Here is a 72,089-nt window from a genome sequence, read left to right as displayed (position 1 = left end):
GAGTGAGAATCCCTTTATCAGATCCTTTACAAATGAAAGCCACAGTTGAAAGGAAACAGAAAAAAAGAAATTGTAAACTGGTATCAATCTTTCTATTATGAATGCAGTTATTTATTGATCAATTTGGTTGCTCTTGCTGTGTTATCTGGGAGCATTCTTTGTTCTATTTTTCATCTGGATTGAAGCACTCTTCACAAAACCTTTCTTTACATTTCATCCATGTTACTATCTCTTCTGTTCCCCCTCCTCACACCCTGCAACTTTAAGCTGCACTCATTTTAAATATTTTCTGATATTAACAGACTGGTTGATTTTTTTTTTTCATCAGGTAGCAGCTCAGTAATTGGAAACGTAAGAGTCACTTAATATAAAGATCACTGAAAATCATAAACCATTTTCTTCTTGACCTTTTCCACCAAAACATTAGCTTCTGAGTCAGCCTGCTTTGAAGCTACAAAAGCACTACATATTGTTATGTTGGTTTCTGACTTCAAGCAATTCTTTTCTTCCATTTCCTCCTATTTTTAGCATCTGAAGGCTGAAATTTTACAATATGCTATTGCTCTTTTTTTTTTTTTCCCAGGAACAAATGTCAGTGCATCAAAAGCTCACTGCTTTTAGTATGTGTCACTTGAGATCACTGGGAAAAAATACTTTGTAAGCCTCCTTATTGAATCATTAACCGTGGGCGCTACTATAAATAGTTTTCACAGAAGTTCTGAGATCAGTTATTTCAGCATCACTTCACTGCTAAGTAAAATTCATAAAGACTCTCAACACTGAACAAGGGGACAATAAAACCTATAATCCCAAAGGTGAAGAGGTATGCAATCAAAATATTTGACCTGTATGTAGCTTTTGTATGTGTTTTGGTATATACCCTGTGGTATCACAAGAATTTCTATCAGCTATATAGTATATGCAATGAAAATAACTATACAAACTCACATACACATGTACTTGGGTCGTTCACCCCCTCTCTCTGTTTAGATGCCAGTCTTAAATCTCCCAGACCTGAAATGCTTTCTGCAGCAATCCAGTCCTCTCAGACAACCATACAATAGTTGCTTCTTAGGATCTTGGAATCTCTAAGAAAATGGTTCATATCATCTTTCTGATCTACAGTTATCAAGGTGAGGGAGTGGTGGGGTCACTGCAAACACATTTGGCAGATCCAGATAAAGACCACAGTAGCTCTCCTGTTGCCTTTGGTGTGCTGCCACAGAAATTCACCCTCAGTGTATGCATAGTTATGTCCTATATGGTCCTATAGCTGTGGCTGGGCACAGGATCAATCTCCTCATGGCATATCCAGCTATGACTCCTGTACAGCCTGCAACACCGAGAATTTATTAAAGAGCTGCGAGGACTCTTGTTTTTTCTTGATAATCAATTACCTTTCCTGCCACCGGGCCAGAGGTGTTCACCGAGTGCTCAGAGGCATTCACTGAATTTAATGAATCTCTGGGAGAGGTGTGATAAGCAGAAAGACATTGATATATTTGGCAGGAACAACCAGTACAGGTTTTCCAGAATGCTGTTCAATTTGCCCCTCATCAAGTTTGTATCTAAAGCAACAAAGAAATCAAATATATTAAACATCGAAAACAGGGCTACTAAATTGCCACCTAGTGGTCTTGTAATGAAGCTAAAATCTCCAGCCTGCTGATCTGGCTAAACAATATTGGTGGGAGTTTGTTATTTTTGTCAGGGTCCCATTGTGGGTGTTCTCTGATGCCTTGCACATAGTGTGATTGGAGCAGAGGGGTGTCAGGGCACAACTTCCAAGCCAATACAAGACAATCGGAACTTCTAGGATACCAGGGGCAGGTTGTACAGGATGTAAGGTACCAAAATGGAATTCCTGAGCCAGTCAGCCATCCTGTGCATAGGGTAAAAAATGCTGCCAGGTAGGAGCCCTAGTGTATTATCTGTACTGCTTGTTAACTTTTCCTTTCTGACAAAACAAAGAAACAAGCAAAAGTAAATAAGTTGAAATAAAAGATTTTCTGACTCTTGGGAGATTAGTTAGGAATTTGCTTCTTCTGAGGCTCAATAAGATCCAGAGAGATGATTGTGGCCTTTCAGAACCTACAGGGGCTATGCAAGAAAACTGGAGAGGAAAATGGAGTGACAGGAGAAGGGACAACAGCTTTAAACTGAAAGTAGCTTTAGGTGAGATACCAGGAAGAAATTCTGTACTGTGAGGGTGGTGAGGCACTGGAACAAGTTGCCCAGAGAAGCTGTTGCTGCTCCATCTCTGAAAGTGCTCAGGACTGGGCTGGACAGGGCTGTGAGCAACCTGGTCTATTGGAAGGTGGCAGGGGGGTGGGAAGTAGATGATCTTTAAGGTCCCTTCCAACCCAAAACATTCTATGGTTCTATGATGATTCCAGCGGAGGAAGCACTTTGCTCTACTGGGTGTTCTCCCACCTTCTAGTCTCACTCTGCCTGAGCCATATGTTCATCAGCACGTGCTGTTTACACAGAACCAAGCAGATGAGAAACAATAAAGAAGCACAAGTGGAACAGTAAGTTTTGCAGTTCTGCTTTTGTGATTGGTCTGCCCAGAAGCGACTAAGAGAGACTAAAAATAATTTGCAACATGATGAACTGCATAAACAAATTCTCTGGGGATTAATGCAGCCTCAATAATTTTACCGATAATCAGGTGGGGGAGCACTGGATTGACAAAGCTGATGCTCACAGGAGGTGGAGGAGGCAGAGGCCTCGTGTTAGAAAGTGTCCTGGAGCGGGGGCTGCTGGCTACATCTCTGGGAGGACACATCAGTTGTTTCACAGATAAGTCAGAGATAAGTCAGTCCATGGAAGCAGAATCCAAATGATTCATCTCCCTCCTCCATCCTGTCACCTGCTGGGACCTAGTACAGTTAGTGGCTGAAAGAGAAACATCAGCTCTGAAAGACAGACTGAAAACCCTTATCGTACTTTTATTGAGCTCCTGGGTAGTAAAGGTGCCACATGACTATGGCATTGGTCTGAGGATGCTGCAGAAACTGAAAGTTTAACCCTGGACAAAACACATCCCCTTGCAGATCACTTGCAGATCAATACCTTGATTAAAGTATTGGCAATTCTTGTGTCTTCTCTCCTCTTAGGATGAACTGAGAGCCCTGCAAGCAAAGGTCAGTGAGATGAAATAGGTCAGGAAAGCTAGATGAAGAAGAGAAAACAAACATGGCTGGGGCAAAGGGTAGGACTTGGGTAGCAATATAAATAATCAAATTTTGACATTAATATTGTCTTTCTACACTTCAGATTTTGTGACTAAAATACAACTCACCATATAGAGCACTATATATACTGGTAGTTTTCCTTTCATATCACTTTTGGCCTGGTTGACAATAATCTTTTTTAAGATAAATCTGATTTTTATTTGTGGGCATTTTCCCCATTTTTTTTTTTTTTTGCGTGCACCTATAGTTCTCTTGTTTCACATTGTACATTGTACTTTCTTGTCTAGGGAAATCTGCACCTTTTTTCTCTTTGTTTCACAGATTTGATTTGCACACTGTTTAGTTTTAAACAAGTATCTACAGTTATGCTAGTGTCTGACCTCACTCCAATAACTTAATCATATTTTAGTCAATTAAGTTCTCTGTAGAGTGAATAGCTATCTAAACTGATTTAACTGATTTACTTTTTCTTTTAAGGCCTCAGCTTCCCTTCCTCTAGTTATTATGGAAGCACAGTAATAGAGGAAGCTGTAAACACACTCCACACACTGATGTGCCACTAATCCCAACTACCTAGTATAATAAAAAGGCACTCAATTAAAAGCTAGTTTACTCCTTAATGTACTCTCGGTGATTTGATCTTTAAGGAGTACACAATATAAGGTGAAAGGTAATCAATACAGTACTGTCTGAGCAATTGCAGATATAACTGCATATCTGTTGTCAATAAAATTATCCAGGGACAGAATGCCCTATAAATGTAACCAGCTTTTTCAAAAAATAAATGCTCTGCTCCAAACCTGAGAAGCTGGTAAGCCACGAAATAGAATCCACATGACAATTACTCATTTGAACTTTAATGTGTGCCATGAGTTTCTGTTTCCCCTAACCTTTTCTGAGTTAGTCTCCTCAGGGCTTATTAGGATCGCCTTTGACTAAGGGATTTACCACACCATCAGTCTGTCAGTGTTCTGCTATCCCAGTAGCTTCCTGAGTTTTCAGATTCCATTCAAATTGCCATGCCAAATGGCATCATATAACTCTGGAAGACATGCCTTTTGATTTCTGCCTGCTGCAGGTAATAGTGAACACCTTCAAATAGCTCTCTTGACATATTTTACACTTTCTAGGTAGGAGGTTCTAGATCCTCTGTGTTCATCCCCACAAATAACCAGAGCTAGTGGCTTGGGTTGTGCATTCAGCACATTTCTTACTTGATGCTTATACATTTACAAAATCACTGAAGGCTTTCATGAGGAAGAAAGCATCATCCAGTGTTACTGTGCCAGCATTGAATATGAAGAATAACTACTCAGTTGTCACGTGTAGAGAACATACAGTAAGAACTTATCTGTGTGGGCTCTGAAATTGTACACTGTGTGTCTTGTCCTCATCTTATGGGCTATGCAGTTTTTACTCAGCTCAGAGCAGTCAGACTGAACTTTTGCCTCCCCTAAAATACCTGAAGATGTGCTGTAAGGGGCAAACTGTCTAAACTTACTGCTCTGGCAAAGAGCTACATTAAGGCTTTTAAAAATTGGAGTACAGTCAGGCACTTAAAAATGGACCACAGTTTTCTCAGCCAGTTGATATGTCTCAGGTTAAGTGACAAAACAGGGCTTTCACAGGAATTTCTTTGAGAGACCTTAGACATGAGCAGGGTAACAGAACAGTCATGATCTGAAAAATAATAATATTATTCTCTGAATACATGGAACAGTACTCAGTCAAAGGGATGTAAAAGTTGAAGTAACCTGAATGTTGTGGGGTTTTTAAACAATTTTAATTCAAAATTGTGAGTGAAACAAGTTTGACCTTTTACAAAGCAAAGTTGCTTTTATTTATTCATTGTTTATTTTCACTTCGCGTGTGTGTCTGTCATCTCCAGGAATAAAAGTACTGAAGTCAATTCCCTTCTGCCTTTCTTTATATGGAGCTGATATTTATAATGAGCCTCCAGTCAGCTCTGTCATATTAAAATGAACTTTCTGAATTATTGTTGTTCGCCTGATTTCACAATCAGCCCTTTGCAACCCACAACACTGTCACTAGCAATCTAACCAAAGGCAAAAATTTCTTTAATGTCTAGATCAGTTTATGTTGAATAATATCAACACCTTTCAGCAGCAGTAGTATTTAAATACAGCTGGCATGGAACAAAACAGAATGCCTGATTTTTAAAAAGCCTCATACATCCATGCTTCTTCCCTTCCTGCTGGAATTGTGTAAGTTGTAAATGATGGGGGCTCTTTTTCTCCTCTTTCTATGTCTTGGTAATACTTGGTGTTTTGCCTTGGGTGTAAAGGTTAAAAACTTAATAGGTTGATGGTCTTTGCCATAGGAAAGTGACTTCTCCATTAGAAAGCCAATACATTTATAAAGGTATTAAAAACTTGGGTTAAAAAAAAATCTAGCATATATGTTTCTGTTATCCTTTTGATAGAGCAAAAAAAAAAAAAATACTGTACTTTGGAACACTGAAGGAATAAACCAGCCAGAGATAGTACCTTTACTTGCAGCTTGAAGTCCATTTCCAGTTAACATTTCAAGTATTTTTCTTTACTTTTTTCCATTACTATTTCTATTTACAGTTTTTCAAAGAAAGACAGTATCAGGTATCAGATAAATAGGTTGGGGGAGGAGAGGGGAGATGGACAATAGGGGAAGAGATTGCCTATATCCATTCTCTATTCATCATCTTTTCAATAATCTTTTCATCTCCTACAAAAATTGAAATCTTCACAAAAACACAAGCCAGATTACTCTTCTTCCCATGTTTTTACCTGTTGGGGTAAAGAAATATTTACACCATCTGATTCCAATAACTGTGCTAAAAAAAGACTGATATAGATTCACAACAGGTGATTTTAATTTAAGAAAATGTATTGGTGTATAAGGCATTAAAAAGGTTTAGAAAAGAATTTTAAAAAATTATTATCTCTCTCAGCAACAGAACTGTTTAATTTCTATGCTCCAGATTGAGATGAACTTTGAAAAAATGCTAAAGACAGGCCCTTGTGCATATTACCAAGATAAATATTTTCTTTGCTATATAGTCCTCCATGTGCAATAAAGATACACAGGACTAAATTCTGAGTAAGATACTTGTATTATTTCTACTCCTATGGTAGAGCAATTCCCAGTTCAATCTGACTTTAACTCTGCCTCAGCACTGGCAGGATTCTCACCTATTCCAAGGGCAGTACCCTCGCTCACGGCAGGGCTGCAGGAGCTTCGTAGCTCTTTGAGGCAGCTCTGAATGAAGCCCCCCTACCAACCTCAGCCGCCTGCCAAAAGTTATCACACAGATCGCTGGAAAAGCTCTGCCACCGAGCTGAAAATCAGAGCGTCTTGAAGAGCGGCTGCACACTCAGCTGTTAATTCCCGTTTTTCCAGGGCTTTACCTTGCCATGAAGCGTGTGTGCCACCAGAGGGCATGGCACGCCTCAGTAAAATGCAGCTCGGTAAACAATTCCAAAGCCAGGGGGAATAATTCCTCTAGTCTTCTTAGGATATTGGACATGCCACATTAGTTATCAAAAGCCTACTACAAACTGAACTATCCCAAGTGCAGCATCTCGCAGGTGTTTCCCAACTGCTCTTTCATTTCAGTAGTTCCTTTACTGGGAAAAATAGCAAATTAATTAGTTCTCACACGTAAACAAAGATGGAAACTGAACTGTTAGAATTGAAGACATATTTTCCCTTCACAACAAATTCACATGATGAAAAACTTAGGAACATGTTGATTTTTTCGATATTAATTGCATAGTTTTAGGTTTCATTTCTCCTAATGCTTACCTAACACACTGCAGACTTTTTCTAGTGAGTGTTTATGTGGATTTTGCCTTACTAGTGTCAAATAATACTGAATTCTATCAGTTGAGAAGCCAGCCTTTTGCATATTATTAGTCACAGAAATATAGCACAGCTGGAAGTATATTTGTCCTTTAAAATTTTTTTTAGAAAAATCTACTTTTTTTTTACCAGTCTGCAATCTTGTATAAGGATTCTAAACATTTTTTTCATCTCAAAGAACTTAACATGTAGACAGCCTCTAAATTAATACCTATAAATCAAGCAAAATGAATGCTGTTCACTAAAATTGAAAGAAAATGACTGAGGAGAAGACAAAGAAAACAGCATTTCTCATACTTCTGTGCAGCTTTTCATTGCAATTGACTTAATGTTTGCATTTTTTTCCACAGTCTGATGATTTTAGCAGCATTTGTAATGATCCCTTAGCTTCACACATGAAAATAACTTTATTTTCCATTTCAAGATTCAAAACTAAGTTATGTCACAAACTCTTTTTTACCAAGTAATGTCCTGCTGCTTTGTAATATTATTGCATTTCTATTCTTCAGGTAAAAACAGGGTCTTCAGGGAAAGCAATGCAACAGGAGAGCTCACATACTACTGTATCAATGCATAATTATATGTGTTATGTGTAAGCAGATACTCTAATAGCCAATTCCTCAGTGTAGCACCCTAGCAATTTTCTAGAATGTTCTTTAAAAAAGAAAGAAATGTGAGTAAACAATCTTTTTTTTTTTTAAATTTCACCTCCCAGACAAAGTTTGGAATCATCTATACTTCTAAAATGCAGTAAAATGAAAAATTATTGAATAGACTTTGTAAAATAATATATTTCTTTTTACAAAAATACTGAATTATCATTGAGGTCATTGATTAAACTTTGTTATGTAAGAAAAGAAAAACATCTAAGATGTGGGTAAGTCATCAAATAGTAAGAATGGAAAGTATTTTCTTTGGCACAACACTTTTACACAAGGATGTAAAGAGTATAGCAGGCAATGATGTTCACATTATTCAAAGCATCCAGCTTTTCAGGTTTGTAGATAAATACTTAACTTCAGATGTAAGAATGTAAACATAATAATTATTTTACAAGGCAATAATTATTTTACGTGTGTTTACAAGGCAAGGGTGTGCAGTGCCTTAAATCTATTCCTTGGATTGCAAAAGCCCATTGGGTCATTTTCAAAGTGAATTTCAGATTATCATTACAGGGTAGGATGCACTCACTTGCCTGTTCATCCAGGGCGAGTTTTCTTCCTTACCTGAACACTGGCATAGCCAATTACTAGCTTATAATAATGTCTATATCAGAATTCTACAATTTGAAAGTAAAATGTTTATATGTAAGTCCAGTCCTAAAATTAAAATATTATTTCATTCTACTTCAGTGAATCAGAGGGAAAATGCCCTCCCAAGAGAAGGATAAATGCCCAGAGGCACATACACAAATGACTCACTGACACTTTCTGTACATTTTCCTTCTGGTTGTCTCAGAACTCAGCAAAACACCTTGTTGGTCACAGATGAAAGAGGTCCTTGTCCAGCTAAGCCTAAAATGATCTCAACTTTCAGCATCATCTAGGCTGCTCTATGAACAGGAAGGACTGTGCTAGGAAGCAAAGGCTAATTCGTCTGAAAAGCAGATGTTCTGCCCATCAGAACATTATATATATTAATTGGAAACTATGGGGCAATATTAATTCAAACCCCAAGGTTAATAAGGACAGTATCTGAGTTGTGAAAGTCTCTAACATAAATACAAAGTTCTTTGAATTTAAGCACACTGATTTCTACCCACAAGGCCCATAAGTCACTAAACTAGAACTTGGCTCAAAGCCCATTTCTGGATATGGGCCCTGCAGTCCCTTGCTATGGTGCTATAAAAACTTACACAGGTGCTCTGAAATTTGAGCTATCAAAGTCAAGGAGACTGCTCTCAGGAATTAAAAAAACCCTCTTCTGCTTCATATTGGAAGGAATGAGTGGCAGAAAACTTTCAAAATACCTTGTATTTCTTACTACTTTTGCTGACACAATTTTTTTAATGCCCTCTGTTTATCACAAACATAGGGTAACCCAGCTGGGATGCAAAGAGGTTAATTTGCCTCAAGTGAGCCAGATATTCTTAAGTAAAAACCTCTGCAGAAGTTATAAAGAAAGATTATGGATGTATCCATATCTTAACCAGTAATTAATTAACTGAGAAGTTATGGTCTCTAGCCAAAAGGTTGGCTTTCAAAAAATGTTTTGAATTGTTATCGTTACTACATGCTTATTGGAGCTATGATTTCTGAATGTGTTTGGGGTGGCTTTGTTTGTCTTTCATGTATCAGTTTGGGGTTTTTTTTCTTTTTGAAAAAAATAGATTGTTTTAAAAACAATCTAGGGAGGGTTTTTTAGGGAGTTGCTAAAAGTCATTCCAGATTACAGCAAAGCCTGAAAAAAAGAGAAATTTTGCCTCAGTCAGAAGAGGGAAAATATGTTGCCCCTATCACTGGTGCAAAGAATAAAAAGTGCAGGTCAATGGCAGCAGCTGGAGGGAGACAAAAAAAGAGTGAGAGGATGGAAGTCTCATGGTCAAGGAAGAGACACCTCTGCAACAACTTGTAAACAAGCACTTTAATCATGTTTGCTATTTCATTAGCATTTGAACAATTCAGATTGAAATATGAAAGATGGTTTTATTTCCCATCTCCTTTATGCAGGGCCTGGACAGCTTTAAGCAAAACAATCTCATCTGAATTATTAGGATAACAATTTCTCTGTCTCAAAGGGCTGATTATGAAAATAAATTAGATGCTCAGATGTTATAGCAATGAATCCCAGTAAATTAAAAAGAATTTTCAAAACAAAATAACCACATTTACATTATTTTTAGATTCCACGATTTCAAAAAAATTTTATGGATATCATAAGCTGTTTGTATGTAAGCAAGGAAATACTGGATGGCTAACCCCAGAAATGTGAAGAACACTTATTGGGAAATAATTCAGCTAGTTGACAGCAGAACAGATCAAGAGGAGACTACTAAATTATTAAATGACCTACACTACAGCTTCTTATATGCAGTTTTGCAGCTGGAGGAGAAGTGACTGCTAGAATGCTTAGTTTGGTGTCTTCAAAATGTCTACAGTGAGGCTCTGGTTTGAAAAGTGATTATGTAAAAATAGCACTTCCTACTCAGCAGATCTGTTCTTGTATGCTTTAGTAGGGAGAGGAAAAAAAAAAAAAAACCAAATCAAAAAACAAACCACTGCATGTCTTCAGTGCTGAGCCACCATATCTCTGGGGAGGTGGGAAGGGGAGAAAGAAACTACATTATACTCCAGTTTATGCAACTTCATCAAAATCACCAATTTAAAGCTATAATGTACCTAAGCAAAACCCATCATTTCAAAATTGTGCCCTTTGAAATCAGACCTGCATAACCTCATTACCTTCATCTGAATGGAAATGAATGAAATGAAAGGAAATAAACCCTTCACATTGAAAAATCATGATTGGATTTCCTCCAGCTTCCTATCATCACCCAAACTAATCAAGCTATTTTCTCCCCAGGTGGAAAATGAAAAGAAAGAGAGAGGTGATGATGATTCTTTTTTTAAATATTTGGCAGGTAATCTCAGAGCATGAAGCCCATATAAGTTTCAAGAGGTTACATGAGGACTACAGAAGGCTAATACTATGACAACAGCTGCTAGCATAGGGATGTAAGCAATGCAAAAATCAGATTCATGCAGTTTGGCCAGCCTGTTTCCAGGGCTGTCAGACTCCTAAGTGATGGAGTGGGCTTTGCCACTATCAGCTGCTTCCAAGGGATCAGTATGTCATAGCAAATGCTCCTCTTAAAGCTTTTCAAAAGAAGTCTTCTATGTCAGAATGATTTTTTTCCTGAAGAAGAGCAGATGAAGAGGCACTTGTAAAAACAAAAAAAAAAAAAAAAAAAAAAGTAAAATTCCGAACACAGGAAAATACATACTTAGTATCTGTCTAGAGATTTGAAGGGATACTTTGATCATTCTTGCCAATTACATACCTGTTAGAAGAGAGTATATTTACATATTTAATATTCAGCTAATCTCCAAAAACTTTGATCAAAAAGACATGCCATTTATTCTCAAACACTGTGCCAAAATTTCATCTCTAGATAGCCTAATGTGTGAAGTGATGAATTTGTTTTCAAGTCTTTTACAGAATGCCTTCAATTTTTCACTTCAGATTAAAACACCTACCCTTTTAACAAGTGCACTGCTTCTCCTGAACACTATCTTTAAATATAAAAGAAATCATAGCACGATGGTTCCCTCAGGGTTTTACCTTTTGACATTTCTCTAAGAAAACATCTCAGAAAGAAAACAAATAGCATTATGCTTGCAGACACAATCCTTTTCTAAATGAACAGAAATGTCTACATATTTCTTCTCATCTGTGACACATTTTAGGGTGCCTTAAAGACAGAGATCCTGAATGACCTTCATTAAGTCCCTGGACAAGGAGCCTGACTAGCTCTAGAATTGCAAGTTCTGAATGTGGGCTTGTGCATTAATGGAAAATGGAAAGGTTACCACATAAGTTTGCAGAAAACCCCAGCATCAATTCTGACAGAAGAGAGTCCAGCAGCAGAGGTTTTGCAACACACTCTGGACTCAGGTCTGTTACGTTAGATGTAACAAATCCCAAATTAAAGCACATTTTTTTCTTTTATTAATTTGTGTTCTTATAGAATGCATCCTTTCCAAGCAATGTCTAACCTTGTAATTCTTTTCTTTGTCTGTACCAAGATTTCTTCTAAGCCTTTTAAAACATCTCTTTCCCAAAATAAGAATCCTCCCAAGAGTGCTTTATTCAACAACGAGAGAGATGCAAATGCAGCATCACAATTCCTTTATTGATGCAGCATTTGCTTTGAACCACAGACTAGATCTTGGAGATGTTTCAACCATGGTCCACATGTTTAAGTAGTAGGCATTAAGTACCAGGCATTCCTCTCCTTACAGTGCCAAGGATTCTAACAGTACAGTGCTAAGACCTCCAGCAAGTAAGATGAACAGTCTGGTAACAAAACTCTATCTGGAGCCAGTGCCAGAACAGCACTACTTGTTTACAGCCCTAAAATTGAACTACCATGACAGTCTCTCTGAAAAAATAAGTTGAAAAAAGATTTTAATTACAAGTCTTACCTGAAATACTCCAGTATTTGATCAGAATATTCCTTAGTGATGCTGCTTTGGGGAGCCAGTGTAGGAATGAAGCTCTGTACGGGGGCATCTCTGACCCTTCCTCCCACCATGGGAAGGTGAGGTCCCCTCTGGCAGTGTGTGCATCACTAGAGGCATTTGGGGCTTGAAGGAAGAACTGATTTTGTCCAATTGTTTTCAGGGTTCAAGGTGCAACTGGACAGACTTATTTAAGCATGGACTAGAGAGCTCACTAAATTACAAGATGACAAACAGGCAGTAAGAATACGGGAACAAAACATTTTATGACACAAGAAATCTTTCAGAGAGTGTAGCAACCTTTTTATGCTTGTCTATCCCAGAAATATTTTGAAGGTCATAAAGCATTTCTTCTTACCAATTATTAGATTAGTAAACAGGAGAGCTTACTACAGGGATATAAATATTAGTCTTTAAAAAATTGCAAAGATACAATTACATAGCCTTTAGCAAGAACACTATTTTTCTTTCCCATCACTAGATTTGTTACTTTTTTTTCCTTTAGTCATAAGACTCATTTTCTTTGCAAATGTTTTTTCTACCTGAGACAAATTTGTAGAAACTGATTTACTGAGAGGAATTCTGACACTTTCCTGGCAACTTGCAGTGATGCCTGGTGAAAACAGCTAAATTTTGCTGTAGAAGAAAATTGCAAAAAACTCATGAAAACAGCTTTTGAACTCATCCAAATGTGATCTCCCTAAAGAAAAATCTAAATAGAAATGTCAGGATTATAGTTTTTAACTCACTTTGGTAACCCTATTTGGTATACTGGCCATACAGCTTAATAGTAAAGCTGCTTTTGGTTTGGTTGGATTTTTTTTCCCCATAGAAAAAGAAAAAACACAAAAAAAAACCCCAAAAGCAAACAAAACACTGTAAGACTTATTTTTCTTGTAAAGCTGCCTAGACTGGATATCTGTGATACAATTTTGCCAGGAGACTGTTTTGCTTCTAGCAATTTCACCTTGAAGTCTACAAGATCTGATAAAATCTATCGCAGAATAAAAAACCATAAATGTTGGTTGTCCCTGTTTGTCCAACTCCCATAATCAGACACAAGCAAGTAAAAGTGGGCCCAAAGAAAAGCCAAGAGCTCTGTCCCTGCATGCCATAAATCAGAGATCAATCTCCTTCGCCTTGAGAAAAATGTAAGGCTTGTAGTGCAAAAGCTACCAGAGGGCACTACCAGTATTTCGGGTTCCCTACAACAGCAGGAAACTTGTTCTGCTTAAGGGAACCCAGAAGTGCCACAGCCTAGGTATTTCTCCTTATAAAGATTTTGGATTTTGTTTTGGTAAGCACTCCAGCCAGGAAAAGGAAACCCACAAGAAATTTGCATCCAAGCAAGCAGCGTGACAGGGACTTTAAACCTTGTGTACTTAACAAAATTCATCATCAGTGCAATGCTTTTTATATCCCCTATCTTGGTAGTTAATTTCCTAAACAAACTTTCAAAGCCTCTAATTTAAATTCTTCATGGGTATAACCTGTTAAAGGTGCTTCAGATGACAACTTAATAAAGGCTGATCTTGTGAAAACAGAACAGAACAAGATGACAAGAAATTAGAGTGCTATTCTTGGTTTTCCTTATTTTTTTTCTAGTTCTTTAAAATTTTTTTAACCTTGCTGTACTTCACTGTACTCGAAGGCTAATGATGTATGCCTATTCTACAGAGAACTGGGAAAATAATTATCTTTACATTTCAAAGCTATGGGAATGAAAAGTATCATTACTTCACTGTTATTTAATTGTGTTAAAAATTATCCTTCAACTTCCAATAAAGTCTTCGGTATTTAACATAACGAGAGAGCAGAAGTAATGAATACCACAGTTCCTTATTTTCTCAATGGGTAAAGGTATTTATATGAATTAACTGGCAAAGCCAAGTCTTTTCAGAGGAAACAGAACCTAACTTCTCTCTAAAGGAGGAAGAACCTCTATCAAACTCATATCACCAGTTTAGTTTAAGTTCTCCATAGCAATTTTTTAGTGTTTCAGGTCTGGGAGCTTGTGGGTTCTGTGAACATCACAGCGCTGCTCTAGTAATTACACTGCAAAGAAAAATTATCTAAAGTTATCTAAAGAAATGAAACTCTCTGGTGTTAACATCCCAGATGGGAACAGAAGAACAGTAGGAAGCTGACTAAACACAAATCTCTATATAGAATTTTAATAACATTTTCTCAACACTGCGCTGACTAAAATAAGGTATTTCAGAGAATTTCCTGTAAAACAAAAATCAGCTCTAAGGGCTCACTGAAAATTAGTAACAATTATTAATGCCACTTCCTCCTTCCTTTGCACTAGGCAATGACTGTGCTTCTGAAAACAACTCTTGCGAAATCAGAGGAGTTGTCAGGAGAAAGGTGACTACGACGGTGACGTCAGAAGTTTAATGATCTATTAAAAGGGAACATTCTGATAGCTGAGCTACATAGATGAGATGCAGTAATAAACCCATGTAAAGACATCCCCCAGTTCCCAAAGAATCTACACTCTGTTTTAGGCAGAGAAAATAGTGAAGTTATTTTGGATGTTATTATACTTTGCAATAACACCATCTTTGGGTGTTACTGATCCCTGTGACTATTGGGGGGAAAAAAAAGTGCACTAAACAACCCTAAGAATGTTTATAGTTCTTTAAATAGTAACCATCAAGAAAGAAATTTATCAGAGTTAATACTTGCTTAATTTATATTTTAAGTTTTGAAGGTTTTGGATAAAATGTAGGTATTGAGTAAGTTGGTTTGAAATTTTTGAAACTGGTTATAGCAGGTCACATCTTAGCATAGTAAAAGGTTTACGTCATGACTCACTAAGAAGGCAACATAATTCAAATGCTGAGTCTTTTCTTTTAGTGTTTCCATGTCTTTTTTTTTCCCCTATGAAATGAAGCGCGTATTTCATCCTCTTAACTATAAAAGTCTTCAGACATAACAGTCACCTGCAGCTCTGAGTCACAAAACAAATATTTATTACATCCTAGACTCTCAGTATCCAATTGTGTTTTGATTCCCCAGTTCTGATTCCAATGAATGGTGTCACTCTTCTGCAACAGCTAAATTAGTTTTTAAATAGCCACACAAACACTACAACCATATACTTAGTTTGTCCTTGTTGTGGAAAATTAATTAACATGTGACAAAATAAATTATTATGTGGGAAGAAGGTCAGTGAATGAATTAAATGAGGAGTCTTAAGATATCTCTCACATTTAAACACCAGAATAAAGATGAGTTGCTGTTATTGTCTGAAATGACCCTTCTTGGCTGCAGGTGGAAAGTCAGAATAAAGAAAGGTACTACATTGACTTAATTAATAAGGTCAGTGATAATGCAGATGGTACCAAATGAAAAGCAATGAAAAAAGCCTCAGGGTAATTTGGCTCAATGAACTTTTAACAGAAGCACACCCACATTACCTGGGAAACTGAAACTACTCTGACAGTCAAGGTCCAAAGCACCCAAAATTTGCAAGCAGAAAATTTCATAGAAATGTTTAAGTATCTGGGATAAAGAAGGTTTAAACAGTCAAAAGCTGCTTCTGTGGCATAAAAGAGAAGAAAAAATCTTAAACTAGAATCCAAGGAAGTATGACATTTGTAAAATAATTCGGAACAACTCTGAGGTATCTAGGATGCATTTTCCACTGTGGCTTTCTAAAATCTGTTTCTTGTGAATATTCCAGAAATTAAGATGCTTCTACTCTTTCCTCTTTACAGCTGAGGTTCAGGAGTATTATTTATTATTTATTTATTCTTTATTTAATTTTTTTTTAATATTCTAAAACTTCAACTAAAGATTCTGGCAAATTTTGTAAGACAATGCTATCATAAAAGATATGAAGAGCTATGCAGCAGCTTTCATCTAATTTTTTAATGTTAAAAGATATGTATGAACAGAATGGAGCAAGATAAAATAACCCAAATTCTGTGATTTTGTTTTGCCATTCTATATATTGTATACCTATTTTTTTAATATATCTATGGAATTTTACCCTTATTACAGGTGTATTTGAAGAATCCCCATGAATCCAGTTGGATACCAAATAATTTCATTTGTCATACAAATTTGACCTATGTGGTTACCTACATGCTGGGTAGTGCCTAAACACTTTTATTGGTCCAGGGACTTAAATCATTTGGATATAATTCTATCCATAGGTCATAGTTACTAACTTTGTGTACATTATGGGTTCAGTTCTCTACTATATGACAAAAATACAAGTAGCTTTATTCAGGTAAAGCAAAACACAACAAGGAAATTTATTTATTTATTTATTTATTTATTTATTTTCACCAAACAGGTAAGGTTGGAGCAGACCACTGGAGATCATTTAGTTAGAGCATGTTACTTAGGCTTTTGTCCAGACAGCTTTTGAATATGTCCCCACAAGGAGACTCCACAACCTCTCTGGGCAGCCTGCTCCTTCCTACACTTTTCACAGAAAAGAAGGTTATGGAGCTTCATTTTCTATTCTACAGCATCAACATTCTTTTCAGACAACAGAAGTATGAAATCTGCAGAGTTCTGCAATTACAACTACTTAGAAGCCAAAGTGAGACTAAAGTGTAAACTTTCATTGACCTAAGTTGATGCTGGCACAATCTAAAAAGGCATGTTTACCTGCCACTGCTAGATTTACCTATGATCTACAGTATGCTTTGAGCTCCATTTTTTCAGTAGGAAATGGTTATGTGAAGCACTGAAGCACCCAAAAATGACCTAGATACAGATTTTAAGACCAGGAAGTCCAATAGAAATAATCAGTGAGCATTCTCTAATAACATTTTGCTACCTATACACTGTAAGACATTTTCAGGAGTGCAAATTCCAATTATATGCCAGGAAATGCAAAAAAGCACATCAGTTAAATACACCTCATACCTTGGGGGAGGAAAATGAGGTTTGTACTATCACTGTCTTTTCATCCTCTTTAGTAGCAGGCTATCAAGTCATACAGAGGCAAACTTAGCATGTGAAACAAAGAATTGTGTTTCTTTTTCTTTAATATACTGAGATTTTAATTGTTCCAGGACCAGATTCTGCCACTATTATAATGTATAGCATACTGTTAGCAGAAAACATTTATACTTTTCTCACTTAGAGCCCCCTGAACACCTTCTTGCCACTGAAAGTTTCAACATGCACTCAAGAAGAAAGGCTATGAAAGGTATAGCCTCATACTCATCTGTTGCCCCATTGATTTCTGGCTGTTATTTTACTTGAGAAGTCACAGACTTTAGCAGAGTAATTTTCACACTCTCTCATGCCTGTGTTTATTCAATGCTTTGTTCTTTTTCTTTTCATGTAATTGTATGAAAAGTTAGAGATTGAGTAATACAGTTAAAAGCATATAACCCCTATGAAGATTCATAGTTTTTTTATTGCCAAATAGTTGATTTATTATTTTTTTATTTCTTTAGGTTAGTAGAAAATTGAGATTTTCAAAGAATCAAGATGAAACAAACATAGAACCATATAATGGTTTGGGCTGGAAGGGAATTTAGAGATGACTTAGTCCAACTTCCCTGCTAAGACCATCCACCATGGCTCTGAACAGTTCAGGGCATCTGCAGCTTCTCTGGGCAACTTACGCCAGTGTCTCACCATGATACAATCTTCCACATGACTTAAAGGGTGGAGATTTAGGCACTCATGCAGATCTTTTGGAGTACAGAATGTTCAGTCCTGTAGTTGCATGCAAGAACGAGTTGGCTTTAACAATATCTTCCACTATTACCAGTATGCACTAAGAGGAAAATATTGCCCTTCAGCATTTGCTCAAGGCTTAACACAAGCTTACTCATCCTTGTCTTGCACATGAAGAGAAATGCATTAGGCCAAATAAAAAAAAATGAGAGAGATCATAAACCTATTTCTTATCACAACAGTAAGACATAATTTTTACAAGAGACCAAATGCCTACCTAAGGCTGCTGAAACTATCAGAAGCTTTTTAACTTGGCATAGCTTCAACATGACAAATCAGTACAACCTTCATTTTGTTATTACACCCCGTAATTAGGTATTCACTGCAAAGTTTGGCCCGTCAAGTTATGTCTTTTAAGAGCTCCATTTGGACTTGATCAGTTAAGAAGATCAATGTCATGGTCCAGTGCACCAAGAGGCTGTAAAGGTCCTCATGAGAGCGCACTCACAAGCCCTGCCTGCGGCCTGAGAAGATTCATTTAGCCTCAGGCTCAGGTTGCTCTATCCTATAGGTGTTACCCTCACCCCCACATCAGTGTTCTAGCTTGTTGCCTTGCTTTTGCTCTATGATCTCTCCATAAACTCTGTTGCTACTACCACTCTCCTTTGCTTATCCCACTCTCAGATCAGACTGTGCCCTGGCAATGAGAGCTCTACTCATCCTCTGCTGTGGCTGCTCTCAGCTCTTCCTTCCTCTTTAGCTTTGGAGTCCTTCTCTTTCTGCTAGGTGGTACTTAGTGGCCACTATTCCTGTCAAAATGAATCTCTCTTAGAAGTGAGACCCCTGAATGTATTCAGCACATGATGCAAACAGCTGAGCATGGAGCAGCTCAAATCTGAGCTCACTATGAGCATACTCAGTTACAAGATTTGCCTTCAGTGTCTTGCATTCTTCTCTCACTTTAGCCACTCCTTTCCAAAATGTGCTAGTAACTCTTCTTCCAATATTCTCATGCACTTGCAGGATGTTTTGCCTGGCATGGGGTAAAAAAACCGGAACAGTGCCCCATTTACCAACGGTAAATGAAGAAGGTGGCATCATTCTGCTTTTGGTGTTGAATAAAGCTGAAACCAGTCTGACTCATCAATCCCAAAATTAAGCATTCTGATAGTGAGATGAAGAGGTGGTAGCACTGGTAAAGTACCCAGATAAAGGAATAAACATGTGGTACTACCAACAACTTATCTAAAGCTGCTGAACTGACACAGCTGGCCTGGAGACATATGACTGACAGTGAGTCACTCTATACCATAAAAGCCCAGTCCCGAATTTTAGCAGCAGAGTCTTGTAAAACATTCCTTCTAGGAGTGTATGTGAGGAGGTTCCTCCCATGAGAGGAGATGTCCCTCAATGTTACCTTTTCAGTCTGAGCAAGAGATTTGCCCACAGTCACTGGTGTGGGTGAGTAACATCAATCTCTACTTAATAATTAATACAAGTGCTTTAATATAATTGCTTCAACATTGTTTTATAATACAGTATATTATAATAGTTGCTATAGCTCCTATACTGTGTAATAAATAATTCTAAATAAATAAAAATGATAAAGATCTTCTTGTCTAATTGTTATCATAACAAAACATATATATTTATATAAATAAATCTGGTTTGCCATTCTTAATCTTGCAGGACAAAGTTCAATTACACATGAATAATCCTTTAGACAGAGACTGTTGACAAATCTAGGACTAAGATTTGTTGAATTTACAGGCAATTCCGTCATGGGAAGAGATGAGAATCTGAACTCCATGTTTCAGAAGGCTGATTTATTATTTTATTATATATACTATATTAAAAGAAAATTATATATTAAAACTACACTAAAATCATAGAAGAAAGGATTTCATCAGAAGGCTAGCAAGGAAAGAATGGGAATGATGATAAAATCTTGTGACTCACCAGAGAATCTGAGACAGTTGGACTGTGATTGGCCATTAATTAAAAACAACCACATGACACCAATCAAATATGTACCCGTTGCATTCCACAGCAGCAGATAATCATTGTTTACATTTCATTTCTGAGGCCTCTCAGCTTCTCAGGAGAAAAATCTTAGCAAAAGGATTTTTCATACAATATATCCGTGACATTGGTTGGATCTAGCCACACCCAAATCAGCTGGAGAAATGGCCAAAGAGAGACTCACATAGCTAAAAAGAGAAATGCATATTGCTCCCCATAGTCACAGTCAATTAACTGACTTCAGTGATGGTATCTTACCTATCTAACGTGTCAAAATTTTTACCTTTCTCGCAATTGCTCCAGGAGCCAGTAGATAAAAGGGCAGGTCATTTAAGACTTAATAATAGCCAACTGCATCATCCAAAAAGGCAAAAACAAGAGGGGAAAAAAAAGTGCTAAACCTCTTCAAAATTTTGAGAAAAATATAAATTGTATTTTTTTAAAGCATCAGGAGTTTGGAGGAGCATAAACAAAAGATTATGTTATTTTCTGTTAGAAAAAAGCTTTTTGAGAGCAACCTGCATGCTGCATCTTAAGCACAAACCTTTTGGCAAGCTTGTTGGATTTAATGTAACATTTGTCCATGTCTCACAAAAATTACTTACACTGGAGGATATAATATGAACTTAATTGATACTAATATATTAATATCTTTTATATTAATATATTATCAATTATATTAATATATTTTAAATATGTATAAAATAAATTAGTTTTTCCCTGCTTTTTTGGTAGTCGGTTGATAAAGGATGCTTTTAGACAATAAATAGAAGACCGAATATATATCTCTAACAACTCAATCCTACTGATGAAGAGATTTAAATTTTTTAAGGGAAAAAAAAAATTATATAAACATAACCTTCTCACTTTGTCAAAAATATTAAATGAGTTAGAAATGGAACTAGAAGCATTTTTGACACATTTTCAACATGCAGATAGCTTTCATTATCTTTCCTACCTAAAGATAAAAGTTGCATGTAAGAAATAGAGTACTTGGAGACTATTAGGTATCTGGTAATCAGTTGATCTTAAAAGCCTCCAAAATTATGAAACATAGGCCAGATGACTATCAGTAACTTTACTACTGTACACTGTATACACTAATACCCTACAGGGTATTATCAGCCCAAATATAAAAGAGAGGCTCCACAAGTTAAATTTTAATTAATTTAAATTAAATTACATGTTATTCCATATTTGATTAACAAAATCAGGCAAAAATAAAGTGAAAACATTTATTGTTTTCAGAATAATATGTGTGCTGTTTATTTGCTATAAATACAGCAACTTCCTTTAAATATGACTCATTCAGGGGAAGCTCAGAGACTGTCTTTAAAGTATTAACCATGGTGGCATATATTTTTTCTTGGTTTGAAGGACTGTGTTCCTTCTAAAAAAAGAACATTATAAATTTAGAAAAACACCCTATTGATTTAAGAAAAGGATGACATAAAGAGTATGTTGTTGACTCACTGTCAGCTACATCTAGAGACAAATCAACATATTTCCATGGAGAATGTCTTGTGCTTGCAGTTTACAGTCAATAAGGAGGACAGAAGTGATAATATATGACACTTTCTGCTTACATATTCATTTTTGTATCCTAATATACCTCTGAGACGAGTTACAAATGGTTTAAAGCAGAAATACTGATGGAAGACATTTCTTGTTCTGTCAAGGGTCATGGAAAAAATAAAAAGTAATATGCATGAAATCTAAATAACTGGCACTTGTCTTAGTACCAAATTCTGAAAGATTTTTTAATATTTGGCTGTGTAACTAGATTTTGTAGTACATCAATCATTATCTAGATGTGCTCAGTTTGTTGTATTTACGAGCAACATTTGGTTGAGCACTTGGCAGTGACTACAGGCCACTGGAACCCTTCTGTTGCTACAACCTCAGGCTTGTTCTTAACAGAGAAAAAAACCCAGGAAGTTGCACACAAGAAATTAGAGGAGTAATTTGAAGAAGGCCAAAAAGCTGATCATGAGAGACACATCCTTAAGACCAATGTCTATGGCAACAGATGCCATTATTTAATTTATTCCTTCATTTCATTTACTCATTTGCATCTTTAAGTTAAAATATGGGCTTCATTGTTTTGGTATTTTTCTTTTTCTAGTATGTGCTTTCAATGTCTTAATATCTGAACTGAGCTCAGCTTATGTTCTGACAATCAAGATACTTCTAGCTCTGTGCCATGCTTTGCCCACTGCCAGAAGCTCTCCCAAAAATTGCTCCAGAGGGGCTGACAGTGATAATACCACCCTAGCAGAACAGTTTATGGCAAGGAAAAAAAGCCTCACACACTCTCCTAACCAGTGGTATGCAAGCACATCACTTTTTAAGGTTATCACTGCTATTCCTGCCTACTCAGAGCATCAAAAGATGTTTTTGCTACCATTGTATGACATTTCTTTTCACAAAGTTGATAAAAGTTGTGAATACTTCAATGGGGTGTGAGAGGTGGGATGCACAAGTAAGGTTACAGGCATCCCAAATAAATATATGTAACTCAAACCTCAATGCATTTTATTTGGAGTGATTCAGAGGAATATGACTGTGATGCACAGCATTAAAAACATTGTACAGTTGCTTAATGCAGTTCATATTTGCAAAGAGGGCATATCAAAATTTACAGCAATGAAAATCTCCATCCCTAAAACCTCAAAATGCCTTAGCAAGTTACAATAACAAGCTGCCTCTCTGAAGGGGGCTAGAGAGGAAAAAGGATGTGCAGATCTCAAAGAAATAAATGGCAAGTCTTAAAGACCAGTAGGAATACTCAATGAAGGAATCTGGCACATAGACAAGGCCTGTAATAAAGGTTGAATTACTCCTTTTAAGGCACTCTTTTCAATCACCTAGCTCTGGAGCTTTGGAAAACCTTGCAATTATCTAAAACTTGATTAGCATACAACTACTTTTATCCAAGACAGTAATGCTGGGTTTGTTTATCCAAACTGCAGATTAACAAGGTCAAAGATGCAGACACCCTATACACTGCGTATGTAGATCTTACCAGTTTTACAGGTGAAATCTTTCAAGTCTCACCTGTCAAAGCAACATTGTACAAACGTGACTAAACTGCTTTCAGAGCCAGGCCACACCTCAGCTGCACAGCTGCTGGCTCCAGAGGCCCACATGACAGCCTGTGGATGATGGTTTGCCAGGCTGCTGTCTGGCCACTCCTGGGGACTGCAGGCTACACCTGAGCAGTCCATTACAGCTTAGCTGTGGGTGTGCTCAGGTTCTACATGCCACATGAAGGGACTCAGCTTGGGCACTCTCTGGGGGATGACCCACTTCTGTTCCTGAGAACTGAAACATCACTTACCACAAACCACTGGAAATGGCACGATGACGGCTGGGGTACAGATGAGAGCCACAGAAGGTACATTCAAACATTTAGGAGCGAAGAATACAAAACCAGAACATTTTAAATATATGAAAGGTAGGCCAAAAATTCAGGACAAATTAAACTGCTTTCCAGAAGTTATTTACTTTTTTTTTTTTTCCTTTGCATTACTTGTGTTGTTTTTATTAACACAGTACTTTTACTCTCTGAGACAACAGAGTAATGCAGGAAGACCAAGGCTGCAGGACAGGGGAAGCCACTGCACCAGGTCTCCATTTCAGGGCCTCTTCCTGAAACAAGCCACGCCAATGGAATGTGTGACACAGCGTGAGGTACGTTGCCAGAAGTGGTATCTGTTGTTGAGAGCTGAGGACAACGTCTGAAAACTGGAGCTGCTACTTCTGTAGTACATCTTTTTTGTTCTACATCTGTACAACCAACCAGTCAAAGTCTGTCAGGAAAGAAAATCTATGAAAAATAAGGGAAAAGAAAGAAGGCAATCAAAAGAAAAAAAAAAGACAAAGAGCTCAGTGGATGAAAGGTAAGTGTCAGGAAGTTACCAATATGAGAGAGTATATCAAATAGATATAAGAAATCAACAACAATTTTAAAATGCTTGATAATTAAAGATGAAACAAAAGTACAGAATGAAATTTGTCTGGGGAAAGGAAATCTAACAAGATTGTGGAAACTAGAGAAAAAAAATTACATGCAAAATGAATTAGGAAAAAAAGCAATCAGAAATAATCAGAAAACAGTTGCTTCAAAATGACAGTGAGTTATAAATATTTTCTAAAAAGCTGTGTCAACATACAAATGTATGCACAACAGTGTGAAATAACTAATTACAAATAGAGCTAAAGTGTAAGTCTCTAATATCCTTATCCTTGCATTGTTATTTAGCTTTCCAGAGCTAAATAACAAAGTAAAGTCCTTTACTTGGTAGGAATAATCCAAGCCTTAAGAAATCCTACATACATTATACTGTTACAACTTTATTAAAATTAGATTTCATTGCAGAACATAAAAAAATATTTGAAAAAGTATCAGCTTAAGCTCCACCAAAAATTTTGCAAATTTAAGCTTTATTAGATTAAGAAAATGACATATATGTCTAAAAAGACATGTTAAAGAAAAACACTTTAATACTTGATTTGTATGTTTTCTGTAGCATTTAAAAATATTTTAAAATGCTTATTGAATAACAGAACATAGAATTGAAACTGATTCAAATCAAAGTACCTTAAATGCAATGATATATAAATGGTTTCCATTATTTAGAGATGTGTAAAAAATATAAGCAGTGAAAATGATGCATTATTTATTAGCTTTATGCCAACAAGATTGCATTGAAGGAATGTAATTTGCACCACTCCACTTTTAAACTATTGCCATAGTTAGGAAAGCCAATATGTCTAAAGGACAACTTTTTTCTAGATAAATAAAAAATTAAATATGCTTAATAATATGCCTAGTCAGTATTTGTGACATGATCTTTATTTGAAACAGTTTTCATTATAAATTGCTGTGTATATCCAATTTTCTGTTCATTATAGTAACAGTTAAGTCTAAATACTTAACCTTAATGACACTGGTAGCAAATTTCAAATTTATCTAAAAAATTGCAGTCTTGAGTACTTGTCTATCAGATATCTGAATGTTATAACCTTCACCAGAAGCACAGAATGAAGAGTCACTGGAGAATTCCACACAGTTCAGACTTTATCTGCATGATCATGAAAAAATAACAAAGCAGCAGGACAAAATACTGAAAAAGTAAATTATGCTTAAATCTGCAGATACAATAAAACCATCCCAAACTTGCACAGAATAATGAAGTTGGGGGGCACTTTAGCCTAACTCAGTGTTTTATGAGGATGAAAGGATGTTCACTGTGCTTCAGGTAAGAAGTGGGTTTTGTTATTTCAATTTCATTCAGGTAGAAAGTGGGAAACGAGGGTTTTGAACTTAGCAAGCTTGTACAGAGCTTTGATGGGCCTGTCACATAATACTTTAGCTTTTTTTGAGACTATTAACTTAGATTCAAATGAAAACAAATTTCGCCCAAATGATGTGCATCTCAAATTTAAAATGAGATAATAAATACCTTTCACACCAAGATGCAAAAGTTACCTGCTGCATCAGAAAACACACACCTTACTTCTTTTTTGATAATGGATGGACAGGAGCTGGAACACATTTGGAGAACTATACATGCTTGAGTAAAATTTTCTGCTAGACCAGAATGCTGCAGCTTCTTTTCAGCTCTGAAAGAAGATGGCAGAATGGCCTTCCTAACTGTATGTCCATCTTCACTGCAAATGGAAAAAATAGCTCAACCATGGTAATTTACAGAGGAAAAAAGCTATCTGAAAAATTCTCTTAAAAGTGAATGAGCAAAACATGGCCATAACTTCTGTCCTGACTGAATACTCATCAAGTTCACCTCGTCTGACAGGTAATGCCTACATGCTGCTCAGGCACAAGAATATCTAGGATGTGATGGAAAGAGGAGGAAACCATCACACATACAATAGGCAGGGAATTATACACACTTATTACATCTAACTAAAAATTCCTAATATAAACAAACTTACAATACGCAAAGCCAGCAAAAATTATTTGTTTACTGATGCAATGATGCAAGGCAGATTTCAATGTAAAAACTGACTTTATGTGTTTATTCTGCCTTTTATTTCTCATTGAAGGAGCCATTTCTCATCAGTTGTATCACTAATAGGGTGGCAATTCGTAGCACTATTTGAATCACTCAGTCCAACTGACAGGCTATATTTCTTTCTGAGTCCTGGCCTAACACAAACTCTCCCCCTGTTCTTCCAGTTATCCTCAGGTGTTGCCATCTACAACCATTGTGTGCTCCGGCTATTAACTAATCCTGCCCCCCAACAGAGTAATACTTCTGGCCTCCTACCAGCTACACTTTTATGTCCTTCAATTCTCAGGATTTTTAGTTAGAAATCCTGTTCCACCACTACTCAAACTTGGGCTAAAGCTCAAATCTTTGTGCCTTTCGGCTGCATTTCACAAAGCACTCAGTGCTTACAACACTCTAGATTAAATTATCATTGTAAATGTCTACAAGTTATCTAGATTAATTTTATTATAACACCCACTCAACTTCAGGTTTTCACATCCATTACCCTGAAATCCTTAAATAATACACCTTTTGCCTGATTGTTTGGTGAACATGAACTTAGTGTTCCCGAAGTCATCCCTCTTCTGATACTGACCTCAGGCTTTTCTCATTTCTTTCCACAACAAAAACAGATTAGCCAAGTTACTACAAGTCCTGACACCTGTGTAAATCTTAATTTTCCCAAACACCAGCCAAGCCTACTTTCTCCACTGACTTTCCAAATCCCACATCATTCCTCCTAACCAAATCAAACATGAGACAATGCCTCAGAAACATCACTTGGGACCAGGGCTCAGAATGATCCAACACTCTTCATCACCTTGGGCTTCAAGTCTGCACTGGGGCCTCAGGCTTCCTTGACTTCCCACTTTTTCATGTCTTGTTCCTTCCACGGTAGTCCTTCTTTTCCCAAATTCATGGAATCATAGAATACCCTGAGTTGAAAGGGTTACACAAGGATTACCAAAGTCATACTCCTGGCCCTGGAAAGGGCCACACCAAGAATCACACCATGGGATTGAGAGTGTTGTCCAAACATTTACGTCAGACTTGGTGCGCTAACCACTTCTCTGTGGAGTCTATGCCAGTCCTCAACAACCCTCAGGGTGAAGAATCTTTTCCTTATACCCAGCCAAAGCTACCACAACATGTCCATGCCGACCCCACAGGCCCTTTGCTGGTCACCAGGAAGAAATCAAGTGCTCCCCTCCACTTCCCAGGGAAGCTGCTGCCTGCTGTGAGGTCTCCCCCCAGGTCTCTTCTCCAGGCAGAGCAAGCCAAATGACCTCAGCTGTTTTTCATGCAGCATCCCTTCTAGACCTTTTTAGCATCTACACAGCCCCCCTTTAGACGCTTTCTGACATTGCGAATGATTTCTCTGAGCTTTCCCCGCGATCTTTCTTACTTCCTGTAGTTTTTAAAACTATCGACAACACAGCCCGAATGCCCTTCTCTCGAGGCGTGGGGGGAACCTTCTGGCCCCCTTGCGAGAGGCCCTACGGAAGGGTCCCGCAGAGGAAGATGAGAACGCAAAGCGGAGCTCTTTCCTGCGGGCACCGGGGGCACCTTGCGCACGATTTTAAATCCGGGCCTCCGCCACGGCTGCTTGACCCCCAGCGCCCACCCGCGCTGCCGTCGCCGCTCGGCCCTTCCGCACGACAACACGGTGCTGCTTTCCCTCCTCGGCAGCCCACGGGAGACCAGAGGGCCGGGGAGAGCACACGGGATTGCCGGCAGCGCTGCCCGGCCGGCGGGGAAGGGGGGACGGGCACACGGGATTGCCGGCAGCGCTGCCCGGCCGGCGGGGAAGGGGGACGGGCACCCGGGGGTGGGGGGAAGGCAGCGTGCGGGCCCCCAGCGACCCCAGGGCGACTGGTGACGAGCGCCGCGAGCGCCGGCTGCCCATTGGCTGTAGCGAGGGGGACGAGCGGCCAATCAGGGCCGGGCTCGGAGCGGCGCAGCGCTCGCCCTCGCCTCGCCCCGCCCGGCGGCCCCGCGCGCGGGGGGCGGGGTCACGTGACGCTCTGTTTACATCCTCTCAGCTGTCGGACCCCGCCTCCCCCGTCCCGTCCCGTCCCGTCCCGTCCCTCGCACCGGCACCGGCCGCCGAACCGACCCGCGCACCCCCGGCCCGCGGCCGCCAGCGCCGCCCTCCCTCGCTCGGCCGTTTGCCTGCGGCCTGCCGGAGCGCTCTCCTGCCTGCGATTCTCGCCCCCACCCCCCAGGCGGGTCTCGCCGGTGCCGCCCAGCGCAGGGTCCGGGGTCCGCTGCGGAACGGGTGAGTGTCCCGCACTGTGGGGGGTGGGCAGAACTGCGCTCCGGCGGCGCTGTGCGGCGCGGAGGCCCCGTCGGGCGGCCGGGACGGTGGGTTGCCGCGGGGGAGGGGAGATTGCGGCCCTCTGGCCCCTGCCCTGCGGCCCCTGCCCTTCGCTGGCTGCCCGGGCGCTCCGCTCCCCATTGTCCGCGGGCCCCGCACGCAGGCGCGGGGGAAGGGGGATGAGGGGGAGACGTTGTTTTCGTGCAGCCGGGACAGGGCGAGGGCTCGCCCTAGGGAGGGACAGGACCGACTGTGTGCGTACGCCCTCGGCAGCCCCTTCTTCTCTTCCTCCTTTGCCCGACCCTTGCCACCCCTCGCGGCGTCTGCGTAATGAATAATCTCTGGCCCAAAACGAGCTGGGGGGGGGAGGAGAGGTGGTTGGTGTAGCTGCCGTGGGCCTGGGAGCTGTGAGAGGACGGGGACAAGAGAGAAGGTTCCAGCCCCGGCATCCCGGCGGGGGGGTGGTGGTGCAGGCAAGGTGAGGGCAGCGCTTGTCCCCCGCTGCGGCTCAGCGCCCTGCCTCCCCCCTGTGACGGCTGTGCGTTTGCTTTGCGCCTTTGAGGAAATGCAGTGAGAAGGGAAGCCTGCGGTTTGGGGGATTTCTTTGGGCTTGGTTTGTTTGTTTTGTTTCTTTTTTTCACTGTCGAGTCTTAACAACCTCGTGGGTTTGTGGGGACTGCGTCTTCCAGGCCGAGGCATCGTTGAGGGGTGCGTGAGACAACATTTTGTTTTGTTTCAATAAAAACCCGTGGGCTAATGCAGGGTATTTCTCTTTTTGGGAGTGGAGGAGGTGGTGCGGCTGCAGTATGCGTAAGATACTTTGTTTACATAAATAAAGTGTGTGAAATGCGCGATAACTTCGCTTTTCGCTCGCAGTCCAGGGTGAGTCGGTCGGTGAGCATTCCTGGCGGCAGCCGCCGGAGGAAGAGGAGCGGGCTGCCGCTGCCCCCCCTCTTTGCCATAAACGCACATTTTGTCTCTGTTTATATTGTGGTCTCTGTTTTGGCTGGGAGAAGACTAAGGGGAGGAGCAGGAACTGGCTCCGGGGCTGCCACCTCCTCCTCCCGTCTGTTTTCTTTGTTGTTATCAGCTGGAGGAGGCGTCCCGGGGTCACGTCTGGAGCCGAGCTGCGGTCTGCGGCGGTGTTAATGGGATTCCTCTGGGGCCCGAACCTCGGGCCGCCTCCGCAGCCCCGTGCGGGTCGGCTCTGCCCTCCGTGCGCCCTCCTGCCCCGGCCTCGGCAGCTGTCCGCGGCTCGCTCTGAAGTTGCAGGAAGAGAAGGGGGGGCCGAGGGAGAAGGAATCTTGGCATTTATTTGATACTCGGTCAGCAGCCTGGGCCTGCTTTATGCAGCTCTGTCATAAAAAAAAACCAAACCAAAACAAAAAAACTAAACAAACCACCAAAAACCAACAAAAGCAAAAATGGGAACGAACGTCTAAGGTGGAAGGGTGAGGGGCTGTCTGTTTAAAAAGAAAACCTTTATGAAAGTGCTAAACTGCTCCAGTGTGTGGAAAATGCTTGTGTCCTTGCAGTATTTGCCAGTGCCAACATAGTTGGTGTTCTCCTAGGGGGTATTTTTTTTTTACTTCTGTCAAGTAATAGGTCAAGCAGAGTTGAACTGCAGGCTTTAGCAAGAATGTAAGGTTTCTTCTCATAAAGTGCAGCAAATGTTGAGACCCACACAAAAAATACCCAGAATAAGGCTAGTCAGCACTTCAGCAAATTAATGAAGATACCCAATTCCTCTTGACCGTGTGACCTCTGTGTTACAGAGCATGCTTTTCTGTATTTTTTTCATGATTTTCAAAAAATCCAGTGCTTAGAGTTAGTAAATTACAATAATGTGTGGTGAGAATGTCTGTGTAACCTTAATCCATTCTGCTTGCAGATGAATTATAATGTGCTATACGCTTTTTTCCCCTCAACAGGACCATTACCTTACTCTGGGCAGAAGATCTCTGGAAAGGATCAGGCTTGGATAAATGGAGCTGTCTTCTGCAGAACTCCTGCCTGATTTGTTGGGAGAGTTTGAAAAGTATTTTGGATTTGTAGGTGGAAAAATGTGTGACAGATCGATTGGTATTTTAACTGACTCTGGGTGAATAAATATAATGATAGGAATGTTAGAAGTATGTGAGTGAGGTCAGAGAGCCACAATAAGGGCTTTGGAGATGGACACTTAGCCAGATGTTCTTTACAACAGTCAGTGTCCCTCAGAAGTGCTAGGAAATACAATTGGATGTTGTTGGGAAATCTGCAGTGAGGAGAATATAATGAAATCACAGAAACAGAAAAAAGTATGTAATACTGGATGTAGTCCTGGATGGTCAGATTTTATCACTGTGTCTGTGCTGGTTTAGGTTCCTTCCCTGCATCATCTCTGATCTTCACTCCAGAATTTTTGTAAAAATCTCCCTGCCTCTCTAATTGGCCTTCTTTCTGGATTTGCTTCATCTAATCTGTGGCATTATTTGCTTTAGATATGTGACTGACCAGTTTCAATTTTGCAGTATTCTATTTCATAATTGATAAATTATGAAATCTTGCCATTTTCATAATCATAATTGTGGCAGTTTGGTGGTTTTTATTGGTTGCCTTATGTTTGCCTGTCAGTGACTGCTGCAACCTGCAGCTCCTTTTGAAGAGGCTCCTGCCTAATAGGAGACTTAAAAATAGGACCTCAGTGTCAGGCATGTGTTGTAGTTTCCATGACTGTGGTGGACTGTATCAGAGCAGTCACTTGGCTGTGTTTCTGTAAACTTGAAGCACTTTGAGATGGAAGTGTGCATTCTGAAGCTGAAGGTAGGCTTCTTAGGCGTGATAGCAGTGCAGGTGTAAGTCTTAAGGCAAACTTGGAAGACATTAGCACAGAATTCCTACTGCAACACATTGTAGTGCATCATTCTTGTTTTTGCCCTTAGAGCCAGGCAATAAAATTTCCCCATGCAGTGTCTCAGAAAGGTTTATGTTGGGTGTTTCAAAAGTTCCCCAGAACAAATACATTAAAAGCAATTCTGAAATACTAAGCATTATGGTAATGCTCATGCCAGTCTTAAAGGTGCATGGAGAAAAACACCTGAGAATACAGTCATTTTTTCTGGATGAGAGGTGTCTTTACATGTACCTGTTCTTGTCATTTCCTGCTTTGTTCCCATTTTCAGTAGGAATGTCACAAGAGATCTGCTATTCTACCCTGCTGAACTGAAAGTGATGTTCTGGAGCTGATGATTAATTAGCTCTCTGTGTAAGAAAAGTGCCTTGAAGTCTCCAGCACTTGGCACTCTTGAATGCAGACATCGTTTATATAATCTCATTTGTTTTACCTACTTAGAATGTAAACTCCTCAGTGCAGAAGTGGGTAGAATGTAGATGCAATTATGTTTTGCAAATGAATAATCAGGTGTGTGACTGGCCTAAGGCACTCCAGGAATCTTCCAGTAGGGTTGGAAGTTGATCTGCATACTTCATCCTCTCCAACAAGTGTGGATTTTTTGGATGGAGTACTCTTTTAATGTATCTGATTTGCAGAACTGTGTTCACACTGTTCTGCTTCATCATTTACGGAGTTATAGGGGCTGAAGTGTGGTAGTTATATCAAATATTATGGGTATAATTACATGAGAGCATCAGGAAATAACTACTGTGTTCCAATTCCTTTGGGCCTTATTTGTGTGCACTGGATGTTAATGAAAGCCTTCAGGCCTCCTTCATGCAAGCACTTCAAGCAGTTTCTGCTGCTGTGTTACTTAAGAAATTTGGGCTGGACTTCTGGTCCTTGAAGAAAGGATAAAATTTATAGCAGCTCAGGATGCTGAATATAATATTTGTAGAACTGAAAGATAGCTGGCTGGCATTCAGAAGAAGAGTGTTGGTTTTCTGTCCTTTTTGTCCTGGTATGTCATGCCTACTTCATGTTTCAGAGAAAGTCTTGCAAAGCTGACAGTGATGTTAACTTCAAGGAGCTTGGAGTACTGATGGAATGTATGTTTGTGGATTCTTGCTGAATCTACTTCTGATCAGAAGCTTATTGGAAATGTTGAAAGTAAGAAGTAAAAGTAAACCTGAAGTAAAATTGTCTTTAAAAATAGCAGTTAGTCCAAAGAAACTTATTTTTGGAAAGAAGAAAAATATTGGAACCTATAGGGTTGGAAACAGGTCTGGAGAACACTTGTAGGGTCTTTATCACTTACACATTGTGACTGCAATTGGTATGTGACATATTTCTCAATTAATTTTATCAGTTCTTTAAATTGAAGCACAAAAGTATGAATTGTCCTTTATTGTGAGGAAAAGGCAGTGGTTTAGAGGTCATTACAGAACACTTAAAATAAGCAAAGGAAGACAAACTCCACAGCCCTGAAAGAGGTTAGGTGTGACATCGGGACTCACCATGGGAACTCACAGACTGCAGGTTCTGGTGTATTCTCATACAGTGAAGTTGTTGGGTGGGGAATTCCTGTGGAAGTTCTCTTCTTAGAGGGGCTGTCTTGGGGCAGAAAAATTCTTGGAGCCGGCTGCTTAGAAAATGCATTTTATGAACACTAGTTTTGAACCTCTGGCTTTGTTTTGTTTAGTGAAGACGGGATGTAAATATCTTGCTTTTACAAATGCAGAGTATTGAGCTCTATGAGTTGCATGCAATTGGAGGTTTAAGATACTGTGAGTGTTGTTAAGGTTACATAACTGGTGAGGTTTGGAATGCCTCTCAAGTATAGCATTTCACTTGATTTTCTCACAGTAGTGTTTGCTCCGCATACAGTTGCAAAGCAGAGTTGTATTTGCTGTGTTTCTAGGGTGCAAAAGAGTACAGTTGGAATTAATGTTGAAAAACTTGTTTGGAGGAAACAATTCAGAATTTGACATCAAAACCTTAAAATCAGGTTTAAAAGGTAACAGGCTTTCATTGAGTGGTTTGATAGTGACATGTTTTTAATCCTGAATGAAAGACATTTCTATGGAGGTGCTGCAGGGCATCAGAGTTGTCAGCATGGAGCTGTTAGATACGAGAGGATTTACTTGAAATATTAAAAACAAACAAAAAAACAAAAGATGGCAGGAAAAATCTGAATTAGAGATAGCTCAGCAGTTAGAGAAGAGAGTCCTTGTCTTGGTTGATGCCATGCGTGCTTTACTGGAGATGGTGTGTGTTTAGAGACACATATAAACAGAGAATATGTGGACAACCAACCAATTCTGTGGTGGTGTAGAGACTGTAAACAGGATCTCTGTTCTGAATATTTTTAGAGCCTGGTGATGACAGACTGGTTGCAAGTCAGTGTCTCCAGGTTTGCTCTTCTGGTCCCTTTTGGCCAATAATGTCTTTTATCTGGTTGCTTTTTCCGTTCCAACTGTTGGGTTCCTTTCAAAGCAGTCTTAAGTGACACGGAAAGAGCAGCTCCTCTGACTTAGTTGCAGAGGAGCAAGGGCAGGATGTGGCCAGAAGAGTTTTCTGTTTTGTTGTTTAGCACTAATTGTTGCTGTAGCACCGGCCAAGTAGCCAGCAGTTAGCATGAGCACCTAAAATAGCACTAGAGGTCTGTGTTAGAGCACTCACCTCACAAGTACCAGAAGCTTGCTGTTTTTATTACAGAACCTTTTCTTTGCATGATTTCTAAACAGATAAGTCTTACTAAAGCTGTCAGTAATCATAATTATTTCTTCCTTTTTTTTAACAACTGGCTTGTTAAAGTTTTAAGTGATAGGTGCATATTTCTAATGGCAAATTAAGCAATCTTGAAAACTATTTTCAGGATGAACAGTGACAACTGTGTAATACTGGATAATGTTCCTCCAGGAGGCATCTGTCACTGGGAAGATTTTTTTTTTCCAGCTGATGTCTACAAATGTCATTTTAGATTTAATGGTAAAAGTTAAAGTCAAATCAGAGTTGTTCTAAAATACTAGTTTAAGATGTATTGAAAGGCAGTATGCAGTAATATTGTAGACACAAAAGGAATGTGACTATTAAAAGCGTGTATTGGTACCATTCTTCAAGTAAAACAAATATAATTGATTATTAGTTGTCTTCAGGAATGAAAGGTAACTTCATTTCAAAGAGATCATCTCAGAGGTGACATGTCCTAATTATTTGTTCATATTTAGAAAAGACAAATCTGCTTCTCCAAAAGGAGATTTCTGTATCAATGTGGGGTTTTTTGCATGTGAAGGGATAGTAATTGGAATTGTTTATAGTAATAGTCAGCTAGTGAATCAGAGTTGGCAGTTGATGTGCCTGTGGCATCCCCATCCCAGATGAAAGGCTTGATTCCTATAAGTAGTTGTTTTAACATTAAAAGAGGAATTAGGACCATGTGGTTGGCAGAAAATGAGATGTGATTACTATTTTGAGATTTTTTTTATTTCTATAGCAAGTGTTTATAGCAGATATTTGGGAATTAACCATGTGGTTTTCTCGACATATAAAAGAAAAAGCCAAGTAATGCTATTCATCCCAGTCAGGATGACTGTGCTGTTATATCATGGTCTGTATATTAAAGTTAAAAAAAGAAATGATTGTGGGAGCCACTATCCTCTTAATCATATTTTCAGAACTATTGTTTTTGCTTGATAGGTATGACTGAAATGAATGCAAGTCAGCATTGCTGAAAGACTGAACTCCAAAGCAGTTGCTAAAGGAGATGCTTAATTTTGATAAATGGCTAATATAAATAACTTAAAGTAATCAGGAATGCTGTATTTCTACTGGTACATCAGTTTGCCATTACAGGATTTGATTTTCATTTGAAAATCTTTGCCTGAGACCCATGAAATTCTTGTTTACTGTTGTAGTTCTTGTTGGATTCAGTGGGTGGGGTTTTGCTGGCTCTTCTTCTGCTGGGCATGTGATCCTGCTCTTGATTTTCAAAACTGTTTCCTCTACCCTTTTGAGAATGAGCTGTGGTTTTCCTTTCATTCCATGTAGTCCAGTTTGTTTAGCTTTGCTGTGTTCTTCCTTCAAGAAACACTAAATTCGGCATTATTGCGGTCAGAAGGTCAGTGAAATTGGAAAGACACAGAAAAGTCAAGCTGTTGAGTTTCTTTGACTTCTGCTGAGCTGACATCTGCAGTATTATAAAATCCCATAGGCCTTAGTCTCTTGTTATTTGCTTCAGTTAATTATGCATTCATCATGACTAAGACTCATTACTGCCAAGTTTCCTGAGATTCTGTGATGTTTTCTGAAGTAATTCAGTTGCCAGAAAAAGTCAGCGTAAAATTTGCCTTCTCCATTCTGGCATGCTCTGGATAAATTAAAGTTGTCCGTGATATAACTACATCAGGTTGTGTGAGTGTAGCAACCTCTTGTGTTGTATCTGTAAACTACACTTATGTAAGGTGAAAACCATGTGCTTTGCATGACTGCAAAAAAACTGGTACAGTAAGATTGTGGGAATGATGGTTATTGTGAACTGTACAAGTGCACAGCTGCTATATAGGCAATGATAAAAGGTTCTCAACTACCATTTCTTGCTGAAGAGTTTGCATGAATATCTTGGAATGATTACTGGAGCCTTCACAAATGCTTCAAATCCTTCCCAGATGACATCTGCCATTGTTGGTACTGTAAGTAAATTATAACTTTGGAGCCACATTTACAGTAGTACTTGATTCATACCTGAAGAAAAAGAAAACCAGTAATTCAGAAACATTTTCAAAATTATAATGTGTTTATATTTTGGTTTGTGCTTTTAAAGAAGGGCTCTAAGGAGTTTTGCTTAAGTATTTCTAGTTTTTAGTTTAGGTGTCCATGGCCTCAGGTGCAGTGAGTTGTGAGGCTGAGCACGTATTCTCAGTAGCAAACAAACAGATGTATTCAGCATCTGTGTCTATAATTTGCCACCACACCAACACAGGAGACGGCAGTAAGGCAAGCACAAACAGCACCAGTGGCCTCATCCTGTTACTCTTTCTGGATGGTCACGCTGAATGTGTGCAAACATAGATGTGTGTATGTATTACAAATCTTTCCAGTTACTGGGTTTAGGCACTCATTCTGCCCTGGAACTCTTCAGTCTGTTTATGCCCCATTGCCTCTTATGCACATGCACGTGTTTAGCTGCAAATCCCAAACACCACAGATTCTCCAGCAGCTCACCTTGGATCCCTCTTTGTTCCTCCAGATGCCTCCCTCGGCCGGTGTGTCCCATCCCAGTCCCAAGGCCATTCTCCCTGCTTTGCTGGCCAGTCCAGCTTGGTACTCGGTGTGATTGCACCTGGACCTGCAGAAGCTCACGCCCTGCTTGGCTGCCACTGCAGACTCACCAGCCCTTGTTACCTGTGGTCTGACTCCACGTCTTGTAGGTGCACATGGGCGCCAAGCAGAGGCCCAAGATAGAGTTGCAAAAGGGGATTGGCAGTCCGACAGGAGAGGCAGGGCATAGCTGCACTCACATTCTGACCTGCAGCCTGCTGACAGATGATCCATCCTTCTTGTCATACAGCTGTGGCTTTCCCATGCTTGTTTCTCCCCTAGTCACTGGGATTTTTCCCTTTCCCCACCTCTGGTTCCTCTCCCAAGCATCCACTCACAGGACTTGTGCCATCCCCAAATCCCTTTCCCCTGCACTCAATGGGAGCTTTTACAGAGCTGCTTTTGTAGCTCTGTAAAAGTCGTACCTTTGGATCTGGGAAATGCCTTGGAGAGGCATGGTGGTAGTGGGAATGTGGAGAGAGTTGATGGTAGGCTGGGTCAGGGTATTCACATGTTTCCCCCACTTGTAAATCCCCCTCTGCTCTTTTGTGTGCAGAACAGCTTTCTGTCACATAACCCAATGAAGTTAACCATGATATGTGCAGGCAGATAATCTGTTTAATCATTTGCAAGCCCTGTGGAAAATTTAAGGTGGAAGGTACTGACTGGCCACAGAGGTGTAAATTAAAATGATACTGTTACAAAAGCAGTGCTTTGAAACATTACCTCAAAGTAGGCAGAATAATAAAATATTTGCATGAACCTTTGTGAAACAGATTTTGATCACAGTCTTAATGCTGTAACCTTTTACATTTTAAAGAAAAGTGTTGATTTTTTTTTTTCCTGGATGACTAAAGACTTCAGTAGAATTTTAATATAGATTTAGGTTGTACTTAATGAGTGTGTTTTGGAAGTTTGAATAAATCATCACTTTCTTTTCGTTAGGGAAGTTGATCTCTGTTTTATATAAAGTAAGCATTGAAAGTCCTAAGTGGTAGAGATTTATGGATAAAGTCACATCATTATAGGTTGTGCTATGTATGGATTTATGGTATGTGTGGAGACTTAGACAAATTATGATATGGATCCTTAAAGTCTAAAGCTTTTGGATATGCAGGATTTGCGAATTAAAAAGAAGAAGGTGGGGTAGATATCTGTTGCTTTCTTTGACAAGATAAAACACTAACTCAGTGTGCAAGTGTTAGTGAACAAGTTACATTTGAAAAAAAATGGTGATTCCAGTGTGATGCTTCTGGAAGATTGCAGGGAAAGAATTTTGTTCTGTGGTTCTGAGGAGGAGAAGCAGGAAACAGGAGTAGGTTTTACTCATTCTTCGCTCTTGAGAATCCCAGGACTAACTAATAAAACAACTTCTCAAAAGATACTGTTGTATTGCACTGTGCTCTTTTAAGAATTAAGCACAGAAGAATTGGGATATATTTTTTCCTTAAATTGTATTTGTTTAGCATCTCATAAGAAGAGGATAGTAAATAATCAATAAAAGTTTAGATTCTCAGGCTGTGAAAGTAAACTTCATGGTAATACAGTATTTAAGTTGTTTATGCTGTGACTATTGTGTGCTATTTTGAAGCTTTTAGATACATTTCTGAAGATTAGAAACCAAAAAATTTTAGTTTCCTTTGGAGGTTGGTAAAGATGATTGATATTTCTGTTTTTAATTGGGCCTGGTTTTTTTTCTTTGTGGAGACTGAAGTAAATGCATAGCTCCAAGATGAGGTTTCAAGTGTCAGGAATGCAACTATCTTCTATTTTTACACTTGACCTCATTTCTGTTTTCTTTTGCTAAAGGCAACAGGCGTATGTTGTTCTGTTGCTGCTAGAAGTGAGTTATTTAAATAACTTGAAATGTTTATGTGCAGTAAGTTTTTGAACTTTAGTACTGGCTGAAATAGTGAAAATTTTGTCATGGGCCACATTTTGCCTAGTCAAAGTTATATGAAGTGTGACTTGATCTGTTTAAGAACTATAACTTTTATGGTAAAAGGTTAGGAAAATACGTTTCCTTTCCTGTACAAAATCTGCTTTGTATTTCATTATAAAAGAGGATTCTCCTTCCCCACCCCCCAGTTCTTACTACGGACTCTCTGATGATTACTCCAAGGAGAATAATTTTTATGTTCTGGTCAACCAAACTAAATTACTAACCATCTTTTATGAAAAGAAACAAGTTTTGTTTTAAGAATGTTGATTCACTGTTGTTCTTTCTATAGATATATATATCAAGGTGTCTTAGATGGAAAGTGATCACAATATTAAAATTTGCAGAAATGTTGTGTCACTTTTATGCCTTTGCCCTTTCAGGCCAAACAGAATTGGATGTACCAGAACCAGTTCTTTTTACACATCAATCTACAGCTCTTCTGATTCTTAACATTTGTCTATTATAGCTTATATGAACTTGCTTGAAATGAATACTCTCTTAAATATCCTTCTACAAAGCTGTGTATTGTGGCAATGAGTTTTGCAGCCTGGTCACTCTGTAGCTCACTAATTTGTGAAATATGTGCACAGACAGCAGTTTCTGATATGCAAAACAGGTGCATGAGACAGGCTCAGTGAATATCAGACATTTGTATGTATCATCATCAGTTCATCTCTCTAGTGAAGTCCTGATATTTTAGGCAGTGATCAAACTGCTATTACCTGCTGCCTCCTGTTTCTGTGGGTCTGTTAGGCCCTCAAGAGAAGCTTTTCATCTTTCCTCTTTCTCCCAGCCAGCCTGTGATAAAGCTTTTTGGCTCGTTGGTACTGAACAAACTAAAAATAGTTGTGGCCTGGGAATAGACAGAGCTGTAGGCACACTTCTCAGGAGTTGAGACCTTTACAAATTGTGCTAGGAGAGGGCTGCCAGGTTCTGTCACAGACACTGGGATCACAGGCAGTGTAGGGGATCTTTCTGCATATTAAACATTGGGTTAAACTGCTCTCTTTTGCTTAGATCTTCAGTGGAACTTTAAAAGGTTATTAAGTCATCTTAGGCTCCCCAGAGACAAGAGCATTTTGGTGCATTGTCTTACAGCTAAGCAACGGGAATTGTTTTGGACTGTTGTGGGTAGAGAATCAATATTAATTATTTTGAAGTCTGCAATTGATGGTACACTGTACAGTACAGAGGGCAGAGCTAGTGTTCATTCAGTCATAAAGGTATATGTACAACCTGTTGTCTCTATTTGAATTAGAATTTGAAGTCCATATTTGAAGAAGAAACTGCTCCTGAAGCCTGAGAGGCTTAGCTTTGCAAAGAGTTTTTGGTTGCCGGATTTTAAGCAATAAGGAGAGCTAAGTCAGGATGTGGGGTTAAGTTGAACATTAAAATTTTAGTCCAGAAAGTATGTAGGATTGTTTGCTTTGCTTTGTAATAAAAGGTACTGAATTTTCAAGCCTTTATCAGCATACCTGAGAACAGGTCTGGCATGTATAGAAAAATGTTCATTTCTGCATTCATACTATTTGTACAGTGTGAAGAGGGTAGATGGAATTTCAGACGAGAAGAACAAATCAAGTACAAGAGACAGTATAGACCAGGAAAGGAATGTCTCCTAGTTCAAAGAAGAGCGAAAAACAATGAAACAAACACAAAAACAACTAACAGAATTCTGTTACTTTGTTTTTTTTTTTACTCAAGTTCCTGTGAACTGTCTTAATATTTAAAAAACAAAAGAGTTCAGTAGCTACTCAGGAAGTTACTCCAAAATTATGCCCTTGTGTAGCTACCAAGGTTAAATTAATTTGATCATGTGCTTATGTGCTTGTCACTGCTCATACATTTGAGGAGTTCCATAAGTTTCAGTACCTCTTTTGAGAGAAATGCAGTACCATGTCTGCTGTTCAGTCTGTTCAGGTGACTGTAGGTGGAGGAAGAGTGAAAGCAGGCACATACCTGGAATCTTGTACAAACAGCTGTTGGAAGCTCAAACAGGAAGATCAGGGCTTAAGCTTACATCAGACTTGACAAACATTTTCTGCCCAAGTAGGTCAATGCAATTCAGGTTAAGTCAGTAGTTGTAGCTGTTTACATTCATTTGACTTAACGCTAATCCTGTGGTTTATTTTTTGTTCCATTGCCATATTGCAAAGAACCTTGAAGTATGCTCTGTGGAGTGCACTGCACAGCTGACTCTACTTGGTTTTGTACTTGTTTCTGTTTAACTTGAAGAGTTTCTTGCAGTGACCCACTGAGCAGCAGTTTGGGATTGAATGTTTTTAAGTAAGATTAGTCTTGAGTATAGACTTCAAAGTGTGCAGTGTTCTCTGTAGAGTTTTCCTTAATGCACCAAGTAGCATCACATACCCTAAAAAACAATAGGTTTTCTTCTTTCATAGCTTCTTGGAGTGACAAAACAAATAGCTGTGGAAGAGAAGGTTCTAATAGTTGGATTTCCAAAGCACTTAAACCTTTTGCTGTCTTTAGTATCAGTTTAGTAGCAAGTATAGGTGTAAAAGTTTTAAAAAATTGTTTATGAAGACTTCATTGTAAAATACCTCTTGTGTCCCACATTTTATTCTTAATTTTGTAGTCACCTACTACAGTTACTGCCAGCACATACTTCATATTTTGGTTTTCTCCAGTCTTCGCTGGGTGAAAGTAATATTAGACTTATTCTTTTCCTTTCAGATCATAATCAATCATACTGTTTGTTTGAAAACTCCTGCTGAAATCCTAAGCTCCGCTCTGCAGTTTGAGGTTGAATTTCCTTGTGTGAGTCACTATTACACTTGGGAGAAAAAGGGAAGCTAAACTTAAAGTGGAGTCCTGTGGTTGTAGGAGTCATTGGATGGAATGAGGACAGGCAAAACACAGTCTTGAGTTCATAACTGCTGCTAGGGTATTATGTATTGAGTCTGGACAGAAAGGAGTAGGCCTGATACTTGATTAGTAGCCTGGGGAACTTTAAATCTCTGCTGATTAGAGCAATGTTGCTGTTTTTTTCTATGAGTAAACTGAAACTGTTAACTTGATTGAAGTATTTCAGGCCTGTGTGGTTAATTCCCTTCTATTGCCAGTTGCAGAATATTCCTTTTTGGGAAACTGGACAGCTGAATTCTAATATTAATGTGCTGCTCAGTGACTTACTGCTGTCTTCTTCCTCTGACAGGAAAGAGGGAGAGTTCACAAAGCAAGGTTGTATTCTGTGTATGAGTTTAAAGTAATCTATCACATTCCTGATTCAGTGTCATCTTTCTCCAAGATGACATGTTAGTGAAAATTGTGTTAGTTGTGAGGAGGAGACTTCAAATATGGCTGATTCCATTTATTTTTTTGTTATTCTGTTTTCTTTGAAACAAAGCAAGGATCAAGTAAGTCAGCTCAAGTAGCATGTATTGTAGTTGTCTATATGGAGTCAGGCTGTGTCAGTATTGCAAGATAGTTAATTTTAAGATACTTGGAATTATATGGATTTAGCAGTGTCAATGAGGTTTTGTCTGGCAAATTAACTGGATACCTTGGAGCATGGTATTTAAACTGTCTTTAAGAAAGTGTGCAAGTCCTTCGTGGCCCAGGAAATTAATTTGAAGTGCAAATACATTTGTAGAAATTCTGAAACATGCAAAACTTGTGTCCCTTTAAAAGCTGGCAAAAAACTTGGCTGACCTTATACCTCATTACTAACCTTTCAGCTAAGAGTTTCGCATATCTTATAAAATAGTGAAGAATAAAAATGCACTCAGATTGTCATCTCTTCTTAGCTACATAGCCAAAAAATACATGTTCAATCAATGTGACAATATTTTAAAAAAAGGAAAAATGTCAATAAAACACCCAGAAATTATTTAATGTATTTCACTGAAATTGGTTACAAGTTAGGTCAGAAACAGGTCAGAGGTGGTGGTGTTACACAATTGTGTGGATTGTTAGAGAAATTGGAAAGTATGTTTCCATTTCATTTTTATTGTGAATATAAAAAACTTCAAGATAGGGTTCCAGCTTCTGAAAATAAATTATGAGTAGTATGGAATGGAAAATGAAGATTGTTTTAATTACAGTTGGCTTTACTAAGTTAATTTTTTATCAAGACTATATTGAAATTATAACTCCTACACTGTAATTTCTATTCGGTTGTGTGTTCCAGAGATTCCTGAGGCTAAAAGCAATAGCTGCATTTTGTTAACTGGATAAACCTTCATATTTCTTGTGAAGTTGCCATACCTTTTGGTGTAATAAGCATCAGAATGCTGCTTGTGCTCTTTGTGAACTGCATGTGTTTCAGTTTTAATATCAGGGAGCTTCACAGGATGTTTTTGATGAGCATTCAGCTATGTAGAAAGTTTTATCCTAGTATGCTCTGCTGTTTTTTTCTTGTCCTAGGTCAGCTGTCACAAGGAAGATTTGACTAACTTGCCCTTTTTTTCCAGCTGTGCTAAAATGGCTTCTGAGATGTTTTCTTTTGTGTGTTTAAAAGCTTTGGGGAAAGTAAACTATCAAAAAGTATTTCTCTGCAGCACAAGAGGCCACTTCTTGTGAAAAGGTGTATTTCTTTCACTTCCTAGAGCATTTTTTGGTTTTGAGCAACAATACTTTCCATTGAGCAGCATTTTTGCTTACTTGGAGAGTGCAGAGTAGAACACTGTAGATGAGTAAGGAATGCAAACCAAACCAAGATACCTAGGCTGGGTGTCTGGCCTAAACACCTTCACTGTCATCTGCTTAATGTCACCTTCTTCAGACAGGGACAGTGTGTCCAGAATGATATATAGCCTTCAACTGCACTGCCAAATAGCCATGCTGGTTTGCTGTGTCTCATTCTTGAGAGGAGACTCCATTTCTCTTTCTGCCCTACTTCCCTCAATGTCATGCTGTCAATCGCTGTCAATCACACTTTTTCTGTTCTTGGCTTCGAGATTTTGTGTGAGAGTCATTATTGAAGCTGAGGCACTTGGTGGGTGTCATCAGTAGAAAGTCTTGTGATACTGCAATAACTTGAGCCATCATATAATGCCAGGAATACAAATTACCAAATACCTAAAAAAAGTCTGTTGCTGTGTCATGTGTATTGAAAATTAGAAAAATGTTATTTACAGGATCTAAATGGTATGTGACAGCAGTGAAGACGCTTGTTGATGGAAATGCTAAAGCTTTAGGCTTTCCCATCGGCGTGCTCTGCGCGTTTGCTGGCGCAGTGCTGATGGCTAGCTGAGTTCTCCATCTGCTGGTGCGAGGTGGTGGGTGCACCCAGCTGAAAGAGCTGAAAGCAGCATTCCAATTTCTCAAACGTAGCAGCTGAATTTAGTCTTCACGAAACTCAGTTCTTATCTTTGTGGTTTTAGTTAAATTTATTTCCAAACATATCTCAAGATAATAATGAACTTTTTAGTGTGAAATATGGCAAAAACGATTGCTTTAGTCACTGCAGATTATTTAACTGAAGTATCATAATTTGGTTCATTAAACCTTCAGGTGTGGTGCAAGTGCAGACAAATAGGGGTGGAATATTTTTATAACCTACAGTTAAAAAAATCTCTTAGGTTTCACATTTTCTGTCCAAGTTGTCCTGTAGTTTTTTCCATAAGCAGAAATAAATATTCCTGTGCAGTTGAACATGCACAGGCCTGCTTACTCTGCTGTGGAGCACTAGGGTATTCCAATATCTGTTTTTTCTGCTTTAATCAAAATGGTTTTTTGCTGGATAATTGCATGTGATGACTTTTTACCTCTTTGCATTCCAGAATGTTAGTGGGAATTAGTTTTGCTTCGGAGGGAAGCACACAGCTGAATGGTGAACATCAGTCATCATTTCACCTCTGATTGACCAGAGCTTTAATAGCCCTCAATATTCCACTCCCCCCAGTTTATATACTGGTCATGACACGCTATGGTATAGAATATCCCTTTGGCCATTTCAGGTCAGCTGTCCTGGCCATGCTCCCTCCTGGTTTTGTGTGCCTCTGCAGAGTGTAGGAAATGAAAAAAGTACTTCTTGGCTTTTGGTAAACACTACTGAGCAACAGCTAAAGCTTCAGTGTGTTATCAGCATTATTCACTGTGTACTCTATTCACCTAGAAGTGATGCATTAAACTTCCTATTCTCCTGTCTCCTAGTCTCTGTTGCTATTTTACTGGTAATTCATGCAACATTAAAAATGTTAGTATCTGGATTTTGAGTTTAGTAATTCATAATGAAATAACTGCAGATAAAATACAGATCTGAAGGAATTATTTTGAAGTGAATGTGACTTATTGCAGTGTGCTGTGTAGAATTACACTTATGAGCTGGCAAGCTGTTAAAAATTTCCAGGTACTTAAGGAGTTTTTATTCCTCTAGTGAATATGGCAGGCATTAGGAGGGGCTCAGATACTTGGAGGGCTTTTTCTTTTGTTTTGATTCCAGAAGAGAGCAGTTTGCCATTGTATCTGCCCTAGTATTCTGTTTCAGCTCCAAAGTGAACATCTGAGAAGCATCTCTGGGACATCATCCCTTCCTGGGCTTTGTTTCCCCCATGGGGTGATCTTGGCACATGGAAACCAAGTTCCTTTCAGAATTAGCTAAGTTGGTACATGCTCATGCTGCTGTTGGACACAGCTCTCAGGATGGGACAAGAGCTCACCCAAAGGCAGTTCTGTCCTGTAGGTGCCCCCTCAAATGTGTGACATGGGTGAAGGGTTCTTGGCACTGTAGGGATTGCAGTGTCTAGCAAGCAACGTAGAATAAGGGTTTGCATAATGTAGACAGCCCCTGCTGACGTATAAAGCCCATGTTTCTAAGCTTTGAGTTAAAAATCTGAGGGGCAGAATTTTGATTGAGTACTAGCTGTCCTGCATCTTAGTTCTGCTTCATAAAGTTATCCACTACTAACAATATTGCCTTGCTTGCTAATAGTTGTTAATTTCTTTGTTTTGCAGGAAATTCACTTGTGATGTCCTTCTGAAAAACAGTTGAGACTCCATTACAAGCATACACTTTTGGGAAAACTCTGCTCCTAATGTATTTTGCAAACTAATTGAATTACCACAGAAGTTCAGCATGGGAGGAGCTGTGAGTGCTGGAGAAGACAACGATGACTTAATTGATAACTTGAAAGAAGCTCAGTACATTCGTACCGAGAGTGTGGAGCAAGCCTTTCGAGCTATTGATCGTGGTGATTATTACCTGGAAGGGTACAGGGACAATGCTTACAAAGACTTGGCCTGGAAGCATGGAAATATACACTTGTCAGCACCTTGCATTTATTCTGAAGTCATGGAAGCACTGAAACTTCAGCCCGGATTGTCTTTTCTAAATCTGGGTAGTGGAACCGGATACTTGAGTACAATGGTGGGATTAATATTAGGTAATTATTAATATTAGGTAACCTGAACGTTTTTATTTAAATATAGTGGGTTTGAATATTTTAGAAGATTATGCAAGCCCTGTAAAACCTTACTTTTACTTCTTTAACAATGACAGTAACATACATAAGGCTGGCTCTTTGAGATGTGTTGTTAAAATAGTTTGTTATCTACAAGCAGTTCACTGGTGCTCTAATTTGGTGACATTTCTTGGATGTTTTGGAAGAGGCAATTCTTCCTGCATTCTGTAGTTTAAAATGCTCATTTGAAAGGAGCAGTCCTTATTTTTGTTTAAAAGGGAAAGGTAGAGTGGAACAATTTTTGAAGCCTAAAATTTTCATCTGCATTTGCACTCTATTTGTGCCTTTGCTGTAGGTTACTGTTCTGATCTTCAGTTTATGGAAGGGGAAATCTAAATTGTAAAGGTTAATTTATTTCTCTTTAAGAAACTTAACTGAAAAATAAATCTGTGTCGGTATGGAAACAGTTACTTTAAAATACATTTGATCAGCGTCTTAGTGAGAAAATTTTGGGATGTAGACTGATGAGAATGTTTGATCAGGTGTGTAGGTTTTCAATAGAATTTTAACACACTAGCACTGTGTTTTTTCTTGTTTTCAAGTACATTTCCTATATGAAAAAAGATGGAACTAAATATTGTTGCCTAAATTAAATTTCAAAACCCAGAGAGAAAAATGCATTAAATGTTCTCATGCCCAACATTTAGATTACGGAGCACATGCACCAACAACTAATTTTTTTTACAAATTGTTTTATTACATAAAACAGCAGTAGTTATTTTGATGTGTATTTTTTGTAGATACCATTTTCTTGACCATACTGCATGCAGCTTTTCCTTGCTTGTAGAAATCTTGCTGACAGCTAATATACAGATTTTGCTTCCATTAATTTATATATAAAACTAAGGTGTCAAGAGTCAGTTTGTTCATTTTCCATTTATTAGTTACTTTTGGTCATTTATTTATTGGAAGGAAGAAATTATGGCTAATAGTGCATAACAAATATCATTTGTTGGTATCTGCAGTATCTTTTGTTCTAATTAATACTAATAAATATAAGAGTTACTGATACTAATAAATAAAAACTGTTTTGTGGAAACAGGAATTATGGTCATTCACAGGTAAAAATAAGGTAAAGCTGTCTACTCTTGTAGAGTGTTGCTTTTCTCTGTTTGGGGATGTTTCTAATTGAGAGTAGATATTTTTAATTGGATTGTAATATTTTAAGTGCAGTATTTAAACAATTAGTAAATATTGCAGCATTTTTTTCTCAAAAATGTTTCTTCAGGGTAATGACTAATGGTGCATGTTTATTACTGTCTTGTGGAAAGCTTTGTTACTTCATTATTCTTTCTTAACTCATATGTTTAAAAAAAAAAAAGACGTTTATGTTTATTGCACTTGATTCTGTATGCTGCATTTGTATCTCTGTACTTAAACCAATTTTGTATGGCTGATGGAACACTCCTGGGTTTGGCCTCTGTGTATTAAGCAGAATTGCTATCCTTCAGAATAGTATATGCAGAGTTGAGGGAATTAAACAGGAAAAAACTTGTCTTCTACATTGGGTGAGGTTGTCTGACAGCCCCTGAGGAGCACACTTACCCTGCAGATGTTCCCGAAAAGGCAGCTCAGGTGCTGATGGTCCCTAGCAGGCTTAAGCAGCCTGGAGCCACAACTGCCTAGCTGCTTAGAGAAGCAGACTTCCCATGTTTTGGAATGCTGTATCCTGTCACCAAAGTCTTAGTGTTGTAATGTGTTTTGACTTCTAGGCTGAGGCATCGAAGGTATAAATGCAGTTTATGTCTTTATTTTCTTACTGTATTCCTTCTGATAAAACTAGTTACATATAATAATTATACTTAAGTGTTTGTTTTAAACCAAGGAACAGTTGCTTTAGTGAAGAAAAATAAACAGATGTCATTTTCTGACAACTAAACCATACTAGTTTTTAAAAGCTCACTTTTTTTTTTCAAACCTATTTCAGCGTACACTGCAGTGAGGAACAGAACCATGTGGGTTTTGACAGTAGTTGAATATCTTTCCATTTGACAATGTAGTGAGTAATGTTTCTGCCACACTGGCAGTGTCAAAATGACTAGGTTAAATTATCAAATAATCTGAAACTGGTGATCGCTTCCAAGTATAGCAACATACTAAAAGACTGCACACCAATCCACAGAGATTAAATTAACTGTTGCTGAAACTGTTAAAATATAATCAAAGTTCAGACTGGGTGGAATTGCTATCTCATTATGCTGAAAGAGGCCAGTTGATTTCAGAGAGTAGTGGAGATGTTGGTTTCACATTTTTAGAATAGCTGACTCTGCTTACATGTCCAGCTGTGACTTTCCCAGTGAGAGAAGAGAGCACATTTCTCATCTTTCCATTTAGATTACAAATGCTGTGGTATATGATGATGTGGTAGTGTTCTGCATTCATAGTTTTAATTTCAGGTTGTTAGAGCAACTGATGCTTGTAGAATTTTTTTAGTTGCTATCAAAGTTAGGTACTTGAAGGAATGTACATGAGAAATTTTGACCAGATGATGTTTATGCATTCTTAATTTACTTTAAATTATGAGGTTAAAGGAATTGTTATTAATTTTTAGGTAAAGAGAACTTACCTTGAATGCTGCTGTATACTGTAGAGCTGTTAGAAGCATCATAGCCTATTATGATACAAGAGAATATTAAACAGCTAGAAAGGGGATTGCCTATGTCAATGCTTTTTTTAAAGTGACCAATAATAACATGAATTTACAGTAAAAATGAATGTCAGCAGAAGGTAAATGTTTTCACGGGCTCTAAGAACATCCCTTGTATGATAGCTAACTCTTGCCTGCAATCAATGGGGTCTTAAAAGCACTCCTAGTAGTTGCCTGGTGGAGTAGTGGATTGCTTTTATTTCACCCAGCTGAAAATATTCTAAACTATGTTGAGTTGCAATTATCGATCAAGTTAAGTGTAAATAGCTATATGTTGTATTTTTGTTGCAGTAAAACAAAATCTCTCTTACTAACCTTAGTCTGTTTTGGTAATCTCTGTCCTAGAAAAGACAAATTGAATTCTGTTTCACTGGAGTAACATCATGGAGCTAAATATTTAGGAAAGATTTAGAACGCTGTAGAGGATATAAATATAAGTTTTGTCTAATCTTATTGATGTTTACTTTCCCTCTTTTCCTTCCCTTTCCCTTTTCCAATTCTATGCTCCAATGACTTAAGACCCTGGGCTATGAGTGCATGTTAAATTTAGAATCCTTAGAGCAAATGTGACTGTCTGATTCAGATTCCTTCCTGATATGGATAATCCTCATAATACTGTCTCATGATTTCTTCTTGTTCCTGAAATAATAGCATTAACTTTTGGCACACAGTTTGACTTGGAATTATACTTGGATTTGATCACAGGAAGGCAATGCAGTTGTGATGGGATTGTGATGAGTGAACATAATGTGTGGGGCAATTTCACTGTTCTTGGTGGAAGTTAATTATTTGTATTAAATTAAGAACAAATTTCTGATTTTGCAGTCTGCAAAATAGAAGAACATATGTGGCTAAGGGATATAATTCTCAATTTCTAAATAGTCAGAGAGAAACTATGAAAAGTTTGCCATAAGAAAGCTTTAAAGTCTAAATACCAAAACACAGACTGAAATTTTTATTTTTTGTGTTCCAAGTAAGTAATGTTTTGTAAAAGAATTTGCTTGGACTGTGTTCAGTGTAGTCAGCTTATTTTCTGCATGCTTACTAAGAAAATTTGTTCTGTAATTATTGTAGTTCAGTCCCTGTTCTTTTATCAAACCTTTGGCCTTTTACCTTCCTCTTTAAGCACCAGTAATGCAGATGCAAAAAATAAGTTTGTGTAGCAGTGTTTGGAGACTTCTGTTTTATGTGGTTTTGATATTTTTACACTATAGTGCTGTTCCATGTAGTTTTGCTGTGCTTAGAAAGGAAACATCACAAAAACACACCATGCTATTTTTATTTACAGGGCCTTTTGGGATAAATCATGGAATAGAGCTTCATTCAGATGTGGTAGAATACGCCAAAGAAAAGTTGGAGAGCTTCATAAAATACAGTGATAGTTTTGATAAGTAAGTATCTAATTTGTCTGACTTGCTTTGCAATAACATTTTTGGTTTTAAACTCATCGTGTCATTGCTTATGAACTTGGAGGGGGGAGAAGAATGGCATCACACAATCAAAACCTAAAACTTGCAGTTTGTGGCTCTACTTCATGAGGTAAGTTGAGGCTTAAGAAAGCACTCTTTGGAAGTATCGGAGTATTTCTGCTGTGCAGTGCTTAGCAAAGTGGATTTCCCTGCATTTTGGCGATGTATATCCGTACACGGATACGTGTGTGTGTGCGCACGTACGTGCATATATGCGTTTAGGAGAGTGACATGGTATGTGGGTGTCTTTGCATGTATAGAGCAATTTTTATCCATTAAATCAGTTTTTATGTAGTTTTACATAATCTGTCTGTACAGTATTAACTTTCTTTCTAATCTACCCATATTGATCCGACATGAGTAATTTTTTCTGATTGCCTTCATGTTTACTTCCTGAAGAGATGGACATGAGAGTATTCATTTATGCTCGTAGCACTACTCATTTTTACTTCAGGGTATAACTCTGGATTCCAGGGCTTTGAACCTTATTGCTTCTACCTACCCAGCAATTTTATATTATTTTAAGTTGGCCTTAAGAGTATTGGGAGTCTCTGCCTCTGTTAAAGGGAAAGCTAGGGCTGTTCTTTGTAAAGACTTCTTTGCTTGCAGGCAATAAATTCTCCCACAGTGATTATAAGGTAACTTCTGGAAATGCAAGAAATCTTTAGAATTTTAGGAGTAACCTAAAAATTGCACATTCTACACCTCTTTCTTGTCCTGTAGGCAGCAAAGAAAACTTTTGCTGTCCTTTTACCTGTCTAATGTGCTTTATGACTGCCATGTTCTTGATTAGGTTGGCTGGAGCTCAATCCACTTTTTCCCATATCCGGACTTCAGGAGCTCTTGTCTGACCACAAGCCTTTCTCTTCATGCTCCTAAGTAAGAGAAGAGTATCATCCTAGTGTTAACTGTATCTGAAGTAAATTTTGTAATTCTGATACTGGCTACATTATTTTAGTACTGTGTTAGCCCAGTAAAATAAATAAAATCATGTAGGAGAACATGTATATCTTTCATCACTATGGTCTTAGTTTTAATACAAGCATTTATGTTGGCTGAGGTTAATCTATAACACAAGTTAGAACAAGTAAAAATTGATTCAGTGAGCAGCTTTATGATGCAGTTTGTGTCTTAAAAAAATGTGCGTGAAATACGATAATTTGTGGTCACTGCTGATACTGCATTAATGGCTGTGTTAAGTTAGCTGTGTCTGCCAGCTAGTGAATCCTGGCACATACCTTGTGCATTACTGTAGGTGTCTGTACAAGACATACAAAAACTGGTTTTGATTGGAATGTCCTACCAATCAGGTGATAGGCTATGTACAGAAATTAAAGGAAATTGGAGTAGCAATGAAGCTTTGTCATAATTGAAACAAAATTTGATTAGGATAGTTCAGTAAATGAATAGCAGAATCCTGGGGGTGTTGGTAACACTTCAAAACATGCAAGAACTTTGGGCAAACAAAACAAAACTGTTAAACATGATGTAAATAAATGTCAGTGTTGTATGTGTTCCGAAGAAATAGGACTCTCCTCACCAACATAAGAAAAATTACACTTCTGTGAAAGTGCTTTTTTATAGAAACCTACCTGTAGTAGCTGCAATTCTGCTGATACAATAATGATTGCCTGGTTGGATTTTGTGTTTTGGGGGGAATTCCCAAATTGTCTGCATAACTGATTCTGGCTGATTGCTTTCTTTGTAAATCTTCTGTATTTTAATGTTGTTAATGAAGATGATGTGTGGTTGTTTTTTTTTTCCTGTGGTAGGGTTCTTTTGTATTTGTTTTTACTGTAAGTATTAAAATCTGGAATTTTAAGCTGACTCTCAAAGTAATGTTTTCTGACTCAGTAAGTCTGGTTTTGCTTCTTGTTTCAGTAACTTTTTCCTGCATCTTCGTTTATAAGTGAAAGATTTTTACCCAAAGTTATGGGACTGCACCATCTGAACTTAACTACTGCTTTGGTCAGCTTAGTATTTGGCTGAAAGACCACCCAGGGAAGAGATGTGTGCTGTCTGTCTGCTGCTCAACACTGGTGTATTCCAAGCAGGAGTCCTCACTGTTTGAAAATAGATTACATGGCAGACTGGTATGAATGAAGTTAGTTGTCTCAGTGAATGTGTGTGTGAAAAAAAACTTTCACTTGACCAGCAGCCTCCAGCAAGGTACCCAGGGGACATAAAGAGCACAGAGACTATGATGTGTGTTCCTGGCAGTTACAGAGTTATACAAATGGGAACTTCAGTAAAGCTTTGTTTTGCCACTTCCCTGCATTCTTTCTTTAGTGTTTTGAATTCTGCAGTCTGATTTGAATTTTCTAAGCATTCTGCTTTTGAAACACAAAGCACGACTTTAAACTTATGGGTAGGTACATGGAGAGATTCAGCTTGGATCATAAATAAACACTTGGTAACTTTGTTCCTTTGCTTGGAGTAATAGGCAGTTGGTTTTGCATCTGACTTCTGTGTGGAGGTGGATCATGATGATTTAGGTGGGTTCTTCCCTAATAAAGCAAGATGGAATATTTCTTTTATGCCATTTGTATGGGGGAATGTTCCAGTGCTGTGTGATACAGTTTAACTTGCTTTTTTGATACCTGATAATAATGTTGAAGTACAATTACAAGTTTACTTTTCTGTGATTCAGGTAAGGTACTTCACCAGAAACCTGACAGTATATAAAATTAGCATGTCCAGAAGGATTTGAGACTCAGCCTAAAGGGAGGGCTGTCTGTCTCTGATAGCTTGTCTTATCTCAGTTTTGGCCTCTGGAATTATTCATCAGAAGAAGAGTTCTCAGATACCTGTTTCAAATAATTTCAGTAATTACTTGTATCTGTATCCATATCCCACCAATCTATAAAAACAGTTTTCGTCTAAATGGAGGTGGAGTTGTGCATTCTGAAAGATAAAATGCTGCCTTGATGGAGTTGATGTGTGTTTGCCAGTAAAAGCAAAGGAGAAGTTTTTTCTTGAAAACATCTGAAAGTATCATGATGGTTGAGGTACAAAGATTTTAGGTATAGACTAAAGAAAATTCTTTGTGTGTGAAATACATGTAAGGCTCTCTTTCATTCTTGAAGCCTTCAGAGAATGCATGCCAATTAAGGGGAAAAGAATCATTCCTTAAGAAGGCTCTATCTAAAACACGTATGTTCAAGTACCAGGCCCCGCTTCACCTGTTTATTGAAGGGGAATGTGTTGTCTTTTCTGCTCCCATTCAACTTCTAGACCTAGAATATCCAGCTTGGAGAGAGAGCCACAGGGCAAGGCTAGGTTGCCCATCTTCTAGCACCCTATCAAAACCCAAACGTGGGTAAGCTGGTGAAGTCCCTGCTGTGAAAGAAAATCACCAACCCTTCTCAGGATCAAAAGAATCCACTTCAATGGTAAGTGACAAGAACCCTAGTACTAATTCTGGGATAACTGTTATGGGTGAAACTTCTTCCTGAAGTCCTGTAGGAGATTGTGTTGAACATCTTCAGTAGAATGTTTTTCTTCATTGAAATGTAAGACTACTGGTAGGTTTCTAAAGGCTCACTTTTAAAATTAAATTAAATTTGAAAGGTGATTCCCTGGTGTACACACAAAGAAAAATAGAGCTCCTTCTTGCTGGTCAGCTGGCTAGTGATTGCAGTAAAAATCTAAGCAGGAAAAAGCAGACTGTCTCCAAACCTTACTGATTACTTTCTCAGTTTAAATATTACTGATAACTTAATTTCAAATAGTGTAAATAATGCTTTTTTAGTGGTAAGTGAATTCTTGTTGAGATTTAATCTAATCAGAGCAACACAGACAGTGGAATTCTTTGATGCTGGAGGTTATGTTAAACAAAAAGGGAAGGATAGTAGGTGCTTGAAACACAGTCATTTTATTTATTTAGAGGTATGAGGGAAATAGTACTTCTTGTTCTTTATCTTGTAAACCAGAAGGCTCCAAAGACAATCGAATGTACTCTTACCTGGGAAGGACCTAAACCTACACTTTCCAAGTATTTGATAGTAGCAAAAATAGATATTCTTGCCCTGACAACAAGAAATGAAATACCTTTAAAAAATAAATCCTGTAGTGGACACTGCCCGTGGAAATCTCTTATGTCTACAAGTTTTGATAGCACTTAAAAATTTTCTTACATTAAAACAAGTGATGACAATATTTGGTATATTGCTCGTATAAAAGCTGTTGTTTCACAAAAAATCCACAGTAGAAAATACAACTTTTTAAACCTATAAAATAATTTTCTGCTTCAGTAAAAATAGAAAGAAAATGCTTTTCTTGTTAACAGATAAATCTTTCTCTAGACTTTTTCCATGAGTATCATAGGGCTTTTACAATAAACTGAACTGACAATTTTTTTCTTGCTTCCCTATGCCCGTTCACTTTTCCTAATATTCTCTGTGAAATTACTGAAAAGTATTCCTTCAGCATTACTTTTCATTTTACTACCAAAATTTAGGTATAATATAATGAAGTTATATTATTAAGGTTAAATTTTATAAATCTCTGTTCTGAGAAGAATGTCATGAGTCATAAGTATTTTTAAGAACTTTGACTTTAAGATGTTTGACTTTTTCTTCAGAAGGAATTGATAATGTGCTTTGGTCCACTCAGTGAAACTGATGATAATATCAGAAATAATCAACAAGATGTCTAAGAAGCAGGACAGTTTTATTCAGAGATGGAAAAATGCCGAGTATAAGGGACGTAGAGATACAGATTTCCCACTATCTCTATAGCATTGCCTAGAAGCTGAAATCATGTCCAGGACAAAAGTATTTAATAGCAATTTTGCCAGCATCACTGTTGGCTATTACTGTAATGCTAATTAAAATTACTGTTGTAATTGGATGTAAGGGACTTAAAATAAAGTCTACAGTGAGAAGTTTTCAAAGATTTAATATTTTAATTTGTTTGTTTTCTAGTATACCTGCAAAAGATACCAACAATACTAGTGGGTGAAAGGTGTGTAACTTCTCAACAAAACATGCTAGAAATGCATGAATATGAATTGATTGAGGAACCAAAGACAAGTTCAGAAAGCTTGGAAAAATACTTAAGATAGAATAAACAATGGAGAAAAAGCTTGAGAAAAGGTGGAAAGAGCTTGTCTTCTTGTTATCTTGGCCTGATACTGCCTCACTTCATGGGAAAAGAATAAATACTCTCTAAAAATTGTTTACCTTTATATCTAAAGCACTTTCACAGTCAAGTGAAATGAGAAAGACTTAGTAGAAATCAAAAAGTATTTCATTAATCTGTTGCATGTTCTTGTGGCATGTCATATCATATAAAGCCTTATGAATATTCATCTGCTGTTTTCAAAGAAGAAAAGTTTTGAAACCTGAAAAATTTACTAAATTATCTGAAAACTTCTTTAAGGTTTCTTTCAGTGAATACATCACTGTTTAAACATTAGGTTCTAGGAATGCTTGGAGTAAGATTACTGATTTAGGAAATTGTTGTTTGATATAAAGGAGCCTCTGAGATTGTATTCTTAATGCAACTGCACAAAGAAGCCACACCTTTCTAGATTAAATAATGTGTAGTTTTTCAGTCTTTGTCTTTAAGACAGCATGGGAACTCATTCTACAACTTCCATAGCTTTATGCAACAGTTTTTGGGTTTGTTTCTCTTCAGCAACAAATGTGCCAGAACTGGTGGAAATTTAGTTTCCTTCTTTTCACACTTCCCATTTTTTTAAAGTATATTCAGCAGTATATTGGAACTAGGGTGAAAGTGCATTAGTATATGGGACAAAAGTAAGTGTTACTTCCTCATCACAGTAAGAAAAATTGTTTAATGTTTAATCGCATATTTTCAGACTCTACGCATTTTGCAGATTCATTTTAATGTCTGGTTATTAATGTGTTTGATGGTTTAAGGGTATTTTGATGTAAAGCTAATTCCATGAGTTCTTATGCTGGATTTTCTATTCTGTTTTGAAATATTTATTAAGATATGCTGTTTTGGGTTTTTTTTTCCCCCCACAAAGACTTGTGTGAAATTCTTTCTTCTAATGTTGTGTCAGGGTAGTTCACATGACAAATGTTAACAATTTGCCAACCTTTTCTTATACGTTATTAAAGTTGAATGGTAGTCCTTTGTGCCCTAAATTTGAATAAATTTAAATAAATTTCGCATCAGAAGGGAATTACTTAAATAGATTGATGGTACTGAATATGAATTCAGGCTTTTAGAGCTTTGAGTTGACCAACTAAAGGAAATGTGTATGGATGGGAAAAAAGCATACTAAATTCATGCTGACGTGGATTTACTTTCTATAAGGGCTGTAAACAGTAAGCTGGGAGATGTGAGTGTGGTTAGTAATTATGGGGATAGGCAGAAGTGTACTCTCAGATGGTATTTTGATGTGAATGTAGTAGTTTAGAGGTGTAAAATGTAGCTGAAGTGTTGCTAGTTTTAAGAACTGAATAATTCTTCTTGTAAACAAAATAGTTTTAATGGTTCCCCCATATTGCTTTTTAAAATCTCATAATATATTTTACTGTTTCCTTCAGATACAAATCTGTGGATGCTGACAGGTTTGTTTTTTTTTTATTTCCTTCAAATTACTTGATATTTCTCTCCAGTGTTATTGACCTTGTTCATTTTTCTAAAAAAATCAAGTATTTTTACCACTTAAAACAACAAAAAAGGAGAGAATCTATATCTCCTTGCACCTAGTTTCATCTTCACAAGACATCAGCATAACATCCTGCGTTCATGGAGGTTGTATAGGTAGAAGAGCTTGGCCCAAGAAGTGCCCTGTACATATTCAGAGCTGAAGTAATTAAAGGTAGGGCTCATGGGTGGATGTCATATTAGGACCAACCCTAAGTGAATCCCCTTGTAAAAAATCCCTGCTACCATGGTAGGTTGGTGTTACACTCTCCAGCTTCATTATTTAGTATTTTGCTATTACACATGTACTAGATTGGTGGATATGGATACAAGAGCAACAAACTTAACCTTAGATCTTTCCTGTAAATGTTTTAAATGGTTGTTTATTTTATTACCGTAGTAATATTTTGTTTTGTTGCTAACTATAGGGAATCTAACTTAAAAACCATGGGCACTTAGAATCTATTACTTGACAATTTTCTTAAGTTTCTGCAGCAAAGGCAAAAACTCACTTTAAATTCTACAGATTTGCCTTTTTTTTTTCTTAATTTAGCTGGAAGTACCTTTGCCTTGAACTTGAAATGCCCATTCCATGCAAAAGCCTTGCATGCTTGGAGCTGCTTGGTTATCTTGGGCCATTGCTACATGTGATTTGTGTGTGCTTAAATTTATTCTGTGGTACGTGATTGTTTAAACAGAGATTTTCTGTTGCCATGTTGTCTGTAATGGGAATTCTTAATTTCTGTTTTCTTTGCTGTTGTTTCTCTTGCAATCAAGATAGCAGATTCAACTGAAGAACCTGAAGTGACTAAAGTTTTCCAGATAGTTCCAGCACTTTTTCCCCTTCTTTTTGTTGTCTGGTGTGTGAAATAGTTTTTTTTCATGTTACCAGTATAATCTCTGTAAAGCCACCCTGGTCACGTGGTAGAGGTGAACATACAGTAAAGAACATTTGGCAGTTTTTAGTCACATTTCAGCTTGGAAATAAACAACATGTTTAAGTGAAATACTAGCTCTTTTTGATAGTTATAGTATATGTTTGTCAATACTGCGTGTTGAAGCAATAAACAATTTTATTTTCATCAATATTAATAAAAGATGTAACACAGAATGAAGTGTAATATCTGGTCTGTTTTGATACCCCAGATGCAATAGGAATAAACTCTTTGGATCTAGCGACAATTAGTGCTAAAAGAATTGGGGTTTGATTGTTAAAAAATGGAACTTGACCTAATATGATTGATACTACTTTCCTGCTGTAGGACTAACATGCTTGTGATGTGCCTGGTAGGTATTCTAAATACCAAATACTTCCTTGTATTTGTAGAACCTTTGTATTTAAGTTTCAAATAATTTCCTGATCAATTGATGGGGTCTCATGTACCTGAGTAAAACCAATTTAAATTTTAATTTCTTAAAAATTGCGTAGGCAAGTTAGCAGAAAGAATTTTCAGAATTATACTTCAGTCTGTGTTCAAAGACCATCTCTTATTACTGGATTGGAAATACAACAAAATGGTACATATCTTTATGAGCTCTTTCTGATTCAGAGGTGTGTGTATAATCAAAATCATCTTAAGATTTAGAGATCTGGGAAAGTCTTGCTGCATCACTAGAGAGTTCTGTGTTTCATGGGAGTGTGGAGGGGCAAGATTCACTGTTCTATAACTCAGCTAGTCCATGAAAAGTCCATGATGCTCTACCAAGCAGGAAAGCAGTATGCTTTTCTTGTATTTTGCTGTATCTGGTATGAGTCACTGTTCATACCCTAACACATGAAACAGTTATTTCTGAATAATTCTGTGAGAAGCACAAATGAAGAGGAATTGGCTTTTAAACAGGCATGTTGCTGTTACCAGAGACAGTTTATCATCTTTTCCTCCCATTTCTTCTACCACCTACTTTTACCTTTCTGGATAACAGGGAATTACATGTGGCAGTTTGTGAAGTAGCAGCAGACCAGCAGCTAGCAGCTGGGGGTGAGCATTGCACAGCCAGGTGAGCTGATTAGATCTCATTTTTCATCTGACATGGACTAAAGAAGTGTCTTCAGAAGTTTCATGTAAACTAGTCCATAAAGTGTTTAGTTTTGCTGCAAGAAATGAGTCTGTCAGGAGGACCACCTGTTGACAGACTAGGTTGAAACTAACTGAAAAACTATGTGGAGGAAGAAGGTATTTTTTGAAGTAAGTGGAGTAACAAATGAGCACCTGTTGTGGTCATGAGCTTTGTGTCTTCACAAAACTCTGCTAATAGTGTGGAGGGAGCACAGTGCAGACAATCCAAAGTGCCTGTAGACAGAGTTAGTCTCTAGTGCTTAACCCATTTTACTCTTACAAGTGTATTAAGTTTGCTTCTGTGTCTTTATTTGGAATTTGTGCCCTTCTCATTGCAAACTGCAGAGCTAAATGAACAATTATCTTCAGCTTTTACTATATTAGTAAAGAATACTGTGGATTTTTGTCCTCAGCTCATGTATATTTTGTGTCTGGGGAATGTTTCATGGGGTTTTCTTGTGTCTTGTATTCCTTGGATAGTTGGTGTTTCTCTTTGTTTTAAGAGGGTATGACTGTTGTATTCATGAGCTTTTACGGTGGTTTCTAAAAGACGAAACAGGATTATCAGGTAATAAATTTGGTAGGTTTTAAAGGAGCATTCTGAGAAGGTAAGAACTTGTGAAAGTTGTGGGGGTGGGCAGGCAGGGAGGCCATCTTCATTTTTCTAAAACTAACCAAGGACTCTGTCAAGATTTAAAAATGCCTTTTGGAAAAATACCATCTTCACTCTCTCTCTGCCTCCTCCCCCATCCTCCTTTACTTTTTAAAGTACTTCGCTCAGTCTTTCAAATTAAATTGATATGTTAATGCTTGATTTAAAGTGTAGGTAATCTGAAATGAAAACTATAGCAAAAACTGCCTGTTTGACCTGTACGTGGAATGTAGGAAATGTAGGAAGGAATATGATAGTCCATGTGCTTTTGGAATGAGATTTGCTTCTTCAGCAGATTGATCAGTGTCTTGGATTTCATTTTCTGCCTTGTCAAATGTATTTCTAGATCTTTCTGTGTTAATGTGGAATTATTTCAGCCACGATTCTGGCTCCTCTAGCTTTACCTCCTCAGGTTGTGCAGCAAGGCAATTTATCCCTACTCCACTTCCATCTCCCTTTTTTATCTTCAACTGGCCAGTGTTGTTAGTAGCTTTCTTTTTTTTTCCCTCTCCCTCTGGATTTGGAAGCGAAAACATGGACTGTTGACTTCAAGAAGTGCATGAGAGAGAACCATGCAGTAATTGTAAAAAGATTCTGGGTTCGGTCTGGGCTAGTCAAAGAAAGAAGCATTGGAATATTTTCAAGATCAAGCATCCCATCTTGGAGAGAAAAATACACTTCCAGCAAAAATTTCAATTTCCTGATTTGTTAATGGCAGCGCTCTAGATCAGAAAGTCAGCCAAGCCTTACAGACTTCATCCCTAAGCAGTGAAAGCTGCCAACTTTACTGTAACTGAAAAAATATTGATTTGAATGTTGTCAGGTATTGTACTGGGATTTGGTAATGCTAGCCAAGCAAAAAGAAAAATTATTTTCCATTGACGGTCAGCCATAAAGTTCATAAAATGGCTACATGTATTTGTAGTTGCTAGAAAAATTCATTCATTCTGGATGCTGTTTGAGATGCATTGGACTTTAATACTGCCAGATGAAGTTTATGAACTTTTTCGTGAAACAGCAAGGGTGTTAGGTTTTATGTAATATTTTTTTCAAAAAAATCATAAATCCTTTCAATGATCTACTTTGTAACCTCTCCTTTTATATATAAAGTGCTTGGGGAAGAGGTACAATTATTCACTCAATGAATTTTTTTACAAAATGGTAGATTTTATTATGGTATTAACAGCTAAAGCAGTAATATGCTTCAGAGCTTTAAAAAATGTCAGAAAATAACTGTGTTGTGGCAAATTCATGCAGCTTTAGCAATAAAGTACTTCCCTGTACATTTTTCCTTTGGTGTTTTATGCAGTGACAGAGAGCACCTACAGTCCTTTCAACTTGTGTTATATACTTTGGTCCACTAAATTGCCAGTTGTATTACTTCCCTTTTCTGAAGAAAATTAGCTGTTTCTGAGATAAAGAATCTTTTATTTTTTGCTTTGTGTGTGGTCAAAAAAATGTCAGACTTTTCCACTGAATTACTTTTTGGGGAAAAGTGGATTGGGCTCAAGGTGGAAAGTTGGGAGGTAGAGAAAAAAGAACTTTTAAATAGACCTTAACTGATAGAAAATTGAGGGGAGCTGCTAGGAAATGAAACTTTTCAATATTTATTCAACAGCTTATTGTTGATAAACATACTGTTTTAGTAGCAGTTGTACCATATAGCTTAAGATTTCTTTAATGTACTTGCTTGTAGTTAGGAAGGTGGTGTTTTGAAGCTTTCTCTGTTTTGCATAGTACATAATTGTAACTGCAAGAGTTTTTCCTTCAGTGGTCCCTGATGTGGCAGAAAAAAACCAGATTACTTTCAGAGTAATGTCTTAATACAAACTTTTAAATTATATATGCTAATCATTCTTCATGATATAAGGGAAGATATGAAATATATTTTTCTGTCTTTATCTGGACTGGCTTTTCTTAAAAATCCTAATTTGAAATGTGTCCCCTCTTTCTTTTTTTCTTCTTCTCCTTAGATTTGAGTTCTGTGAACCTGCCTTTGTGGTTGGTAATTGTTTGGAAATAGCCTCAGACAGTCATCAGTATGACCGGATTTACTGTGGAGCTGGAGTCCAGAAAGACCATGAAAACTACATGAAAATTTTATTGAAAGTTGGAGGCATTTTAGTAATGCCTATAGAAGATCAGGTGACTTTAGTGACAATTTCCCCTTTTTGTCTTCTAGTATGAGAAATATGTAATTTAAAGAATGCTTTTGAATATATATTTGACTAAGTTAACATTCAACTAATGATACCTTGATTTGATGTATTGTTGCAGTTTAGCAGATACTAATCTTTTTAATCAAGCATTGAACATTTTCCCCTTAAATTTGTAGGAAAGCATCAATATCCTGCTTTTAACAGTCTATTTCATGCTATTTCCTCTGTGTTATACCAGAACTGCTTTGAAATCTCCCTGCCACACAGACATTTTCAGTCAGTACTTCAAAACAAAGAAACCACCTCTAAACCAGGAGAATGGATTTCAAAGAATACAAAATAGCTATGACTAGTGGGACATTGCAAAGGGAGGAAAAAAGCAAAGGAAAAATATGTCTGTATTCACAGCAGTTTTCAGTGTTGCTTTTCCATATTAGATGTAATGCTTTTCAGACAGGGGAATATTATTTTAATAATACTTCACACTTTTATCACTTTTCATTCTTAGACCTCAAAATGCTTCTCAATGGTAAGTATAACTCTCCCTGTTTTACTAATAAGGAGATTGAAAAAGGCACATCATGTGACTTAAGTTGATGTCCTCCTAAATACAGATAATTACTAAAATTCTTGTTGATAAGCATGTTAGTTACTTCCAAAAAAGAATTCTCACTTTACTGATCTGCTTTCTTAAATACCAAAGAAATTTAAGCGTAGCTTGCACGATTCTGTTCTATAAATAATTCCATCATTTATTCAGCTAGGATACTGTCAGTTGAAGCTGATAGAATTCAGCTTTAAAGTAGTCACAAATTAGGAGAGAAATTTAAACTGTGACTATTTTAACCTTATATACAAGTGGATAGGGGCTTAGAGCATATAAAGTGTGAGGAGCAGCTACAAGATCTGAGATAATCTAGCCTGCAGAAAGACTCTAAGGAAATGTTTAATTCCTGTTGTCTTGCTGAAGGGGTGGAGAATTTATGTGGTAGACAGGAGTCCAGTTCTCCTCACAGGTGCAGAGGGTACTGAAAGAACATTACACACCGGCAGCAAGGGATCTTGCTGCCTGCAAATAAGGAAGACAATCTTTCATAGTAAGAATGGTTGAACACTACAGCGGGTTACCTAGACAGGTGGGGAATCTCAGTCCTAGATCTTTTTTCACTTAATCAGAAAAGCTTCTAATTTAACTTTGAAATTGACCCTGTTCAAGGAGGAGGGTAGGACTCCAGAGGTTGCTTCCAATCTAAAGTATTCTTTGATCTTTTGGAAAAATGAGAAAAAACAAAACTTACCTTAGTTTTTACCTTAGGGCCTTAGTTTTCCAGCTGCATCTCTTCCCATTACAAAGGAGCCTTATTTAGTACTCTAGTGACCAAGTGATATTTCAAGGATTATCAAAGTCCTTTTTGTTCATAAAACAGCGTTAATTCATTAATTTTGAAGAAAAAAAAAAGAAAAGCAGCATCTTTGAAACCAATCGAAATAGTATTGACTATGACAAAATTGTAACCAGTGATCTATTTTGGTTTTGTTTTGCAGCTAACACAGATCTTGAGAACAGGACAGAACACATGGGAAAGTAAGAATATCCTTGCTGTTTCATTTGCTCCACTAGTGCAACCAAACAGAAATGACAACGGCAAACATGACACTGTAGGACTGCGTAAGTTTGTGCTCCCTCCCTTTGGCTCGCAGGCATGTTACAGTGCCTGATGTTGGAAACTGAGAGGCTATGCTGTAGAAACATTCCATTTAGCAAAGCAGTAGCTCGCTGATTTTTTGTGCTCCTAGTACATGGTCTGTTGCTTCACAGTTAATATTCTAAATTTAAGGTAATATTTTAAGTGATAGAATGCTTCCAGCTTCTTTTCCAGCCACCTTTTCCTTTTAAGTTCAGTTTCTCTATTGCAGTGGTATAGATAAAATAGCCAGCTAGTATTAACATCCTTCACAGTGCTAACTTTCTTGTGGTCTGCCAGAAATTTTTTTTTTCTTCCCCCTGAAATGGAAGGAAGGGGTCTAAACTGTGGCTGTGGTATGACAGGTTATTAATAAGCCCAAGTTTGCTTTATATCTGTGTGCAGTGGATATAGACATAACTGTTTGTTATTAGTCCCTGGGATTGGCTTTCTAGCTGCAATGCTTTGAGCAGAGGTAGTAAAGGTATTTAGAAAATCTTTGGAAGTACACCTCTTGCCAAATGGTAAGATAGGATGATAACAGGAAAGGAGAAAATGCTGACAAAGAAAAGTGTAGAGTTGAAGTTTTCTGTCAAAGTAGTCAGGGCTAGGAGTCTAACACAGGGCTGTGGTAGCATGTGGGAAATTAAATAAACCCAACAAAGAGCCCAAATTTATCATGTTTTGACTGTGAAACTAAGCCCTTCAGGAGTCCAGGATGTCCTATCAGCTTGAATTGCCTGTGACTGCTGATCTGGCTATTAACTTTGAGTGTGAACTTGCTGTGATAGGTACTTTTAATTTTTTATGCAAAGTATAAAGATAATTTCCTTTACATAATCTCTTCCTATGAATAAATAATTAATTTTTTTTGTTTTAATTCTTGGTTTGAGCCGTCAGAAGTAATTTCCTGAAATTTGTTTACTGATTCAAGATTATTTTTTCCTCTGTTCCATCCATAATGCATAGATTGTGTTATATCTAACAATGAAATACCGAGGTGGCTAGTCAAACTTTGCAATGATTTTATACAGTCTAATTCCCTGGAAAAAAGAGAATTTTCTATCAACATTCCTAAATTTTGGAATGAGGAGTGCAGACCATGGACAGTCAGAGCTGAATGGTAGTACAAGAAAGGTGTTTCCTGTCTTAAAATTTCAAAATGAAGTTTTAATGAGAAGAGGAAAAAATAACCAAATGTGGTATTATTCACATTTAAAAGAAAAAAGAATTAGAGGCTTGAAGTTGCATTGTAAAATGAGGTTAATGAAATAGGCTTCTTTCCACTGCTCATGTGGATCTGGTTTTATTTAAAAAGTTAAAAATAAACCAAAAGTATTCTTGTGGGTCTGTTGGGTGTACATGGAAGGGGCGGGGGTATAATGAGGAGTGTGCTGAAACTCAAAAAAAAATTTAGACAATTTCTCCTTTATGGTAACATTGTCTATTTGTTTCAAGTCCACAGGCCTATAATTTATCTTCAAAGTTCAAAGTAGTCAATGTGCTTCTTCTGTAAAGTTTAGCCAGAGTTTGTAGATGTCATTGCTAAGTAAACATAGAGTCTGTGCCATACTTTGGACAACCGTTGGATGCTCTCTGACACATGTGTAGTGTTACATATAGACTAAAATAACTCAAATATGTAAAAAATCTGTCAGCCATTCTCAAAGTAGAGTCTTTTTTTGTAGAAAACTACAGAGGTGGTGTTAAAAGGTTCATTTGATCAATGTAGTTATGAGTTAGTATGCAGTTCACTGGTAGTAGACAAATGGAAATACATGGACAATATGTAAATATCTAAAATTTTGCATCCTGTTCTTCTCATTGAAAGTGCTTGCATTTGTTATAATTGGCATACAATCTGCAGTCACCATTTGTTTCACCTGAACTTAGAAACATGTTCTGGATGATTAGATAGGGTTTTGTTCTTGAATTTTGAGCTGATATTATTCTAAAGAAATGGGACTTCTTTTTTTCTCCTCCCTCCTCTCTTTGGCATGACCTGAAATCAGTATTGTCAGTGTTAATATCCTTTTTGTCTCAGATAAATTAATTAGTCTGCAAGTGAAGTCATTGTATATAACAATACAGCTTCTTTAAACTACATCAGTAGCTTTTATAGCTGAATGCATTTTCTGGAAGTGTAATTTTTGAAATGACTTCTTTAGTGACTTCTTCCTTGCTGAAGTCCCTGTTAATTTTATGGTATTCTGTACAGGAAGGAAGTGACAAGTAAAAAAGTTGAACAAGCTTCAACTTTGGCTAGTGTGCTTTTTTGGTTTTGTTTTCCTTGGAAATAGCCATCCATAGCTCATCTAGGGCAGGTGTCTAGCAGCCTAGCAATATTTTGTCATCACCTGGCTGTCATTGGAAAACAAAGTTTTGGCTTTTTCTTTTACTTGTTGGTTTGGGGTTTTCTGCCTTTAGGACTTGAGTAATTTTCATTCTTCTTCTACTTCAAATGTACAGGTGGCTTATCTGGTTTGTCACCTGTGAATTAGACATGTCCCTCCCTCATCAGTTAGATTCAGTAGGAAGTGAGCAGAAGGAGGAGGCAGAAGAAAGGCACCTGCTTTAAACAAGTATGGCACAGGTGTAGAAATTGTTTTCCCACAGTAGGATCTTAACTGTGGTAGCAGTAGGTGCCAAAACATGCCAGGTGCTAAAAAGTGACAGTAGTTGTTGTGTAAATTTTAAAATTTATTTTAATGATCTGTTCATTCTTACTACTTCTCTTGCACATCTGTTAAAAGACCTCTTTGTTTCCTAGACTGCTCCACAGGGTCAAGGTGATGCTATCTAACCTTGTATCATTTGCATACAGTATCATTTACTAAAATTTCAATTGAATTGGTTTTGAACATTAGTCTCACTGCCTTGCAGTTAGTTTGGGGTTTCTTTGCTAGAGGGAAATTTTACTTAGTACAACTTACTACTTTTCTTTCATTTTAGCTCCATGTGCTGTTAGGAACCTCCAGGACCTAGCTCGGATATATATCAGACGCACTCTTAGAAACTTCATAAACGAGGAGATGAAAGCCAAGGGTATTGCTCAGAAGGCTCCTCCGAAACGCAAACGCAGGAGATGTCGTAGACGCAGGATTAACACCTATGTGTTTGTTGGTAATCAGCTCATTCCTCAGCCTCCAGATAGTGAAGAAGATGAAAGAATGGAAGATGATAACAAAGAGGAGGAGGAAAAAGATCACAGTGAGGCCTTGAAGCCAGAAGAGCCTCCTCGAAATCTGTTGAGAGAGAAAATTATGAGTCTACCATTACCTGAATCTTTAAAAGCATACTTGACCTATTACAGAGAAAAATAACTTGTTTTAAGTAGAAATAAGGCCTACTGATAGTTCCTTTATTCTTGAAAATGTAGCATTTATTAAGAAGTAGGTGGACAAATTATTATTAGTCTTTCATCAAGACTGAAGTACAGCGATAAATGGTAACTTGTCTCTATCTTGTCTTTGCTACAAGGAAGACTTGCATTCGACAGTAGAATCCCTTTTTAAAAGTCTATTTTTCTTTAAATTTTGAAAATGCTGTTTTAACTCTGATAGAAATATATATTCCATTATGCAGCACTAATCAATATTTTGCATGGTAAGTCTTTTTTTGATCCCTAACAGATTTGTATTGATAAAAAGATGAGTGAAATTTTATATATGCTAAATAATTGGTTAAACATATGCATCTGACTTGATGAGCAATTTGTCTGTATTTATTACTATTAGGGAAACATTTTAAACATGCAGACACTTACCTTCTAATGTCTAAATCAGACCCTTTAAAAGTTTATTTTACTATGGCTTTGTTGCAATCATTATTACTATGTTGGTATAGAGTATTCCAACAACACAAGTGCAATAAATGTATACAGACACTGAATGAGCTGGCTTTAGTGAAATACGAAAATACAAGTTCTGAAATGTCAGATGACCCTGCTACTTCTGCATTTATCTTTTGCCAAAAGATCTTGTGACAACTAACAGCTTCTCTCAGAGCCTTAAAGAAACACCGTGTTGAATAAGAAGCGAAGCAATGCTTACTTCAGCTCTGCTTATATTAACTCCATTCTACACTGTCAGTATTTCTAACTAGAGGCAATTCCTCATTTGTGGGAAGTATAGGACACTACATTTATTTCTAGAGCTCACAGCATTGAGTCAAGAAGTTTGGTAATTCAAGATTGTAATTTAGATTTCAGTCATCTATATTTACTGCTTTTAAGTAGAGGTAGAATTTCAACAAAGTTTAGTTTGTATTGCTTATTGGGATAGCTATAATAGTAGAACTTAGAATTTGTTCAGCAAATGCACTTTAGTAAGTGAATTTTATACTTAACATGCATCTCCAAGAAGGTAGACTTGTGCCAGCCTATATTTTGTTTCTGAGCATGGCTCTTAGCACAACAATATTTATAAAATCATATGCATCTTTTGGAAACCTAAGAGTAGCAGTGCAACTGTGGGGACCCACAATAGTGCTGATTTAAATCCTTCCGTGATTTTTTCCTCTTCTAGTTGTGAAGTTATTTGCAGTTCTCATTTTTAACTTTGCTTTTACCATCTTAATTTCTTCATTCTCTTGTAACATAACCATGAGGGTAAAAAGTTTATTAAGAACTTGGCATGTGATACATATTAAAAACCACAATCATAGGAAATGTATGCTTGTTAGACCCAATGAAGAACATTCCCATTGAAATATCCCCCATAATACGTTTTATAATACTGGTCACACTTATTTTTGTGTAAAACAATGAACAAAAAATAATCACATATTTCTAAAGCAGTAAATGTTCCTATTCCAAATATTTATAACCAACTAGTATTCGTATGGTCTAGCAGTCCAATATTTACTTCAGAATACATTAGCGTTTTGTTGCATCTGAGAAGGAAGGTCAGACACAGTCCCATGACACTGACTCTTTTTGGTGCATTTCATGCTGTAGTCCCTGTTTTTAAGGTACATCATAGTAATGTTTAAATGGAATTTCATGAAGGCCTGTTGTACCAGCATGTGGAGTTACTTTCCGCAATATATTTACTGCATAAGTAAGCAAAAGTATTTGAAATAAATATTCTGACTTTATTTTAAAAGCAGGAAAACCTTATATGAAATAGTTTTCCACAATAATGATACTAATAAAGTAATTGTGATGCTTCAGCTATAAGAATTGAACATAATCTTGTTTAAAATGGGTTATTTTAGATGGAGGTTAAATAATCTGAAGTTTGAGATGTTTGTCTCCTTTCTTGGAATCTACATCCATGAGCTCAAGAATGAAATTACTAAATATTACTTAAGTACTTCAAGGACTTTATACAGGATGCTTTTGGAGAATAAATTTCTGCATTCTTTCATGCCTGTATACTTGGAAAAATGGACAGTGGATGACTTGTCATGAATCTTCAGTATGTAAGTTTCTTTTGGAGTCACTGAAAGAGAATGTTTCCTCTGTGTTTTATATGTGGATTTATTTTACACTCTTGAATTTATATTTACATAAAAAGGTAGAAACGCAAAATTAATTAAAATTTAATTTCTGCCATCTCACTTGATGATGGGGACATTGTTGCAATAAAATGTTTTTTTGTGGTTTCTGCTTGCTTGAATTTCTGTGTTTCTGTGGAAGTATATTCAGTTATTTGGAAATTCAGGTACAAGTTGTTTCATAATTAGGTCAGTAATCTCTTAATAAAAGCTATTCTTGAATTTCAGAAATATATATTCTCGCTAAATTGTGAATTTTTGCAAAGGTTGAAAGATGAGATGTTATTAATGAAATGGGGAAAGCTGTTTTGGTCCCAGCACTACTTTTGAGGTAGTCATGTGGAGTTCCCTCAGGAGAACCCAGAAGCTAAACTTGAGCTCTACACTGAAGAACATTTCCATGTTTTGTGGTTTTTTCCTAAACATTGAATTTTTTTTGATCCTCAACTGAGCAGCTATCTGGGTCAAAACAAACAAGGAAAACTTGGAGATTAGAGCTGCAAGGGTGGTGAGCAACCAGTGAGTCACACTTCCTACTGCACACTTCTTGATGCAGCTTTATTTTATTGCCAATTAGAGGAAAAATTCAAGGTAAGTCAGGTAGGCTGATAAGCAGCCTACAGTTCTGATGACTCTAAGGAAGGATGTGATGAATTGGAACTTCAGGGGGGTTTATCTTCTTTGGTCTGGACAAGGACCCAAGACCAGTGCAGTCATTTCAAAGATGTGAATTTTTAATCCCATGTCATTCAGGAAGAACTGAGCAGCTGCCTCCCAAAGACTTGAAATGAGTAGTTTTTGTTGCCATGAGCCTAAACAGCTGTGCTTGGCTGAGCACTGTTGCTTGTTCAGGTGCAGGCAACTTAAGTCTGGAGTTTTGGGTTTTTTTGTTTTGGTTTGGGTTTTTTTGTTGATGGGGTTTTTGTTTTTTTTTTTTTTTTTTTTTTTTTTTTTTTTTTTTTTTTTTTTTGTTTGGTTGATTTTTTTTAATCCTGCATTATTTTTCTCTGAAGTACTTTTTAAAAGGCATCTTTGCCTGCGAGTTTGAAAACAAATAGGGAATGTAATCAAATGTGCTGTGTTCTGATTAAAGCTCTTTTAGCTCATTAAATATTTATCCATATGTCCTCAAGAGTGTCGCCTTCCATCATTCATGTAATTGAGTAAAACTGAAGGCTTTGTGATTTACTAATCAATTATAAAAGATAAAGGAGTGCTCTATGTTCTTTCTAGAGGTGTATATACTAAACTTCACTTTAATGAGCTGCCACTTATTTTGACAACACTTGAATCATGTATGAGGTGTTTTCCATAAACTTGTTCTGAGAAGGTCATTGGAGTGTAACTGGAACAGCGAGGCTTTAAAGGTGTATGGTTTTTGTGATGTTTTAGTAAAACAACTTCAGTAAAATTTAGATGACTGGCTTGATCAGTGCCTGGTTTTCTTCTGTGGCTTCACAGTGTACTTGTCAACTTGTTGAATTACTCTGTTCAAGTAAAGCTGGCTTGTTTAGCCACAAGGTTTGTACCACATTTATGGCCAGTATGGAAGCAAGAATCTAACTCTGATTTATCAGTACTCATCAGCATTTTCTTTCTAGAGTTTTCTGTTCGTATTCTGTGATGTTTTAAAGAGCATTGTCAGGGGAGCAGAGGGAACTGGCACGTCCTTTTAAAAGCTCTGTCATCTGCTGCAAGCAAGGAATCTATACCTTGCTAGGATATTTTGCAAAATACTTGCATGCTAGAAAGGAGCAAAGGCACTGAATTTTTTTCTGTCACTACTTCATGCATTCATGACTAACCATGATTTTAGAATAAAGAGAAGATAGCAGAACTATAGGTGTCAGTACACACTAAATGCTGGTTTTTCTTTCATAAGCATTTCCTTTCCATTTTGGTAGCCTTTTTATCCTGGCTGAAAAATAACTTGTTAGGGTTTCCTGCTGTTCTACTGCTTCCATGGATGTGTTCCGTGGATGATCTCTACGAACAAATGTCACCGTCATATTTTCTGAAAAATCTCTTAGCCCGGGATTCTTCTCCTGGGAAGTTGAGAAGTCTCAGAGAAGAATGAAAACAATAATTATCTGATTTGCTTCTCCTGTGTTTTGCTGCTTTGGAATGTACTTGGATATTGTTTACCAACAGGTGATTGTTTCGCTGGTTTCTGCTGTGAATTGTTTTGACTTAATGGCCAACTGGGGCCAAGCTGTGTTGGACTCTGAAGAGTCATGAGTTTTCATTAGTATCTTTTAGCCTTCTGTCTGTATCCTTTCTCTATTCTTTAATATAGTTTAGTGTAGTATTCTTTTATATAATATAAATCATAAAATACTAAATTAGCCTTCTAAGAACATGGAATCAGAGTCATGCATCTTCCCTTTTGTTGGGCATCTCAGAAGATACAAAAAACAAATATGTTCCTTGCAAGCAAAGAGATATGAAAGTTAAATTGCAGTTCTTGGTATTACAGTAATGCAATTAAACTTGTAGCACATGCTCTTTATTTTTATTCCTCCTCTTGAAGTTATGCTCAATCTCCCTTTGTTTCCCTTGAGTTTTAGATCCACAGCTAGAGAGGGTAACACAGCATTCTGCACCTCTGCCATCTTTTGTGGGCAGGATATTTTGTTCACATTGATGGTTCCTTCTTACCCTCCTGGGATCACCTCGGGAGTCATTTGTATGTTGGATAATGTTTTTTTTGCATCTTCATTTGTTGTTCTGCATCTTCTACTTACCTGTTTGTGTTAATCTGCATATGTTAGATACTGTGTTTTGTTTTGAGTTTTTGGTCTGCATATTTTTAAAACTGACTGTTCTAGAGCTGTGCATAGCTCTTGAATCTCCAGTACCAAGGGTGGCCCACACACCTTGATCCCCCTTGCTGTGTCCTGTGTCTCCATTTTTCTGCTCTTAGACCAGGGCTCCATTTTCTGCACTACAGCATCATGTAAGAATGATAAATAGCTTTTTTCTTTTTTTTTTTTACAACAATAGTGGTGTTTTACTATACCTATATAAAACTAGGCTTTGGCCACACAAGCATGACTGAGTGTATGCTTGCCTATAGACAGCAGGTCAGCCCGAGAGACTGGCGTGTTTGTCCTGCCATGGGCGATCTCAGTACCGTGCATACAAGACAGAGCTACACAGGCATGAAAACAAGCTTTCATATCTCAACTCAGTGATCAAAAAGCATTTTTTTCAGGGTTGGAACAGGAGCAGGAATAATTTGTATGGGGAAATTACTCGTAAATAAACAGTAACAGTAATAAAAACAGAGCAGTTTATACAATAAAATTAGCTGCAAATTTTGATTCCTCTTTAAAAATCTTTCATTTCTGCCATTTATCATTTTTTTTCTGTACAATCCATAGGCTTTGTATATGTTAGCTTGTAAGGAGATTCTGCTCTATGTTTTAACTACTTTAAATACCTCGTTTAAATCTTTCTAACCTTATTGTCTCAGCCTTCAGTTTTTCCCT

At 37.6% G+C, this 72,089-nt stretch overlaps 1 protein-coding gene across 3 annotated transcripts; it reads left to right on the top strand.

Annotated features, from left to right (window-relative positions):
• The first annotated feature begins 28,053 nt into the window (after positions 1-28,053).
• PCMTD1 (protein-L-isoaspartate (D-aspartate) O-methyltransferase domain containing 1) lies at positions 28,054-68,720 on the top strand. Of its 3 annotated transcripts, none has more exons than XM_058019243.1 (6): positions 28,054-28,207; positions 45,301-45,728; positions 49,742-49,844; positions 61,229-61,400; positions 62,960-63,083; positions 66,052-68,720. In XM_058019243.1, exons 2-6 carry the CDS (start codon positions 45,422-45,424, stop codon positions 66,420-66,422), a joined length of 1,077 nt encoding a protein of 358 aa, XP_057875226.1. In that variant the 5' UTR covers positions 28,054-28,207; positions 45,301-45,421; the 3' UTR covers positions 66,423-68,720. The 3 variants fall into 3 exon arrangements, with proteins under 3 accessions (XP_057875226.1, XP_057875245.1, XP_057875234.1); XM_058019262.1 differs by lacking the exon at positions 28,054-28,207 and adding an exon at positions 28,276-28,293; XM_058019251.1 differs by lacking the exon at positions 28,054-28,207 and adding an exon at positions 28,820-28,954.
• Positions 68,721-72,089: the final 3,369 nt, after the last annotated feature.

This window comes from Melospiza georgiana, chromosome 1 (assembly GCF_028018845.1).
Source record: "Melospiza georgiana isolate bMelGeo1 chromosome 1, bMelGeo1.pri, whole genome shotgun sequence".
In the NCBI taxonomy this organism is placed as follows: Eukaryota; Metazoa; Chordata; class Aves; order Passeriformes; family Passerellidae; genus Melospiza; species Melospiza georgiana.
Note: the sequence above shows the minus strand (reverse complement) of the source record. Positions and strands in the feature narration are given on the sequence as shown.

Bases quoted from the DNA above. Each gene is read 5' to 3' on its own strand.
- PCMTD1 (XM_058019243.1), top strand. From the start codon at position 45,422: ATGGGAGGAGCTGTGAGTGCTGGAGAAGACAACGATGACTTAATTGAT. The intron at 61,401-62,959 runs GTGACTTTAGTG...TTTGTTTTGCAG, and splicing joins TAATGCCTATAGAAGATCAG to CTAACACAGATCTTGAGAAC. The intron at 63,084-66,051 runs GTAAGTTTGTGC...CTTTCATTTTAG, and splicing joins ACATGACACTGTAGGACTGC to CTCCATGTGCTGTTAGGAAC.